The sequence below is a fragment of the Culex quinquefasciatus genome, chromosome 2 (genome assembly GCF_015732765.1).
Source record: "Culex quinquefasciatus strain JHB chromosome 2, VPISU_Cqui_1.0_pri_paternal, whole genome shotgun sequence".
NCBI lineage: Eukaryota > Metazoa > Arthropoda > Insecta > Diptera > Culicidae > Culex > Culex quinquefasciatus.
In genome coordinates, this window is record NC_051862.1 from 108,091,630 (window position 1) to 108,163,718 (window position 72,089).

The window sequence follows — 72,089 nt, forward strand, 5'->3', positions numbered from 1 at the left end:
CCGCCGTCGTTGCTGATTAAAAAGCGACCTCCTCCCTGGAATCGACCACCAAAAAAGTGTCAAAAGGTAGCGATCGCTGATGAAATCGTGTATTGTTTATTTGAATTTATTGTAATTTTTGTTTGTTTTTTTTTTTCAAGGTGCTGGGATCTGCGCTGCTACGTCCCCCGTTCAAGCCGGCCAAATAACTACATCCTCCGTCGCCCAGGCCCCGGTAGTCCTGCCTTACTGATTGAGGTACGGGGAATCTAGGCAACCGACGATCTGCGCTAGTCCCTCAGTGGCGAGAAGGTGGTGCGTTTCCCGTTCCGGTTTTGATGTTCTCACAGCGAAGTGACGAATCAGCGCTTTCACCTAGCTCTGCAATTCCTGGACCGCCGTCTACCCCAGCTCACAGCTAATTGGAAGACGACGTCAAGGAGTACTGCAACTTAACGATCAATTTCTACCTGTAGGAGGGCATCGGACAACAGCTTGTCGCGTTCCACTGCGGCTTCTGCGAGGTGTTCCCGTTGAACAATCTGACGGCAATCCGGAACATGCTGTGCAGGCAACCCGGAGTGTGCCCAGGAGGACATTTCGACCTACACTGAACCAAAGCAAGTCTTCCAGCAAAACTCGGGCCCGTCTGCAGACCAAACAACATCCAAGTAGGTCCGAGGAATGACCACGATGGCCACTACCCACACCAGCAATGGCGTATGATCTCGTCCACCAACACTTTGCACTGAGTTTCCACCGGAATTGTATCCGATTGCCAAGTGTTCCGAAAGAAACGTGGAAGACCAGTTTGTTTTTTAAGTTTTTCTCTCGAAATATGGAATTCCATTTAGATATATCATATCTTCCTTGACCTGATTAACAGTGTAAACTAACAAGTTGTCGTACCCAATAAACCAACAAATTACAAATTATTCTTGGGGCAGAGGTGGAAATAACACGTCTAGAGTGGGTTACGGTTTAGAACAGAATGAAAATTTATTGAGCTGCCAGGTAACAAACTAATAACTACAAATCCATAGGTTGCTTGATTATCTCCAACACTCCTCCTCAACCTAGGGATGCTGCAGACCAAGTTGATCTCGGCAGATCTCCATCTTCGTACGGCACAGCGGTTTGGTTAGACCATCCGCTGTTTGCTCCTCGCTCCGAACGTAGTCCACGACAACCTCGCCTTTCCAGTGCGTCCCGGATGAAATGGTGTCGTATGTCGATGTGCTTCGTCCTCGGATGATAGCCACCGTTCCGTGCGACCGCGATCGCACTTTGGTTGTCGCAGTGGATCGTAATCGCCTCCTCCGACTCGATACGTCCCCGCAACCGGCGCCACCAGAGCGCCTCCTGCACCGCAGCCGACAACGCCATGTATTCGGCCTCGCAGGTCGAGAGTGCAACAGTTTGTTGCCTCTTGCAGCTCCAGGATACGGCTCCACCTTGGGCGGTGAACACGTACCCCGTGATCGACTTCCGGTCCTCCAGATCAGCAGCCCAGTCAGCGTCCGAAAAACCGTCGATCTTTGAAGCTCCTCCTTTCTTGTAGGTCAGACGAAACTTCGAGGTCCCGCGCAGGTAGCGGAACAGATGCTTCACACCACACCAGTGCTTCTCACCAGGGTTCGAGTTGAAGCGGCTGAGGATGTTGACCGCGTAGCAGATGTCCGGTCTGGTGCTCTGGGCCAAGTACATCAAGCACCCAACGGCTTCTTGGTACGGCACGGACTTCATCCTCTCCTTCTCTTGATCAGTCGATGGGCACGCGTCGCGCGTCAACTTCTCGCTCACGTTCATGGGCGTACTGACGGGCTTGCAGTCCGTCATCTGGAACCGACTCAGGATTGCTTCCACGTACTTCTCCTGGTCCAGGGCAATCTCGTCCTTGCTCCGGCTCACCCGGATCCCCAGAACGTACTTCGCAGGTCCGATGTCCTTCATCTTGAACTCACGGCTGAGTTGGGCCTTGATCTCCGTCTTCCAGCGGTCACAGTTCGAGAAAATCAGGACATCATCCACGTACACAGCGACGAACAGCATCTTGTCACCGCGCACCTTGGTGTACACACACGGGTCGTAGTCGGTGCATACCAGGTCGAACTTCCTCAGGGCAGCATCCAGCTTCTTGTTCCAGACACGACTGGATTGCTTGAGCCCGTACAGCGCCTTCTTAAGTCGGCAGACCTTGGACCGCTTCTTGCCGTCCACGAAGCAAGGGGGTTGCTCCATGTAGATCTCCTCCGACAGTTCTCCTTGCAGGAACCCGACAGGTAGTCCTGGAACAGCCGATTCGTGTACTCCAGGCCGTTGTCCGTCCGAATCACCTTCAGCTTGCGGCCCGTTTGCCGCTCAGCAGTCACGTGGAAATCCTTGAAGCACTGCAGAACCTCTTCTTTGGACTTGGTTCGCAGAAAGTAAACGAAAATCTTGCGCGTCTTGTCGTCGGTGAAGCTGAGATAGTAGCGACAGCCACCCAACGACTTCTCTTCCATCGGGCCGCAGATATCGGAGTGCACCAGGTCCAAGATTCCAGCCGCACGGGTCCCTGCGTGGCTGAATGGCAATCGCGTTTGCTTACCTTCTGCACAGACAATGCAGCCTCTGCCACACTCGTTGCCTTCAAACTTGATTCCGTTGACGAGCCCGTTCTTCAACTTGATCAGGTTCTTCATGCACATGTGTCCCAAACGCTTGTGCCACAGCTCAGCAGTTTCGCGGGAAGAGCACGCCAGCGCTCTCGGCTTGATCTGGTCCAACTTGAACAGCCCGTTCGATCTGCTCCCAGTTGCGAAGACACTGTTGTCTGCATCGATCACCTCACATCCATCTTTGTTGAACACGACGGTATGGCCTTGATCCACGATCTTCCCGACGGAGAGTAAATTGACCGCCAACTCCGGTAACAGTTCAACGTTCTCGATCTCGATGATGTCGTCGTAGCACGTCGGCTGCAACGTCGTAGTTCCCTCTGCAACGATCCTCATCGCCTGGTTGTTCGCCGCAATTATGCTTCCAGACGTCGTTCGGGGATTTTCCAGCAGCGCCTCGTTCCTGGTCAAGTGCTTCACAGCTCCTGAGTCGAAGTACCAATCGTTGGCGTCGTCCGAATCCAGCACCGAGAGCACGGCACAGAAAGCTTTCTTCTTGCCGTCGCGGTCGTTGCGCACTGGTTCCTTGGCTGTGCAGTCCCTGGCGAAATGGCCAGCTTTGCCGCAGCGATGACACTTCGATCCCTTCGATTTGCTTGAAGCAGCACTCGGTTGAGGCTTGCTCTGCTTGTTGTCCTTGTGGCGTCCCTTGGACACGTACGCTTGTCCTCCGGCTGGTTCCACGGGCAGGTCGTCTTCCTGGAGCAATTTGGTTTTGATGGCGTTACCAGTGATTGCGATCCCGGAATTCTCGAGCCCCATGACCATCGGACGATAGTCCAGCGGTAGTCCCGCCAGCAGCATCATGCCGATCCATTTCTCGTCCAGCGGGAAGCCGATTCCGATGAGCTGATTCGCTGTAGTCGTCATCCGGTTCACGTACGCCTCCATGGACCCACTGCTCGCCAGGTTCGTCGTGATGAGCTTGTGCAGGAGCGCCCACTGACGGGTTAGTCCAGTGTCCTCGTACAGGCCGCACAGCTTCGTCCACAACTCCTTGGCAGTCTTCGCGTTCTCCGCGTGGTGGAAAATCGACGGATCGAGGAAGAAAATAATTTTCCCTCGAGCGATCCGGTCCTTCTTCGCGTCGACGGCCGCGCCTTGAGCTGGTTCAATCACGTCCCACAGGTCCTCTATCTCCAGGTACGTGCGCACTGCGAACCTCCACGTCCGCCAGTTGTCACGTCCGACCAGCCGCTCGATCGGCGGATGGCCCCCGGCTCCGTAGCTCATGCCACGAGCCTCAGGTTGGACAGCACCTTGAGCACCAGCACCGCTTCCGTCTCCGTTAGGCATCTTCGGATTTTCCTACTTCTTCATTAAATTCTTCAGTGTGAAAAGTAAACTTCTTCTTCGAGAAAATTCTTTAAATTCTTCAGTGTTCCGGAACCCACTCTGGGCCCATAACCTCTTGGGGCAGAGGTGGAAATAACACGTCTAGCGTGGGTTACGGTTTAGAACAGAATGAAAATTTATTGAGCTGCCAGGTAACAAACTAATAACTACAAATCCATAGGTTGCTTGATTATCTCCAACAATTATTATAATTTGTACTTAATCTTTGAAATAAAGCTTTCTTACGAACTCTTTTTATGAGTAAATTTATTGTTTTTCTGAACAACAAAAAACGATATATAAATACGCCCAGATATAGGCAATTTCTCACCCTGTGAAACTTTTCGACCAGGTGAAACGTTTCAATTTCGATTTTACACGATTTTTAGTTCGACCCCTCTTACACGACAGTATGTAATCGTACTTGAACTGAATTTCGTGTAATCGAACTCGATTTCGTGTAATGCCTATCCTCCGTGTACGTAATAAAAGATGCTCTTTTACGCTGGTGGCGCTGCGTGGTGGTAGCTGCCCTGTTCATAGAGTTATCTACGTGCGCATGTATTGCGTGAACGTACACGAAAAACATTGAGGTTAAATTTTGTACCCGCCAGCAAAACAAATGGAGTGCTAGTGTGCGTGAGCTCGGGCTTAGATAATTCACTATTACACTATGAAAATATCCATGGCTAATCCAAGGAACCAAAAGGTGGCAACAGAAATGTTCGTCAAAAAGAGGTGCCGCAAAAAAACTTTGTTGATCAAATGTTCGAACAAATCAGCAACAATTATCTCATCAATACCGAACCGGCGCCGGCTCAGGTGCTCAGCACGTCCTCGCTGGCAACGTTCTCTCTCTGATTTTTCTTCGCGATTGCGTCGAAGAACTTGGACATCATCCTAGAAGCTGCTTATGGAATTGAGCTTCGGCAAGGAGCAAACCGCTTCTACTTTCGGTATCGGACGGAAGTTTGATTTGTTAATATGGTGTCAGTCGAAGTACAAGTACTTGCCCTTTATTTAAAAATATGCTTAATGAAAAATTATAATAAATTTTGGGTAATAAAATTGGGTCCGTAAGTTTGACAATTTTGGAATAAGAAGACAACAACTTCCTTGGTTGCTGTGCACCCTTAAGTGATGTTCTCGCTATCATGTTAGAATAGATTTTTTATTTATATTTATTTTATTTCACAACTTGACTTTGCGCATGATGAATAAAAGCACAATTCCCCGGCACAAGCATCTACGAATCGCACCTCACAATCCTTTTTAGTAAACGTCTTTATAAGTTTTACATTAAAATCGCGATCCAAATGAAAACTGTTCAGGTTAAGCAAATTATACCAGGCAGAGTCGATGCTTGGAAGAACTGAGTCGCGCTGAGCGAACGGAACTGGTACTGCTTCTTCTGCACCTGCGGCTTGCGGTATTTTAACGCGTTCAGCACGTAACCAAGAAGATTTCAACTGATTTCCCGACGAGCAGTACTCCTAGCACCAGCCTTTGACCAGCGGAACATCGATCACCCATCGACATTGTCCCGACGCATGTTGAACGGCCGCGGCACCCACAGCAACAACATCCCGTTTGGAGGAAGCAGTCCTTCAAGAGGAATGCAACACTTCCAGCAGCGGTGCGACGAACCAATTAGAACCTGGAGGGGGGGAACAAAATAATGTCTTTAATCACAGAAAAAACAACTGGTTCAAAAGATGATCGTTTTTTAAACAACTGATAGTTGAAACAAGAATTGCCTATTTAACTTGAAAAGTTTGAAAAGAATATTGAAACTCACCATGCGAGAACGATGCTTAGCGGAACAATCTGTCCAGCTGAGATGAACAAGTTTCCACTTGCGGTGGAATTCGATGGCGTTGGATGTTCCGATGCTCTCCGGCAGTTTGTCCTTTTCCGGTGCTGCTCCATAAACTTTTCCTGTAATATCGGCGAAAAACAGTATCCGCGTTGCAGCTTGCTGCATCACAAAATTAAATCAAAACAAACTTGACAGTCGAGCGCGAAAGAGACACAAAGCAAACCAACGTTTTCAATAAAGCAGGTGTGGTTCTGTAAAATGTCAAATGGCAAGAGGAATTTAATTCCTTAATATATTAAATGCCAAAATTAATTTATTAAGGCCATTGTCACGCCCCCCGGTTTAAATCGAACAGCGCAATACTCAAAGCATGTGATTTACTAAGGATTACATTTTATTTTGAACTGTAAATATTAATTTAAAACAATAAAAAACATTTTCCTAATAAAATTTAATGCTTAAAGAAATTATGAAAAATTACAACAGATGGCAGCACTGTTTCAACAAAACAAAATTGACTCATAGATGTCGCTAGTGAGCGCGCCGCTCCATGGCCACCCAGTCAAATCAATCCGAATTCTGAAACGGAATCTAATTAGAATCGTATACAAATTCCGTTTCAAACGCAACAACCGGTTCCGTGTTCGAACCTGTTGTTGCGTTTGAAACGGAATTTGTATACGATTCTAATTAGATTCCGTTTCAGAATTCGGATTGATTTGACTGGGCAGTATCCTTTTAAAGGGTACTGGGCCAGTACCCTTTTGAAGGGTTTCGCCCTCGTACCCTTTCAAAAGGGTGAAGACGGGTAAACTTGAAAAAAGGATAAAAAGTACCCTTTTAAGGGTTATTCTGATTTTGAGTGCAGGCACGAAATATTTTAGCAGAGCTGGTTTTGTAAGAATCCTGCCAGAATGTCGCTACATTTCTGTTAGAATTCTATAAGAAAATGGAAACTGTGTTAGAACTCGGCTGGAAACCAACCAACGAATGCCTGCTCATTTAGGTACACTTTTTTATTACGTAACGCTAAAATTTGGATTTTTGACCCCTCGCGCTTCGTTTAAAATGTCCATACACATTTCAAAAAACACTTAACTCGTTCGAACTCCCCACCCCTCAACCCACACCAACAACTGCGTTACGTAATAAAAGAATGCGGCAACTTGTATCAGAAGAAAGTGAGGCATTTTCGCTAGTTCTAACTGTTCTGTGTTCTGCGTGCACGTCCGCAACCCAGTTAAATCAATCCGAATTCTGAAACGGAATGTAATTAGAATCGTATACAAATTCCGTTTCAAACGCAACAACCGGTTCGAACACGGAACCGGTTGTTGCGTTTGAAACGGAATTTGTATACGATTCTAATTAGATTCCGTTTCAGAATTCGGATTGATTTGACTGGGAAACATCGACCACACTCATACTAATACAAAGCGCCACCAAGAGGCAAAAGGTAATTACGAATATGTTTGGCACTTTCGTTTCGGTTTTGCAAAAACAAATAACAAAACTAACTTTCAAGTATAGTTGACTATTAAACTTGTAATTGTTGCTGATTTGTTCGAACATTTGATCAAAAAATAATAAGTTTTTTGCAGCACCTCTTTTGGACGGACATTTCTGTTGCCACCTTTTGAATCTTTAGATTAGCCATAGATATTTTCATAGTGTAATAAACACGGCAGCTACCACCACGCAGCGCCACCACCGTAAAAGAGAATTCTTTTATTACATAACGACGTTGGTGGTGTGGGTTGAGGGGGTGGGAAGTTCGAACGAGTTAAGTATTTTTTAGAAATTTGTAAACGAAGGGCAAGGGGGTCAAAAAATACAAATTTTAGCGTTACGTAATAAAAGAAGTGTACCTTAATGAGCAGGCATTCGTTGGTTGGTTTCTAGCCGAGTTCTAACACAGCCCAGTCACGAAATATTCTAGCAGAGCTGGTTCTGTCAGAATCCTGCTAGAACGGTGGAACATTTCTGCTAGAATGCTGTAAGAATATCCAGCTCTGTAAGAACTCTGTTATACCCCGTTCGCACGGGCGAGTTATAGCCGGTTTTAACGAAAGGTTTTAAGTTAAAACCAAGTTATATCCAAACCGTTCGCACGGGAGCGAGTGGTTATAACGGTTTTAACTATTTTGACAGATTACAGAAGGCTGTGATTATTTAGTGTTGTCATTCATTTTGATTTTTTATACGGTGATGCGGATTTTGGCCATCGTTTTCACTCTATCCGGTGAGGGCCGGGTTTTTTGGCCTTTTTCGCTTCCGGATCTGAGCACAATGGCAAGTATTTAAAAATCATATTTTCAAATGTTATTTATTGATTATTGGCCGGTTGGAATTGGTCTGCTGACTCCGAAGGTTCGGTCACCGCTGCAACCAACTGGGATTTAAATTTAAATAGTTGGACGATCTGGTTGATCCGGAACTGCTTTTAAGAATTTACCGGGACATGCTACCGAATCCCTCGACAACGTGACGGAACTGAGGCCGTTCGAAAGGTTGCGCCTCGGTGACTGGAGGTTGCAATGTCTGACGCATCATGTGCTGAGCTGAACCCGGAAGGTGGCCCGTGAGCTGGTTATGGTCAAGGAGAAGAACGAGATTCTGCTGCTTCTGGGTATCGTCCTACTGTGGAGTGTTGGACGAGTCCTGAAAATACTTTCTTGGCCTCAAGATCGACGACTTTCTGGAAGGTCGCCTGAAGATCCAAGTGTTCAGGCTAGAATAGGTCATTTATCCAGGTCGCATGAAAAGGTTAAATAAAGTCTGAGATCAGTTCGAGGGGGGGGGGAGGGAGGGGGGTTCGCTTCATACGTACCATCAGCAGGGGTGACATTGGGTCTGGGGGGTGAGATTGGGTCATACAAATTTCAGCATTTTTGTATGACCCAATGTCACCCCCTGATGACGGTACTAAGATACAATCAGATTGTTAACACCGAAAGCATCTCCAGAAACCGGCCAGGCCATCCAGAATGCTCTGAACTAAGTGCGATTTTTTCGCGGGTTGCGCAAAGGGGTCATTTTTTATTAGGTGTAAATTTCCACGAGGTAAATTTATTTAGTAGTACTGTTCTGTTCATGAATTCCACATAGACTCCAAGTCGTCGTGAGACAACAACGAACTTGTTCTACGCCAAAGCTACCGGCTGGAAATGACCAAGTATCAATGGAACAATCTACGTGCTTTTATAATTTGCTAAGATTGTCAAAAACCGTTGTATTCACTAGCCCCGATGGGGGTGTCCGTCGAAGCACTGCCGAACAAAAATAAGACTCACTGCGTTGAAGATTTTAAAGCACAACCATCCTCAAGCGAATGGACGCTTGCGAGATCTTGACAGGCAAATAATGCACATCACCAGCAGTACCACCGTGATCATTGTGATGATTGTGGCGTCCCTTGGACACGTACGCTTGTCCTCCGGCTGGTTCCACGGGCAGGTCGTCTTCCTGGAGCAATTTGGTTTTGATGGCGTCACCAGTGATTGCGATCCCGGAATTCTCGAGCCCCATGACCATCGGACGATAGTCCAGCGGTAGTCCCGCCAGCAGCATCATGCCGATCCATTTCTCGTCCAGCGGGAAGCCGATTCCGATGAGCTGATTCGCTGTAGTCGTCATCCGGTTCACGTACGCCTCCATGGACCCACTGCTCGCCAGGTTCGTCGTGATGAGCTTGTGCAGGAGCGCCCACTGACGGGTTAGTCCAGTGTCCTCGTACAGGCCGCACAGCTTCGTCCACAACTCCTTGGCAGTCTTCGCGTTCTCCGCGTGGTGGAAAATCGACGGATCGAGGAAGAAAATAATTTTCCCTCGAGCGATCCGGTCCTTCTTCGCGTCGACGGCCGCGCCTTGAGCTGGTTCAATCACGTCCCACAGGTCCTCTATCTCCAGGTACGTGCGCACTGCGAACCTCCACGTCCGCCAGTTGTCACGTCCGACCAGCCGCTCGATCGGCGGATGGCCCCCGGCTCCGTAGCTCATGCCACGAGCCTCAGGTTGGACAGCACCTTGAGCACCAGCACCGCTTCCGTCTCCGTTAGGCATCTTCGGATTTTCCTACTTCTTCATTAAATTCTTCAGTGTGAAAAGTAAACTTCTTCTTCGAGAAAATTCTTTAAATTCTTCAGTGTTCCGGAACCCACTCTGGGCCCATAACCTCTTGGGGCAGAGGTGGAAATAACACGTCTAGCGTGGGTTACGGTTTAGAACAGAATGAAAATTTATTGAGCTGCCAGGTAACAAACTAATAACTACAAATCCATAGGTTGCTTGATTATCTCCAACAATTATTATAATTTGTACTTAATCTTTGAAATAAAGCTTTCTTACGAACTCTTTTTATGAGTAAATTTATTGTTTTTCTGAACAACAAAAACGATATATAAATACGCCCAGATATAGGCAATTTCTCACCCTGTGAAACTTTTCGACCAGGTGAAACGTTTCAATTTCGATTTTACACGATTTTTAGTTCGACCCCTCTTACACGACAGTATGTAATCGTACTTGAACTGAATTTCGTGTAATCGAACTCGATTTCGTGTAATGCCTATCCTCCGTGTACGTAATAAAAGATGCTCTTTTACGCTGGTGGCGCTGCGTGGTGGTAGCTGCCCTGTTCATAGAGTTATCTACGTGCGCATGTATTGCGTGAACGTACACGAAAAACATTGAGGTTAAATTTTGTACCCGCCAGCAAAACAAATGGAGTGCTAGTGTGCGTGAGCTCGGGCTTAGATAATTCACTATTACACTATGAAAATATCCATGGCTAATCCAAGGAACCAAAAGGTGGCAACAGAAATGTTCGTCAAAAAGAGGTGCCGCAAAAAAACTTTGTTGATCAAATGTTCGAACAAATCAGCAACAATTATCTCATCAATACCGAACCGGCGCCGGCTCAGGTGCTCAGCACGTCCTCGCTGGCAACGTTCTCTCTCTGATTTTTCTTCGCGATTGCGTCGAAGAACTTGGACATCATCCTAGAAGCTGCTTATGGAATTGAGCTTCGGCAAGGAGCAAACCGCTTCTACTTTCGGTATCGGACGGAAGTTTGATTTGTTAATATGGTGTCAGTCGAAGTACAAGTACTTGCCCTTTATTTAAAAAATATGCTTAATGAAAAAATTATAATAAATTTTGGGTAATAAAATTGGGTCCGTAAGTTTGACAATTTTGGAATAAGAAGACAACAACTTCCTTGGTTGCTGTGCACCCTTAAGTGATGTTCTCGCTATCATGTTAGAATAGATTTTTTATTTATATTTATTTTATTTCACAACTTGACTTTGCGCATGATGAATAAAAGCACAATTCCCCGGCACAAGCATCTACGAATCGCACCTCACAATCCTTTTTAGTAAACGTCTTTATAAGTTTTACATTAAAATCGCGATCCAAATGAAAACTGTTCAGGTTAAGCAAATTATACCAGGCAGAGTCGATGCTTGGAAGAACTGAGTCGCGCTGAGCGAACGGAACTGGTACTGCTTCTTCTGCACCTGCGGCTTGCGGTATTTTAACGCGTTCAGCACGTAACCAAGAAGATTTCAACTGATTTCCCGACGAGCAGTACTCCTAGCACCAGCCTTTGACCAGCGGAACATCGATCACCCATCGACATTGTCCCGACGCATGTTGAACGGCCGCGGCACCCACAGCAACAACATCCCGTTTGGAGGAAGCAGTCCTTCAAGAGGAATGCAACACTTCCAGCAGCGGTGCGACGAACCAATTAGAACCTGGAGGGGGGGAACAAAATAATGTCTTTAATCACAGAAAAAACAACTGGTTCAAAAGATGATCGTTTTTTAAACAACTGATAGTTGAAACAAGAATTGCCTATTTAACTTGAAAAGTTTGAAAAGAATATTGAAACTCACCATGCGAGAACGATGCTTAGCGGAACAATCTGTCCAGCTGAGATGAACAAGTTTCCACTTGCGGTGGAATTCGATGGCGTTGGATGTTCCGATGCTCTCCGGCAGTTTGTCCTTTTCCGGTGCTGCTCCATAAACTTTTCCTGTAATATCGGCGAAAAACAGTATCCGCGTTGCAGCTTGCTGCATCACAAAATTAAATCAAAACAAACTTGACAGTCGAGCGCGAAAGAGACACAAAGCAAACCAACGTTTTCAATAAAGCAGGTGTGGTTCTGTAAAATGTCAAATGGCAAGAGGAATTTAATTCCTTAATATATTAAATGCCAAAATTAATTTATTAAGGCCATTGTCACGCCCCCCGGTTTAAATCGAACAGCGCAATACTCAAAGCATGTGATTTACTAAGGATTACATTTTATTTTGAACTGTAAATATTAATTTAAAACAATAAAAAACATTTTCCTAATAAAATTTAATGCTTAAAGAAATTATGAAAAATTACAACAGATGGCAGCACTGTTTCAACAAAACAAAATTGACTCATAGATGTCGCTAGTGAGCGCGCCGCTCCATGGCCACAGTCAAATCAATCCGAATTCTGAAACGGAATCTAATTAGAATCGTATACAAATTCCGTTTCAAACGCAACAACCGGTTCCGTGTTCGAACCTGTTGTTGCGTTTGAAACGGAATTTGTATACGATTCTAATTAGATTCCGTTTCAGAATTCGGATTGATTTGACTGGGCAGTATCCTTTTAAAGGGTACTGGGCCAGTACCCTTTTGAAGGGTTTCGCCCTCGTACCCTTTCAAAAGGGTGAAGACGGGTAAACTTGAAAAAAGGATAAAAAGTACCCTTTTAAGGGTTATTCTGATTTTGAGTGCAGGCACGAAATATTTTAGCAGAGCTGGTTTTGTAAGAATCCTGCCAGAATGTCGCTACATTTCTGTTAGAATTCTATAAGAAAATGGAAACTGTGTTAGAACTCGGCTGGAAACCAACCAACGAATGCCTGCTCATTTAGGTACACTTTTTTTATTACGTAACGCTAAAATTTGGATTTTTTGACCCCCTCGCGCTTCGTTTAAAATGTCCATACACATTTCAAAAAAACACTTAACTCGTTCGAACTCCCCACCCCCTCAACCCACACCAACAACTGCGTTACGTAATAAAAGAATGCGGCAACTTGTATCAGAAGAAAGTGAGGCATTTTCGCTAGTTCTAACTGTTCTGTGTTCTGCGTGCACGTCCGCAACCCAGTTAAATCAATCCGAATTCTGAAACGGAATGTAATTAGAATCGTATACAAATTCCGTTTCAAACGCAACAACCGGTTCGAACACGGAACCGGTTGTTGCGTTTGAAACGGAATTTGTATACGATTCTAATTAGATTCCGTTTCAGAATTCGGATTGATTTGACTGGGAAACATCGACCACACTCATACTAATACAAAGCGCCACCAAGAGGCAAAAGGTAATTACGAATATGTTTGGCACTTTCGTTTCGGTTTTGCAAAAACAAATAACAAAACTAACTTTCAAGTATAGTTGACTATTAAACTTGTAATTGTTGCTGATTTGTTCGAACATTTGATCAAAAAATAATAAGTTTTTTGCAGCACCTCTTTTGGACGGACATTTCTGTTGCCACCTTTTGAATCTTTAGATTAGCCATAGATATTTTCATAGTGTAATAAACACGGCAGCTACCACCACGCAGCGCCACCACCGTAAAAGAGAATTCTTTTATTACATAACGACGTTGGTGGTGTGGGTTGAGGGGGTGGGAAGTTCGAACGAGTTAAGTATTTTTTAGAAATTTGTAAACGAAGGGCAAGGGGGTCAAAAAATACAAATTTTAGCGTTACGTAATAAAAGAAGTGTACCTTAATGAGCAGGCATTCGTTGGTTGGTTTCTAGCCGAGTTCTAACACAGCCCAGTCACGAAATATTCTAGCAGAGCTGGTTCTGTCAGAATCCTGCTAGAACGGTGGAACATTTCTGCTAGAATGCTGTAAGAATATCCAGCTCTGTAAGAACTCTGTTATACCCCGTTCGCACGGGCGAGTTATAGCCGGTTTTAACGAAAAGGTTTTAAGTTAAAACCAAGTTATATCCAAACCGTTCGCACGGGAGCGAGTGGTTATAACGGTTTTAACTATTTTGACAGATTACAGAAGGCTGTGATTATTTAGTGTTGTCATTCATTTTGATTTTTTATACGGTGATGCGGATTTTGGCCATCGTTTTCACTCTATCCGGTGAGGGCCGGGTTTTTTGGCCTTTTTCGCTTCCGGATCTGAGCACAATGGCAAGTATTTAAAAATCATATTTTCAAATGTTATTTATTGATTATTGGCCGGTTGGAATTGGTCTGCTGACTCCGAAGGTTCGGTCACCGCTGCAACCAACTGGGATTTAAATTTAAATAGTTGGACGATCTGGTTGATCCGGAACTGCTTTTTAAGAATTTACCGGGACATGCTACCGAATCCCTCGACAACGTGACGGAACTGAGGCCGTTCGAAAGGTTGCGCCTCGGTGACTGGAGGTTGCAATGTCTGACGCATCATGTGCTGAGCTGAACCCGGAAGGTGGCCCGTGAGCTGGTTATGGTCAAGGAGAAGAACGAGATTCTGCTGCTTCTGGGTATCGTCCTACTGTGGAGTGTTGGACGAGTCCTGAAAATACTTTCTTGGCCTCAAGATCGACGACTTTCTGGAAGGTCGCCTGAAGATCCAAGTGTTCAGGCTAGAATAGGTCATTTATCCAGGTCGCATGAAAAGGTTAAATAAAGTCTGAGATCAGTTCGAGGGGGGGGGGAGGGAGGGGGGTTCGCTTCATACGTACCATCAGCAGGGGTGACATTGGGTCTGGGGGGTGAGATTGGGTCATACAAATTTCAGCATTTTTGTATGACCCAATGTCACCCCTGATGACGGTACTAAGATACAATCAGATTGTTAACACCGAAAGCATCTCCAGAAACCGGCCAGGCCATCCAGAATGCTCTGAACTAAGTGCGATTTTTCGCGGGTTGCGCAAAGGGGTCATTTTTTATTAGGTGTAAATTTCCACGAGGTAAATTTATTTAGTAGTACTGTTCTGTTCATGAATTCCACATAGACTCCAAGTCGTCGTGAGACAACAACGAACTTGTTCTACGCCAAAGCTACCGGCTGGAAATGACCAAGTATCAATGGAACAATCTACGTGCTTTTATAATTTGCTAAGATTGTCAAAAACCGTTGTATTCACTAGCCCCGATGGGGGTGTCCGTCGAAGCACTGCCGAACAAAAATAAGACTCACTGCGTTGAAGATTTTAAAGCACAACCATCCTCAAGCGAATGGACGCTTGCGAGATCTTGACAGGCAAATAATGCACATCACCAGCAGTACCACCGTGATCAACGTTCGCCCCCCTCCCCCCTACCTTCCCTTCCCATCCATTAAGCCCCTAATCATCTTTTATTATAGAATTTTAAAAGAACATGCGTCGACATCAACTTAACTGGAACGGAGTAAACCAATCAAATAAAAGCTGGCCGCCATTCCGTAACAACAGGTCCTTGCACTGCCCTTATAGAGTTATCTAAGCCCGATCTCACGCACACTAGCACGCCATTTGTTTTTGCTGGCGGGTACAAAATTTAACCTCAATCATTTTCGTGTACGTACACGCAATACATGCGCACGTAGATAACTCTATAACACTTCCAGGGTATGCTTTCTATATTTCGTTCACCAATAAGGGTCGCATCTGGAACAGCAGAACCAGCGGTATTTTTTAGAAATTTGTAAACGAAGGGCAAGGGGGTCAAAAAATACAAATTTTAGCGTTACGTAATAAAAGAAGTGTACCTTAATGAGCAGGCATTCGTTGGTTGGTTTCTAGCCGAGTTCTAACACAGCCCAGTCACGAAATATTCTAGCAGAGCTGGTTCTGTCAGAATCCTGCTAGAACGGTGGAACATTTCTGCTAGAATGCTGTAAGAATATCCAGCTCTGTAAGAACTCTGTTATACCCCGTTCGCACGGGCGAGTTATAGCCGGTTTTAACGAAAAGGTTTTAAGTTAAAACCAAGTTATATCCAAACCGTTCGCACGGGAGCGAGTGGTTATAACGGTTTTAACTATTTTGACAGATTACAGAAGGCTGTGATTATTTAGTGTTGTCATTCATTTTGATTTTTTTATACGGTGATGCGGATTTTGGCCATCGTTTTCACTCTATCCGGTGAGGGCCGGGTTTTTTTGGCCTTTTTCGCTTCCGGATCTGAGCACAATGGCAAGTATTTAAAAATCATATTTTCAAATGTTATTTATTGATTATTGGCCGGTTGGAATTGGTCTGCTGACTCCGAAGGTTCGGTCACCGCTGCAACCAACTGGGATTTAAATTTAAATAGTTGGACGATCTGGTTGATCCGGAACTGCTTTTTAAGAATTTACCGGGACATGCTACCGAATCCCTCGACAACGTGACGGAACTGAGGCCGTTCGAAAGGTTGCGCCTCGGTGACTGGAGGTTGCAATGTCTGACGCATCATGTGCTGAGCTGAACCCGGAAGGTGGCCCGTGAGCTGGTTATGGTCAAGGAGAAGAACGAGATTCTGCTGCTTCTGGGTATCGTCCTACTGTGGAGTGTTGGACGAGTCCTGAAAATACTTTCTTGGCCTCAAGATCGACGACTTTCTGGAAGGTCGCCTGAAGATCCAAGTGTTCAGGCTAGAATAGGTCATTTATCCAGGTCGCATGAAAAGGTTAAATAAAGTCTGAGATCAGTTCGAGGGGGGGGGGAGGGAGGGGGGTTCGCTTCATACGTACCATCAGCAGGGGTGACATTGGGTCTGGGGGGTGAGATTGGGTCATACAAATTTCAGCATTTTTGTATGACCCAATGTCACCCCTGATGACGGTACTAAGATACAATCAGATTGTTAACACCGAAAGCATCTCCAGAAACCGGCCAGGCCATCCAGAATGCTCTGAACTAAGTGCGATTTTTTCGCGGGTTGCGCAAAGGGGTCATTTTTTATTAGGTGTAAATTTCCACGAGGTAAATTTATTTAGTAGTACTGTTCTGTTCATGAATTCCACATAGACTCCAAGTCGTCGTGAGACAACAACGAACTTGTTCTACGCCAAAGCTACCGGCTGGAAATGACCAAGTATCAATGGAACAATCTACGTGCTTTTATAATTTGCTAAGATTGTCAAAAACCGTTGTATTCACTAGCCCCGATGGGGTGTCCGTCGAAGCACTGCCGAACAAAAATAAGACTCACTGCGTTGAAGATTTTAAAGCACAACCATCCTCAAGCGAATGGACGCTTGCGAGATCTTGACAGGCAAATAATGCACATCACCAGCAGTACCACCGTGATCAACGTTCGCCCCCCTCCCCCCTACCTTCCCTTCCCATCCATTAAGCCCCTAATCATCTTTTATTATAGAATTTTAAAAGAACATGCGTCGACATCAACTTAACTGGAACGGAGTAAACCAATCAAATAAAAGCTGGCCGCCATTCCGTAACAACAGGTCCTTGCACTGCCCTTATAGAGTTATCTAAGCCCGATCTCACGCACACTAGCACGCCATTTGTTTTTGCTGGCGGGTACAAAATTTAACCTCAATCATTTTCGTGTACGTACACGCAATACATGCGCACGTAGATAACTCTATAACACTTCCAGGGTATGCTTTCTATATTTCGTTCACCAATAAGGGTCGCATCTGGAACAGCAGAACCAGCGGGTCTCGCACGTTGTAGGTTTGCGAGCCGTAGAACGCCTGTTTCGATTTAAACGGGCAAAGATCCGTCTTGGGAACATCCAATCAGGGTGATATCGAAACTACAGATGCCAGCGCTCCGTTTGCTACTTTGATTCGGACGGGCCACTTCCGGCTTTGCTTCTTTGATTCAGAACTTATCCGAAACGGGATTTTGTTCAACTATCTAAAAGTAATGATTATCAGAAAATACAAAGCAAATTCTATTATATTTTGAAACTCACGTGCTGCTACTTCTTGACTTGTTGTGTTCTCACGAGCCCATTGCTTCTGCTTCTGCTTTCCATGAAGGAATCCGCCAGAACGGAACAATTTATTGGATCAGCACGAAACGAAATCCGCACCTATCGTCAGTTTCAATCTACCGAAATCGAAACGAAACTTCGCTTCGATTTACTATGATGTTGGCTAAAAGATTTTTTTTATTATTAGTTTGAATTGGTACATCAGTCTCGAAACTCACCAAAAATCCGATACAAAAACGAATATCACCAACCGAGACAAAAAAAAAGTTATTTTGTTTGGTTGTCGTGTAAAATTTTTTGAAGGATTAACCAAAGCCTACTAGTTTGATTTTTTTGAAATTCCAGCAGTCAAATTCCCATTTCGAGTAGTTTTAACTTGGTTATAACTTTTAAAACCAGTTTTAATTTGACAGATCGTTGTATGGGCAAAACCAGAGTTATAGCCGGTTTTAAGAGTTATAACCACTTTTGGTCTTATAACCGGTTATAACTCGCCCGTGCGAACGGGGTATTAGAATCCTGCTAGAACGTCGTGACTGGGAGTTTCCATTTTCTTATAGAATTCTAACAGAAATGTAGCGACATTCTAGCAGGATTCTTACAGAACCAGCTCTGCTAAAATATTTCGTGCCTGGGCAACGTTATTGCTTCACCGAGTAACAGCATTAAACTTTTTTTAGTTCAACTATTGGTACGTTCGTTTGATGGCTAGTTTCACACTGAGTGCCGCACTCAGAGCTGTCAAAGTGTTTCTTTGAAGAAACTCGCGCTAGTTCCGCACGAGTTTCGCCGCCATGTTGGAACTGAAACTCTAGTGCCGCACTCAATATTTTTTCAGTTTCATTCGAGTTCCACGCGCACTGACAAATGACGTTCGATTGAACCAAAACTGGCACCGACGAGTGCGGTACTCAGTGCCACACCGGCATTTCAAACGAACGTACCATATGATTACACAAAAGTGTGTAATCCTACTTGAACCTACTGCCCAGTCAACTCAATCGGAATTCTGAAAAAGAATTCAGTTCGGTTGTTGCGTTTGAAACGGAATACTTAAACGATTCGAATTTAATTCCGATTGAGTTGACTGGGTAGTACCACGGGTATGAATATTCAAATAATTTCAATATGGCGACCACCACTAACTGCGTTACGTAATAAAAGAATGCGGCAACTTGTATCAGAAGAAAGTGAGGCATTTTCGCTAGTTTTAACTGTTCTGTGTTCTGCGTGCACATCCGCAAACATCGAGCACACACATATTAATACAAAGCGCCACCAAGAGGCAAAAGGTAATTACGAAAATTTTGACAAAGAACTTTGTCCTAAGGGCACTGTCTACGGGTGTCAATCCAAAATTTCGCGAAGCGAAAGTGTAACGATTTGTGTAATCGTTTAAACGCTTATATCTTCCACCCAATTCAAGCAATCTGCATGCTATATCCACCAAACGAAAGGGGAAGTCTTTAATTGCAAGTAGACTACCTCACAAAGTTGATAAAACTTTGTTAAAGTACTCAAAAGTTAAGATGAAAAATAAAAATTCAGACCGGGAAAATCCCGGTCGCTGATTGGTTGAGCGCAACCTTTCCCGAACACATTAATCAGATTCAAGTATCTAGCACTTAGCAAATTTTGCTCTCTGCCACTGCTTCGAAAGCGTCGAGCCGTCACAGCCAAGCGAGGTTATAAAAGAGCGCCGTGCCGCCGGTTGAAGCTCAAACGAGTCCGAAGCTTTGCACGAGGAGGATCGAGAAGCAGCAGCAGTACAGCAGAGCCGCCGAGAGGAAGGAGAGAATTGACAAATTGGAAAGAGAGGCAGAGCAGGCGCGGGAGGGAAAATTGCCGGCAACTTGGAGTGTCATCATCGCATGGTTTTATCATCGTCATAGGACGTTAAAATGGCCCTTTTCAGGGCCAATTCACACGAAAGAGTATTCTTTAAAAATCTGGTTGGGTACGGTAGTGAGTGTTTGTGTGTGCGGAAGGGAAATCGAGTGGCAAGTTTGGGGATTGAAAGAGCACCAAATTATCAACGCATACACACAAACGCGGGCTGGGGAGCTTCATTTGTGTGCGCCTGGTTTCTGCCGTGCAACTACCCTTCACGAGTTTGCTCATCCGATCGATCTTGGGGAAAATCGATTTTCGATATTAGTGTGGTTCCGCGAACACAATTTTAGTGTGGTTTACTACACATACACACACGAGCAAATCCACAGTCGATGGCGCTTTCTTGCTACAAATACACTTGCAACGCACTGTTTGGTGGTCTAGGTGGTGTGTAGTATGTGTAAAGAGAATGAATAAAAAGATCGGAACCCATTTTTTGCGAAGCGAAATCGTTACGTGGCGATTTCCCCTCTTCGCAGACTTCCCCTCCTTTTCCTTCACGCTGATTGGTTGAACAAACCTTTCCCGATCATCCTCTCCGAGAGACGTGAGATTGATGTATCTAAAATCACTTCCACTCAAGCTCATAATTTTCTGACAGCCGAGGAGTCAACATCGAGTGGCAGTTGCAGAATCAGAAGGGACAGCAGAAATTTCCCCCGGTCAACGACGTGGAGAGGTCGCCGAAATGGCTCGGGCCGTCGCAGGAACGGGACGGATTATCGCTGCAGGCCATCAAGGAAGAACGTTAGGGACCGATGTGGTCAAGCTGCTGATCCCGGAATGCTCCGGTTAACGGCATCAAGAAGGGGTCTCCGTGTTGATCGAGAACCAGTTCCCTTTGGGTCAAGTTGGTTGTGGTTGCGATAAAGTTTATGGTTTTTGATACTGGACATGAAATTAAACATTTCGGCAGGGGGGACATTTGCCGAACCAAAAGAGTTGGGGCAATATGGGTATCAAACTTCATGGTTTTTGATACTGGACATGAAATTTGAAATTTCGGAAGTATTGGCCACAATCCGGAGTGGTCGAAGGCCCCGCGGATGTTCCGGAGGCCCCGGTGGGGGGACATTTCCCGAACCATAAGAGTTGAGGCAATATGGGTATCAAACTTCATGGTTTTTGATACTGGACATGAAATTTGAAATTTCGGAAGTATTGGCCTCAATCCGGAGTGGCCGGAGGCCCCGCGGATGTTTCGATGGGGGGACATTTGCCGAACCATAAGAGTTGAGGCAATATGGGTATCAAACTTTATGGTTTTTGATACTGGACATGCATCTGACCATTATCTGAAGTTAAGCAGTTAAAATAAATCGCTTATTTTACGCAGGAAGTAATAAATCGATTACTGCGATTGCCTTTTTATTGTGCCGCGGCGAAATTCTGTTTCTGGAAATATAGAATAACTATTTCGTATTCAATTAGAGCCCTTGAAAGGGCAGTTTTAATGTTTGCTGTTGAAATTTACTTTGCTGCCGCCAATTGCTTGCAACAGCCTTGCAAAAACATTTCCGCATCTTGATAACTTTCGAGTGGTGAGGGAAAGTCGATTGATTTCACCTTGATTTCTATTGCAGCTCCATTTGCAATTTCCGTCCCCTTAGTTCGATAGGACGTTGATATTATGTCTTAAAACTAGCATAGCATAGCATAGCATAGCATAACGGGTCTGCACCACGCTGTAGGGGGTGCCACAATGGTCAATTCAATATTCTTAGACAATTTGATTGCTGCCCGGTACAACCAAGAATATCTAAGAACGTAAATTTCCACACTGTGCTCCAAGGCTACGCCCATACAGTCCCGTGGGGATTTGGGAGGGGATGTTTTTGTTGTTCACTAGTGGCAAAAGTGCAGGGAACCCATGCGACTTTTAAAAGTGAACGGAATATTTTTGGGAGGTTTGGAATGGGGATTAGGGGCATTTCATCGGGCCGATGAAAATGGTTGAGTGCGTAATGTATTTAATGATTTGAATGTTTGTAAGTGTAAATGTGAGTCTGTAGTGTATTATCTAATAAGCATATAGTTTTGTAATAATGATAAATAATAAATATAATAAATATAGTAAATAAAATAAATATAATATATATATAATAAATACAATCAAGATGAGTCCAGGAAGCTGTAAAATAAAACAGTTATTTAAAATATAAATGCTCCAGATGGTTCCATGCTGTTTTAGAAAGTTTCGTTAATTTAAGCAATTTTATCATATATGGTATGAGGAGATGGTATATTACAGGAAAGGAATAGAATAAGGAATAATATGAACATTTAAATAAATCATATAGTGAGTAGACAAATTTACATGTATTTTTTTTTTTTCATAAAATTATTTTTATTAGGTCCTTTTCGGTACTGGGACCTGGTTAGGACCGAGTTGGCTTTTGTAATTACATTTTACTTAATAATTACAGAGGATCTTGTGTGTAAATGTTAGTGGGAGGGGAGCCGATTACCCGCGGCCTACTCGGGGTTAGTAGGGAAGGGATTGATGTTAAAGACAAGGCGTGGGATGGGAAGGGGGATTGTGTAGGGGTCTTGGTTGGCTCTGCTGGCCTTTGCTTGTGTCCTCAGCCGCAACTCGGTGTCCAGCTGCTGGGGCGTTCTTGCTTTGCTTCCGGTGCAATCCTGAAACGACGGCTTTGTGTGAAGGCGAGTTATACTAACTGAAGGAAAACTAACTGAAAGAAAACTAAATGGATATTTTGGAATCTACGAGGAACTGATAGATCGGATAGAGAACATCAAGGTCTAGTTGAGATAACGCGTCTCGCATCGGGATTTCTGGTGGTCTTCCTCGGGCCCTGAGGGTATCTTTCAACTTAATTCTGTGAGCCTGGTGATCTGGACACGCCCATACGAGATGGTCGATGTCCTGATAACCCTGCCCACAGTCGCAAAGGTTCGTATCACTCATGTTGATACGGTAAAGATGAGCCTTGGACGAGTAATGGTTCGACATAAGGCGGGACATCGTTCTGATGAATCCACGCGTCAAGTCCATTCCCTTGAACCAGGCTTTTCTTTGCACCTTAGGTCGTATGGAATACATCCAACGTCCCTTGGTGTCGCCGTCCCATTGTGTTTGCCAATCCAGAAGCGCACGCTGTCTCGGAAAACCGTAGCATTCTTGTAGGCTAATTGGCCTTTCAAAAATGTCTCCACTCTCGGCACCCTTCTTGGCGAGCAAGTCCGCTTTCTCATTACCCGGAATCGAGCAATGAGCGCGGACCCATACCACCGTGATGCTGAAGGGCTGAGCCGCCAGGTTGTTTAAAGTCTTGCGTATTTCCGTGAGGAAAAACGTAGACTCCCTGGTCGGCTTCAGAGTCCGGATAGCCTCAACAGAGCTAAAGCTATCGGTGAAGATGAAGTAGTGGTCAGGTGGCATGGTCTCGATGATTCGCAGTGCGCAGTAAACCGCGGCTAACTCTGCGACATAAACCGAACTCGGGTCCTTCAGCTTAAAGAACAGCTGATAAGATTCATGATAAACACCGAAGCCCGTACAGCCGTCGAGCTTGGAGCCATCGGTGAAGAATCTGTTGTTTGGAGGAACATGGTTGTACTTTGATGCGAAGATCGACGGTACAACTCCCCGCAGAAGATGGTTTGGGATACCGCGAGTATCGGCCTTCATGGACGTGTCGAAGCCAATCAGGGTGCTGCTGGTTAACGGAGGCGTGCGCTGTACCGTTGTGCTCGGGCTCCACTCCCACGATGACATAAAGTCATAATATAGAAGCATGCGCCGAGACTCAACGTGAAGGTTCAGCAACGTTTCAAAGTTGTCAATTACCAGTTTATTCCTGTAATCGCACCGGATCAGGAACCGGTAAGACAGTTCGTAGTAACGAGTTCGCAGAGGCAACACTCCCGCCAAGACCTCGAGGGTCATGTTGTGAGTTGAGTGCATGCATCCCAAGACAATGCGAAGACTTCGGTACTGTATCCGCTGGAGAACCAACAAGCGTGATTTCGCAGCTGATTGGAAGCAGAAACTGCCATATTCCAGCACCGAGAGTATCGTTGTCTTGTACAGTCGAAGCAGGTCAGAAGGATGAGCACCCCACCGGTTGCCAGAGACACTGCGCAGAAAATTAGTTCTTTGCAGGCACTTTTGCTTCAGGTAGTTAATGTGCTTCCCCATGTTCCCTTTTGATCGAAGATGGTACCCATGTACATGAAGTGGTCCGACTGCTCGATAGTCTTTCCCGAGAGAGAAAGATTGAGCTGCGGCGGTTCATGCTTCCCCGTAAAAACGACCAGTTCCGTCTTCTCCGGAGGGAATTCAATACCCTTTCCAACTGCCCAATGGGCCAAGTCGTTCAGAGTATCTTGCAAGGGTTCTAGCAGATCGACTTCCTTCTTGGCAGCGATTGAAACCACTGCGTCATCTGCGTACTGTATAAGGGTGCAGTCTCCGGTCAAGCAATCATCGATGTCGCTGACGTAGAAGTTATACATGGATGGGCTAAGGCGTGAGCCTTGTGCCAAACCCATGTAACTTATCCGGGTGCCAGATCACCTTGCACAAAGTGCATGTGTTTTTCTGACAACAGGTTGATGAGGAAGTTGCACATCTTCGGATTGAGACCGCTCCGCCGCAGCTTTACTCCCAACACATCGATGGAGACTGAATCGAATGCACCCTTGATGTCTAGAAAGACAGAAGCCATTTGCTGTTTCTTACCACGGGCTATGTCGATCCCTGTGGCCAGCAAGGCTAGACAGTCGCTTGTTCCCTTGCCTCTCCGGAAGCCATACTGCGTGTCAGACAGCAAGTGCTCTCGTTCCATCCATGGTTCGAGGCGGTCGAGGATCATCTTCTCCAGCAACTTGCGTAGACACGACAGCAAGCTGATTGGACGATACGAGTTGTGGTCGGATGTCGGCTTACCGGGCTTTTGAATGGCAACCACCCGGACCTGTCGCCATTCGTGTGGAATTACGTTCTGCTCCACGAACGTGTTGAACAGATTCAACAGACGCTGCTTGGCGACGTCCGGCAGATTCTTCAGCAAGCTGAACTTGATCTTGTCCGGACCAGGAGCAGTGTTGTTGCCCGTCAATAGTGCTATGGAGAGCTCTACCATCGAGAAGGGAGGATTAGAATCGCTCCCATCAACAACGTCGAATGATGGTTGTGTCGGCACCGAGTCCGGGCACACCTTCTTGGCGAAATCCAAAATCCACTTGTCCGATTTTTCCACACTCTCGTTCGGAACGGAACCTCTGCGCATGGCCCTCGCAACGCGCCACAGAGTGCTCATGGACGTATCTGCTGGTAGTCCTTCAACGAACTCCCGCCAGTACATTCGCTTCTTGCGCTTCAGAGTATTACTGTACCTGCGATCAAGAGCTCTGTACTTTTGGAAGTTCGCTCGGATTCCACACTTGCAGAAGTCCACATAAGCTACAGACCTGGCCGCCGAGAGATCCGTACACTCCTTGTCCCACCAGGGAAGTGGAGGGCGCGTTCGGATGTATGGTCCCGGGACGGGTTTCGTCTGAGCTTGTAACGCACTGTCATAGATCGTATTAGCCAGAAACGCATATTCTTCAAGCGGTGCCAACCCAGCTCGCAACTCAACTCCAAAGGAGACTGCCTCCGCGTACTGTTTCCAGTCGATGTTTCGCGTCAGATCGTAAGGCATCTCCACCGTTGTTGATTGCTGTGGACCATGGCTAACCAGAATAGCGATCGGCAAATGATCACTGCCACGAGGATCTTGAAGCACGGTCCAGTCACAGAGAACTGCCAAACTGTTGGAACAGAGCGACAAGTCGATGGCACTCGCCTTCGTACCGGACGTAGTTGGCGTTAGTGGTGTTGCAATCCGCGTAACTTGCTTGTCCCTGTTTAGGAGGGTCATCTGGAAGTCGTCGCACAGTTCATGAATCAGATATGCTTGAGGGTCTGTTTTGTGACTTCCCCACTCGGTGCTGTGAAGATTAAAGTCACCCAGAACCAGTCGCGGTGCCTGCAACAGCTCAAGCATACCCCACAACTTTTGTCGAGTTAACGACACCTGTGGGGGAACATAGACGGACACAATGCAAACGTCCAGTCCTCTGATCCTGGCCTGTACTGCGACTGCTTCGATTCCTCCTAGCTTCGGGAGCGTGACCTTTCTAAAAGTGTGGCATTTCCTGACCCCAATCAGTACGCCTCCCCCTCTATTTGGTCCTGCCCTGCTCTCTGTGATGATGTTGTACCCCCGGAAAGCTGGCGTCTCATCTCCGATAAGAAACGTTTCGCTAAGCGCAAACACATCACAGTCCCGTTCGAATGCGAATTGTTGAAAATCGTTTAACTTGGGGGTTAAACTTCTACAATTCCATTGTAGGAAGGAGATGCCATTTTTCGTTTTTGGTGTATTACCCATCAAAGGAAATGAACGACAAGAGGGGCATCGTGGTAGCAAGCTGTTTCCCGATGTGTCTAGCGAGAGGCTCAAACCGCTTTATGATTAAACGCGTCGGTTCACTCACGAAAGAGCACAGCCATTCCACGATTGTGGAAAAAGGAAGGACTCCTTTGAAGGCATCGGTGATCGGATTCGGTTGAGGAACCGGTTTTAGGGGGATCTTTGGCAGCTTGGGAACGGGCTTCAGCGGCTTGAGAGGAATCGGTGCCGGCTTCGGTGTCGGCTTCGGAGCGGGCTTACCCGACGGACCGAAAGGAAAATCCTCCTTGAAGTTCAACGAGTCACTTTCCTTACCCTTGCCGCCAGCGGCTTTTGTGGACTTGGAAACCTTGTTGCGCTTCGGATTTGGTCCGGCAGAGTCACTTTCCTCGTCTCTCCGGAAGAGGACTTCCTCCTCGTTTTCCTCGTCCCCCGAATCATCTGCCAAGGGGGCGAAACGATTGGATTGGTTCGCCTGACTAAGGATTTCCGCGAAGGACTTCTTGGAGCGTTCCTTCAAGGATCGCTTCATCTTGTCCTCGCGCTCCTTGTACTTTGGGAACTGCCGAGTTTTGTGCGGTTCCCCGCCACAAAGCAGGCATTTTTCAGCCTGCTTTTGGCATTCCACGTCCTTGTGGGGGCCTGCGCACTTTGAGCACTTGCTCTTGTTGCTGCAGTAGGTCTTGGTGTGTCCCAACTGCTGGCAGTTTTCGCAACTCATCACTCGCGGAACGTACAATCGAACTGGAAGCCGAAGCTTGTACAGCTCAATGTAGTCCGGCAGAGCTGACCCTGCAAAAGTCACCCGGAACGAGGCAGAAGGAATGAACTTCTTCTGGCCACCCTCGGTGGTGACGTTGCCCAGTTGCCGGCACTCGAGTACCTCCACAGCTGGAAGTTTAGGGTTCTTGAAGCGTCCCACCGCCCTTGAGAGGTCGACAAGCGACAGACTGTCATCGGTCACCACGCCGTCGATTTCGACTTTGTGGGCCGGAATCCAAACACGGTACTCGACACAGAACCGAATGTCTTTCACGATCTGGTTAGCTTCCTCCGCGGAGTTCACGATCACGCTGAGCTTGCTCTTGTTCAGCTTAGTACATTGTACCAGCCCAGGATAATGGTTATGCAGATCTTTTGTGATCCGAACGAAGTTAAGGGGTTTTTGTTTGGGCCGGAAGAAGACCACCCACTCCGTCTGCGAGCCCCCCCACGTACTGGCGAGCGCGAGCTTGAACTGGTCTTTCCTTGTCACCTGGTGGATTTGGATTTGGAGGGATCGGAGGGGTTGGTGCCGGTGGAATAGGATTCGGATTTGGCGGAATCGGAGGGGTTGGTGCCGGTGGAATTGGATCCGTATTTGGCGGGATCGGAGGGGTTGGGTTCGTTGGAATAGGAGTTGGATTTGTTGGGACCAGAGGACTTGGATTCAGTGGAAGAGCTGGATCCGGTTTTTGTGTTGGAGGGGAAGTGGGATCAGGTATTGGGTATGGTTTCGGAGACAGTCGAGACTTGCGTTTCTTCGCTTTGCGCCCGCCAGTGCCCTTCACAACGCCCTTGGTGTCCTTTTCGTAGAGTTCCAACGCGGTTTGGTTAGAAGGCACTCCTGGGAGAGGATCAACTTCACCCTCGTTGTCCGTGTCCCAGTCTTCGGACTCGGACATTTTTTCCACCTGGTCCTCATCCGGATCCATGGTTGGAATGAAAAACGAAAGAAAAACTAATACAAAAGCTAATCAAGATTTACGCGAAAAAGAAAAAAAAAACCCAAGGAAGAAGAGAAAAAAAAATATGACTAACAAAAAAAAACTATGAGAAAAAAACTAAAAGCAAACAAAAAACTCGCCTTTCACACTCACCGCCGAACTGGCCGCACTGGCTGCCGCCCGCAGCGGGATGCGCGGGAAGCTCGTTTTCGCGCGCTTGTTGTTGTTGTGCTGCCTGCTGCCAGCCACACACAAACACCGGGGTTGTCTCCGACCTGGCCTGGCCGAAAACTGGTCCGCCGACCGCAGTCGACTCTCCGGGGCCGCCTCCTGCGACCACCGCTCGTCTGCGTCTGCCGCCGCCTCCTCCTGCTGCCGCCTCACGGTAGCGGGAACTCGGGAAGCTGCCTTGGGGAACCGCCGCTTCTGCGCCGTCGCCGTGTCCGCTGCGTCCAAAACGTGGTGCCTCGCACCACCTGCAACCGCCGGAACGGAAAATCGCCGTCGAAAACGCCGAAATATCACGCTAAAAAACTCGCGTAAGAGACAACTCGTCAACACGACCGACTCGTACCGAGTTTGACAGGAGAATGAATGCAAATTTACATGTAGACATTTGATTTAAAATAAATGATTCCAGGAAGCTGTAAAAAATAAAAATAATTTTAAAACTAATACTCCAGATCGAAACACAGATAAAACAACAAAGACACAAGAATCCTAACACGCGGCTTCGCACCTTCCACATAATTCGACATGAACACGATCACGAATACAGCACAAAAAGAACGCCACAAAAATCCATCTTCCCGGCGCTGCTGTTCACACGATAATGACGCGCAATAATATTCATTAGCACAATGACCCCCCTCACCGCATGCATGATATGAACACGATCACGAATACAGCACAAAAAGAACGCCACAAAAATCCATCCTCCCGGCGCTGCTGCTCACACGATAATTGTTGATATTATGTCTTAAAACTATTCACAAAAGAGTTGTCTTGTGTAATTATAAGGGAATCAAATTTCAACAATCATCTTGCAAAGTTCTTTGTCATACTGGTCATGTGTAACATAACCACCTGCACCTTTTTGTAATAAACGAGGCAGCTATACCACCACGCAGCGTAAAAGAGCATTATTTTATTACGTAACGCAGTTGTTGGTGTGGGTTGATAAATAACTAAAGTTGAACTTTAGTTGAACTAAAAAAAAAGTTTAATGCTGTTACTCTGTGAAGCAATAACGTTGCCCAGGCACGAAATATTTTAGCAGAGCTGGTTCTGTAAGAATCCTGCTAGAATGTCACTACATTTACGTATCTATAAGAAAATGGAAACTGTGTTAGAACTCGGCTAGAAACCAACCAACGAATGCCTGCTCATTTAGGTACACTTCTTTTAATACGTAACACTAAAATTTGGATTTTTTGACCCCCTCCCCCTTCGTTTAAAATGTCCATTCAAATTTCAAAAAATATACTTAACTCGTTCGAACCTCACACCCTCAACCTACACCACCAACAGCGTTACGTAATAAAGATGCTCTTTTACGCTGGTGGCGCTGCGTGGTGGTAGCTGCCCTGTTCATAGAGTTATCTACGTGCGCATGTATTGCGTGAACGTACACGAAAAACATTGAGGTTAAATTTTGTACCCACCAGCAAAACAAATGGAGTGCTAGTGTGCGTGAGCTCGGGCTTAGATAACTCACTATTACACTATGAAAATATCCATGGCTAATCCAAGGAACCAAAAGGTGGCAACAGAAATGTTCGTCAAAAAGAGGTGCCGCAAAAAACTTTTTTGATCAAATGTTCGAACAAATCAGCAACAATTATCTCATCAATACCAAACCGGCGCCGGCTCAGGTGCTCAGCACGTCCTCGCTGGCAACGTTCTCTCTCTGATTTTTCTTCGCGATTGCGTCGAAGAACTTGGACATCATCCTAGAAGCTGCTTATGGAATTGAGCTTCGGCAAGGAGCAAACCGCTTCTACTTTCGGTATCGGACGGAAGTTTGATTTGTTAATATGGTGTCAGTCGAAGTACAAGTACTTGCCCTTTATTTAAAAAATATGCTTAATGAAAAAATAATAATAAATATACAAAATTATTGTTTAAGTGATGTTCTCGCTATCATGTTAGAATAGATTTTTTATATATATTTATTACATTTCACAACTTGACTTTGCGCATGATGAATAAAAGCACAATTCCCCGGCACAAGCATCTACGAATCGCACCTCACAATCCTGGAAGAACTGAGTCGCGCTGAGCAAACGGAACTGGTACTGCTTCTTCTGCACCTGCGGCTTGCGGTATTTGAACGCGTTCAGTACGTAACCAAGAAGATTTCAACTGATTTCCCGACGAGCAGTACTCCTAGCACCAGCCTTTGACCAGCGGAACATCGATCACCCATCGACATTGTCCCGACGCATGTTGAACGGCCGCGGCACCCACAGCAACAACATCCCGTTTGGAGGAAGCAGTCCTTCAAGAGGAATGCAACACTTCCAGCAGCGGTGCGACGAACCAATTAAAACCTGGAGGGGAACAAAATAATGTCTTTAATCACAGAAAAACAACTGGTTCGAAAGATGATCGTTTTTAAACAACTGATAGTTGAAACAAGAATTGCCTATTTAACTTGAAAAGTTTGAAAAGAATATTGAAACTCACCATGCGAGAACGATGCTTAGCGGAACAATCTGTCCAGCTGAGATGAACAAGTTTCCACTTGCGGTGGAATTCGATGGCGTTGGATGTTCCGATGCTCTCCGGCAGTTTGTCCTTTTCCGGTGCTGCTCCATAAACTTTTCCTGTAATATCGGCGAAAAAACAGTATCCGCGTTGCAGCTTGCTGCATCACAAAATTAAATCAAAACAAACTTGACAGTCGAGCGCGAAAGAGACACAAAGCAAACCAACGTTTTCAATAAAGCGGTGTGGTTCTGTAAAATGTCAAATGGCAAGAGGAATTTAATTCCTTAATATATTAAATGCCAAAATTAATTTATTAAGGCCATTGTCACGCCCCTCGGTTTAAATCGAACAGCGCAATACTCAAAGCATGTGATTTACTAAGGATTACATTTTATTTTGAACTGTAAATATTAATTTAAAACAATGCGACATGCATTTCGTTCGAGACTGCGCCTACAAACAGCACGTCTGCCAGGACTGCATGCAGACCGGCCACAAGGAAGGTTACTGTAGCTGCGTGCCCAAGAAGTCCAAGAACAAGCAGCAGACGAACGTCAACAGCCTGTATGCCGCCAACCGGGTCAACTCTACCTCGAAGCGTAAGTTCCTGACGGTGAGCATCAATGGTACTATCGAGAAATTAAAAGTGAGAGTGTGTGCGTGCAACATGGAGTTAAACTTTTCGAAGTGCCATGGGAACCTTCACAGAAACTGCACAGAAAGTTTAACTCCATGTTGCACACACTCTCACTTTTAATTTCTCGATTGGTACGTTCGTTTGATGGCTAGTTTCACACTGAGTGCCGCACTCAGAGCTGTTGGAACTGAAACTCTAGTGCCGCACTCAATATTTTTTCAGTTTCATTCGAGTTCCACGCGCACTGACAAATGACGTTCGATTGAACCAAAACTGGCACCGACGAGTGCGGCACTCAGTGCCACACCGGCATTTCAAACGAACGTACCATATGATTACACAAAAGTGTGTAATCCTACTTGAACCTACTGCCCAGTCAACTCAATCGGAATTCTGAAACGGAATTCAGTTCGGTTGTTGCGTTTGAAACGGAATACTTAAACGATTCGAATTTAATTCCGGTTGAGTTGACTGGGTAGTACCACGGGTATGAATATCATGGCTTTCTACCTAAGGTACTCGCGATTGAGTGTGTAGTAGTGCGGTTGTCAAAATCGCTATCTCTGACTCTCTCACTCCACTGACATTGACATTGTTTATGTTTTGGTTTTCCTGGCACGGTCCTTTGTTCTTTTGTTATTGTTTTGGTTTTAGTGGCACGGAGTCATGCACTCACACTAATGCAAAGCAAGATGACGAGTACCTTTGATATACAGCCTTGTATGAATATTCAAGTAATTTCAATATGGCGACCACCACCAACTGCGTTACGTAATAAAAGAATAGAGTAATCTACGTGCGCATGTATTGCGTGTACGTACACGAAAAAGATTGAGGTTAAATTTTGTACCCGCCAGCAAAACAAATGGGGTGCTAGTGTGTGTGAGATCCGCATAGATAGCTCTATGCGGCAACTTGTATCAGAAGAAAGTGAGGCATTTTCGCTAGTTTTAACTGTTCTGTGTTCTGCGTGCACATCCGCAAACATCGACAACACATATTAATACAAAGCGCCACCAAGAGGCAAAAGGTAATTACGAATATTTTTGGCACTTTCGTTTCGGTTTTGCAAAAACAAATAACAAAACTAACTTTTAAATATAGTTTGATTATCAAACTTGTAATTGTTGCTGATTTGTTCGAAAATTTGATCGACGAAGGCACGTACCCGCCAAGAGTACGCTAATCTGGAAAAGGCGGTTAAACGCTCTTGTAGGCGGGACAAGAGAGCCTGGACAGATTCCCTTGCCGACGAGGGAGAGAAAGCTGCCAACAATGGTGACATGCGCCTCCTCTATGACGTATCGCGACGCTTGTGTGGTGCCAGGACGAATACACAAATTCCGGTGAAAGACAGGAGCGGCCAGCTGATAACCGATCCAGCTGACCAGCTGAGACGATGGTTCGAGCATTTTGAGCAGCTGCTACAAGTCTCGAATCCACGTCCAACCGCTCAGTATCAACCGCCTAACGTGAGGCGTATCAACCGGGTGAATTCTAATCCACCTACGCTGAGAGAGATTGAGGAAGCTGTGAGGTGTATGAAGTCCGGAAAAGCGCCAGGGATAGATCGGATCACCGCAGAAATGCTTAAAGCTGACGCCCAACTGTCAGCTCGGATGCTGCATCGGCTATTTAGCAAAATCTGGGACACCGTGACATTTCCGGCCGACTGGATGATCTCGCCATCTGCGATAACTGGCGTGGCATCATGCTGCTGTGCATAATCCTGAAGGTTCTCTGCAAGGTGATTGTGTGCAGGATCAAGTCGAAGATAGACAGATGCACGGTAACGCGATATGCACCACCACTACGACGCACTACTACCTTGCATTCAACTTTATTCTCGTCCGTTTCTTGGATTCAACTATATCAGTCTAAGTCCTACTGAAGCTACCAATGCTCCACGGTAAAGTGGAAAGCATTTTGTTTGCCAATCCTAAGGACAGGGGATTGAACGCCGTGAGCTTCATGTTTTCATTAATTTCCAAATTCAATGAGTCCAGAACTTTCTCGTTGGGAGCAGATGGGTATCGAACCCAGGACCATTCTATAAGAAAATGGAAACTGTGTTAGAACTCGGCTAGAAACCAACCAACGAATGCCTGCTCATTTAGGTACACTTCTTTTATTACGTAACGCTAAAATTTGGATTTTTTGACCCCTTCGCCCTTCGTTTAAAATGTCCATACACATTTATTTGCAAAACCGAAACGAAAGTGCCAAAAATATTCGTAATTACCTTTTGCCTCTTGGTGGCGCTTTGTATTAGTATGTGTGTGGTCGATGTTTGCGGATGTGCACGCAGAACACAGAACAGTTAAAACTAGCGAAAATGCCTCACTTTCTTCTGATACAAGTCGCCATATTGATGTTCGAACAAATCAGCAACGAAAATTGAATCAGACTATACTTTAAAGTTAGTTTTTTATTTGTTTTTGCAAAACCGAAAAGAAAGTGCCAAAAATATTCGTAATTACCTTTTGCCTCTTTGTGGCGCTTTGTATTAGTATGTGTGTGGTCGATGTTTGCGGACGTGCACGCAAAACACAGATCAGTTAGAACTAGCGAAAATGCCTCACTTTCTTCTGATGCAAGTCGCCATATTGAAATTACTTGAAAATTCATACCCGTGGTACTAACCAGTCAACTCAATCGGAATTAAATTCGAATCGTTTAAGTATTCCGTTTCAAACGCAACAAACGAACTGAAATCCGTTTCAGAATTCCGATTGAGTGGACTGGGCAGTAGGTTCAAGTAGGATTACACACTTTTGTGTAGTAATCCTGGATATTTTCACAGTGTAATAAACGAGGCAGCTATACCACCACGCAGCGTAAAAGAGCATTATTTTATTACGTAACGCAGTTGTTGGTGTGGGTTGATAAATAACTAAAGTTGAACTTTAGTTGAACTAAAAAAAGTTTAATGCTGTTACTCGGTGAAGCAATAACGTTGCCCAGGCACGAAATATTATAGCAGAGCTGGTTCTGTAAGAATCCTGCTAGAATGTCACTACATTTATGTATCTATAAGAAAATGGAAACTGTGTTAGAACTCGGCTAGAAACCAACCAACGAATGCCTGCTCATTTGGGTACACTTCTTTTATTACGTAACGCTAAAATTTGGATTTTAGGATCCCCTCCCCCTTCGTTTAAAATGTCCATACAAATTTAAAAAAAAATACTTAACTCGTTCGAACCTCCCACCCCCTCAACCTACACCACCAACAGCGTTACGTAATAAAAGATGCTCTTTTACGCTGGTGGCGCTGCGTGGTGGTAGCTGCCCTGTTCATAGAGTTATCTACGTGCGCATGTATTGCGTGAACGTACACGAAAAACATTGAGGTTAAATTTTGTACCCGCAAGCAAAACAAATGGAGTGCTAGTGTGCGTGAGCTCGGGCTTAGATAACTCACTATTACACTATGAAAATATCCATGGCTAATCCAAGGAACCAAAAGGTGGCAACAGAAATGTTCGTCAAAAAGAGGTGCCGCAAAAAAACTTTTTTGATCAAATGTTCGAACAAATCAGCAACAATTATCTCATCAATACCGAACCGGCGCCGGCTCAGGTGCTCAGCACGTCCTCGCTGGCAACGTTCTCTCTCTGATTTTTCTTCGCGATTGCGTCGAAGAACTTGGACATCATCCTAGAAGCTGCTTATGGAATTGAGCTTCGGCAAGGAGCAAACCGCTTCTACTTTCGGTATCGGACGGAAGTTTGATTTGTTAATATGGTGTCAGTCGAAGTACAAGTACTTACCCTTTATTTAAAAAAATATGCTTAATGAAAAAATAATAATAAATATACAAAATTATTGTTTAACGGTACACATCAACCTTAGCTTTTGCACCCAGATTTCTGTTACAGACATTTTGGTATCTTCAATACTACGGGAACTATCGATATAATTTTTTATTCATCCCCTAAATTACTGTCTTCGTAGTTATTTACAACAAAGTTTGATTATTTTTACAATCAGATTCTTGCAGGATTGGGTCCGTAAGTTTGACAATTTTGGAATAAGAAGACAACAACTTCCTTGGTTGCTGTGCACCCTTAAGTGATGTTCTCGCTATCATGTTAGAATAGATTTTTTATTTATATTTATTTTATTTCACAACTTGACTTTGCGCATGATGAATAAAAGCACAATTCCCCGGCACAAGCATCTACGAATCGCACCTCACAATCCTTTTTAGTAAACGTCTTTATAAGTTTTACATTAAAATCGCGATCCAAATGAAAACTGTTCAGGTTAAGCAAATTATACCAGGCAGAGTCGATGCTTGGAAGAACTGAGTCGCGCTGAGCGAACGGAACTGGTACTGCTTCTTCTGCACCTGCGGCTTGCGGTATTTTAACGCGTTCAGCACGTAACCAAGAAGATTTCAACTGATTTCCCGACGAGCAGTACTCCTAGCACCAGCCTTTGACCAGCGGAACATCGATCACCCATCGACATTGTCCCGACGCATGTTGAACGGCCGCGGTACCCACAGCAACAACATCCCGTTTGGAGGAAGCAGTCCTTCAAGAGGAATGCAACACTTCCAGCAGCGGTGCGACGAACCAATTAAAACCTGGAGGGGGGGGAACAAAATAATGTCTTTAATCACAGAAAAAACAACTGGTTCAAAAGATGATCGTTTTTTAAACAACTGATAGTTGAAACAAGAATTGCCTATTTAACTTGAAAAGTTTGAAAAGAATATTGAAACTCACCATGCGAGAACGATGCTTAGCGGAACAATCTGTCCAGCTGAGATGAACAAGTTTCCACTTGCGGTGGAATTCGATGGCGTTGGATATTCCGATGCTCTCCGGCAGTTTGTCCTTTTCCGGTGCTGCTCCATAAACTTTTCCTGTAATATCGGCGAAAAAACAGTATCCGCGTTGCAGCTTGCAGCATCACAAAATTAAATCAAAACAAACTTGACAGTCGAGCGCGAAAGAGACACAAAGCAAACCAACGTTTTCAATAAAGCAGGTGTGGTTCTGTAAAATGTCAAATGGAAAGAGGAATTTAATTCCTTAATATATTAAATGCCAAAATTAATTTATTAAGGCCATTGTCACGCCCCTCGGTTTAAACCGAACAGCGCAATACTCAAAGCATGTGATTTACTAAGGATTACATTTTATTTTGAACTGTAAATATTAATTTAAAACAATAAAAAACATTTTCCTAATAAAATTTAATGCTTAAAGAAATTATGAAAAATTACAACAGATGGCAGCACTGTTTCAACAAAACAAAATTGACTCATAGATGTCGCTAGTGAGCGCGCCGCTCCATGGCCACCCAGTCAAATCAATCCGAATTCTGAAACGGAATCTAATTAGAATCGTATACAAATTCCGTTTCAAACGCAACAACCGGTTCCGTGTTCGAACCTGTTGTTGCGTTTGAAACGGAATTTGTATACGATTCTAATTAGATTCCGTTTCAGAATTCGGATTGATTTGACTGGGCAGTATCCTTTTAAAGGGTACTGGGCCAGTACCCTTTTGAAGGGTTTCGCCCTCGTACCCTTTCAAAAGGGTGAAGACGGGTAAACTTGAAAAAAGGATAAAAAGTACCATTTAAGGGTTATTCTGATTTTGAGTGCAGGCACGAAATATTTTAGCAGAGCTGGTTTTGTAAGAATCCTGCCAGAATGTCGCTACATTTCTGTTAGAATTCTATAAGAAAATGGAAACTGTGTTAGAACTCGGCTGGAAACCAACCAACGAATGCCTGCTCATTTAGGTACACTTCTTTTATTACGTAACGCTAAAATTTGGATTTTTTTGACCCCCTCGCGCTTCGTTTAAAATGTCCATACACATTTCAAAAAAACACTTAACTCGTTCGAACTCCCCACCCCCTCAACCCACACCAACAACTGCGTTACGTAATAAAAGAATGCGGCAACTTGTATCAGAAGAAAGTGAGGCATTTTCGCTAGTTCTAACTGTTCTGTGTTCTGCGTGCACGTCCGCAACCCAGTTAAATCAATCCGAATTCTGAAACGGAATGTAATTAGAATCGTATACAAATTCCGTTTCAAACGCAACAACCGGTTCCGTGTTCGAACCGGTTGTTGCGTTTGAAACGGAATTTGTATACGATTCTAATTAGATTCCGATTCAGAATTCGGATTGATTTGACTGGGAAACATCGACCACACTCATACTAATACAAAGCGCCACCAAGAGGCAAAAGGTAATTACGAATATGTTTGGCACTTTCGTTTCGGTTTTGCAAAAACAAATAACAAAACTAACTTTCAAGTATAGTTGACTATTAAACTTGTAATTGTTGCTGATTTGTTCGAACATTTGATCAAAAAATAATAAGTTTTTGCAGCACCTCTTTTGGACGGACATTTCTGTTGCCACCTTTTGAATCTTTAGATTAGCCATAGATATTTTCATAGTGTAATAAACACGGCAGCTACCACCACGCAGCGCCACCACCGTAAAAGAGAATTCTTTTATTACATAACGACGTTGGTGGTGTGGGTTGAGGGGGTGGGAAGTTCGAACGAGTTAAGTATTTTTTTTCTTTTATTACATAACGACGTTGGTGGTGTGGGTTGAGGGGGTGGGAAGTTCGAACGAGTTAAGTATTTTTTAGAAATTTGTAAACGAAGGGCAAGGGGGTCAAAAAATATAAATTTTAGCGTTACGTAATAAAAGAAGTACCTTAATGAGCAGGCATTCGTTGGTTGGTTTCTAGCCGAGTTCTAACACAGCCCAGTCACGAAATATTCTAGCAGAGCTGGTTCTGTCAGAATCCTGCTAGAACGGTGGAACATTTCTGCTAGAATGCTGTAAGAATATCCAGCTCTGTAAGAACTCTGTTATACCCCGTTCGCACGGGCGAGTTATAGCCGGTTTTAACGAAAAGGTTTTAAGTTAAAACCAAGTTATATCCAAACCGTTCGCACGGGAGCGAGTGGTTATAACGGTTTTAACTATTTTGACAGATTACAGAAGGCTGTGATTATTTAGTGTTGTCATTCATTTTGATTTTTTATACGGTGATGCGGATTTTGGCCATCGTTTTCACTCTATCCGGTGAGGGCCGGTTTTTTTTGGCCTTTTTCGCTTCCGGATCTGAGCACAATGGCAAGTATTTAAAAATCATATTTTCAAATGTTATTTATTGATTATTGGCCGGTTGGAATTGGTCTGCTGACTCCGAAGGTTCGGTCACCGCTGCAACCAACTGGGATTTAAATTTAAATAGTTGGACGATCTGGTTGATCCGGAATTGCTTTTTAAGAATTTACCGGGACATGCTACCGAATCCCTCGACAACGTGACGGAACTGAGGCCGTTCGAAAGGTTGCGCCTCGGTGACTGGAGGTTGCAATGTCTGACGCATCATGTGCTGAGCTGAACCCGGAAGGTGGCCCGTGAGCTGGTTATGGTCAAGGAGAAGAACGAGATTCTGCTGCTTCTGGGTATCGCCCTACTGTGGAGTGTTGGACGAGTCCTGAAAATACTTTCTTGGCCTCAAGATCGACGACTTTCTGGAAGGTCGCCTGAAGATCCAAGTGTTCAGGCTAGAATAGGTCATTTATCCAGGTCGCATGAAAAGGTTAAATAAAGTCTGAGATCAGTTCGAGGGGGGGGGAGGGAGGGGGGTTCGCTTCATACGTACCATCAGCAGGGGTGACATTGGGTCTGGGGGGTGAGATTGGGTCATACAAATTTCAGCATTTTTGTATGAACCAATTTCACCCCCAGACCCAATGTCACCCCTGATGACGGTACTAAGATACAATCAGATTGTTAACACCGAAAGCATCTCCAGAAACCGGCCAGGCCATCCAGAATGCTCTGAACTAAGTGCGATTTTTTCGCGGGTTGCGCAAAGGGGTCATTTTTTATTAGGTGTAAATTTCCACGAGGTAAATTTATTTAGTAGTACTGTTCTGTTCATGAATTCCACATAGACTCCAAGTCGTCGTGAGACAACAACGAACTTGTTCTACGCCAAAGCTACCGGCTGGAAATGACCAAGTATCAATGGAACAATCTACGTGCTTTTATAATTTGCTAAGATTGTCAAAAACCGTTGTATTCACTAGCCCCGATGGGGTGTCCGTCGAAGCATTGCCGAACAAAAATAAGACTCACTGCGTTGAAGATTTTAAAGCACAACCATCCTCAAGCGAATGGACGCTTGCGAGATCTTGACAGGCAAATAATGCACATCACCAGCAGTACCACCGTGATCAACGTTCGCCAGGAGAAGATACTGAAATGTTCCGAGACGACACCCCCTCCCCCCTACCTTCCCTTCCCATCCATTAAGCCCTAATCATCTTTTATTATAGAATTTTAAAAGAACATGCGTCGACATCAACTTAACTGGAACGGAGTAAACCAATCAAATAAAAGCTGGCCGCCATTCCGTAACAACAGGTCCTTGCACTGCCCTTATAGAGTTATCTAAGCCCGATCTCACGCACACTAGCACGCCATTTGTTTTTGCTGGCGGGTACAAAATTTAACCTCAATCATTTTCGTGTACGTACACGCAATACATGCGCACGTAGATAACTCTATAACACTTCCAGGGTATGCTTTCTATATTTCGTTCACCAATAAGGGTCGCATCTGGAACAGCAAAACCAGCGGGTCTCGCACGTTGTAGGTTTGCGAGCCGTAGAACGCCTGTTTCGATTTAAACGGGCAAAGATCCGTCTTGGGAACATCCAATCAGGGTGATATCGAAACTACAGATGCCAGCGCTCCGTTTGCTACTTTGATTCGGACGGGCCACTTCCGGCTTTGCTTCTTTGATTCAGAACTTATCCGAAACGGGATTTTGTTCAACTATCTAAAAGTAATGATTATCAGAAAATACAAAGCAAATTCTATTATATTTTGAAACTCACGTGCTGCTACTTCTAGACTTGTTGTGTTCTCACGATCCCATTGCTTCTGCTTCTGCTTTCCATGAAGGAATCCGCCAGAACGGAACAATTTATTGGATCAGCACGAAACGAAATCCGCACCTATCGTCAGTTTCAATCTACCGAAATCGAAACGAAACTTCGCTTCGATTTACTATGATGTTGGCTAAAAGATTTTTTTTATTATTAGTTTGAATTGGTACATCAGTCTCGAAACTCACCAAAAATCCGATACAAAAACGAATATCACCAACCGAGACAAAAAAAAAGTTATTTTGTTTGGTTGTCATGTAAAATTTTTTGAAGGATTAACCAAAGCCTACTAGTTTGATTTTTTTGAAATTCCAGCAGTCAAATTCCCATTTCGAGCAGTTTTAACTTGGTTATAACTTTTAAAACCAGTTTTAATTTGACAGATCGTTGTATGGGCAAAACCAGAGTTATAGCCGGTTTTAAGAGTTATAACCACTTTTGGTCTTATAACCGGTTATAACTCGCCCGTGCGAACGGGGTATTAGAATCCTGCTAGAACGTCGTGACTGGGAGTTTCCATTTTCTTATAGAATTCTAACAGAAATGTAGCGACATTCTAGCAGGATTCTTACAGAACCAGCTCTGCTAAAATATTTCGTGCCTGGGCAACGTTATTGCTTCACCGAGTAACAGCATTAAACTTTTTTTAGTTCAACTATTGGTACGTTCGTTTGATGGCTAGTTTCACACTGAGTGCCGCACTCAGAGCTGTCAAAGTGTTTCTTTGAAGAAACTCGCGCTAGTTTCGCACGAGTTTCGCCGCCATGTTGGAACTGAAACTCTAGTGCCGCACTCAATATTTTTTCAGTTTCATTCGAGTTCCACGCGCACTGACAAATGACGTTCGATTGAACCAAAACTGGCACCGACGAGTGCGGCACTCAGTGCCACACCGGCATTTCAAACGAACGTACCATATGATTACACAAAAGTGTGTAATCCTACTTGAACCTACTGCCCAGTCAACTCAATCGGAATTCTGAAACGGAATTCAGTTCGGTTGTTGCGTTTGAAACGGAATACTTAAACGATTCGAATTTAATTCCGATTGAGTTGACTGGGTAGTACCACGGGTATGAATATTCAAATAATTTCAATATGGCGACCACCACTAACTGCGTTACGTAATAAAAGAATGCGGCAACTTGTATCAGAAGAAAGTGAGGCATTTTCGCTAGTTTTAACTGTTCTGTGTTCTGCGTGCACATCCGCAAACATCGACCACACACATATTAATACAAAGCGCCACCAAGAGGCAAAAGATAATTACGAATATTTTGACAAAGAACTTTGTCCTAAGGGCACTGTCTACGGGTGTCAATCCAAAATTTCGCGAAGCGAAAGTGTAACGATTTGTGTAATCGTTTAAACGCTTATATCTTTCACCCAATTCAAGCAATCTGCATGCTTTATCCACCAAACGAAAGGGGAAGTCTTTAATGGAGTACCCGCAGTCGAGCAGTTTTTGACAGTTCGCTCCATAAGAAATACATTGTAGAAAAAAGCAAAAACTGCTCGAATGGAAATGCTCCATTGCAAGTAGACTACCTCACAAAGTTGATAAAACTTTGTTAAAGTACTCAAAAGTTAAGATGAAAAATAAAAATTCAGACCGGGAAAATCCCGGTCGCTGATTGGTTGAGCGCAACCTTTCCCGAACAAATTAATCAGATTCAAGTATCTAGCACTTAGCAAATTTTGCTCTCTGCCACTGCTTCGAAAGCGTCGAGCCGTCACAGCCAAGCGATGTTATAAAAGAGCGCCGTGCCGCCGGTTGAAGCTCAAACGAGTCCGAAGCTTTGCACGAGGAGGATCGAGAAGCAGCAGCAGTACAGCAGAGCCGCCGAGAGGAAGGAGAGAATTGACAAATTGGAAAGAGAGGCAGAGCAGGCGCGGGAGGGAAAATTGCCGGCAACTTGGAGTGTCATCATCGCATGGTTTTATCATCGTCATAGGACGTTAAAATGGCCCTTTTCAGGGCCAATTCACATGAAAGAGTATTCTTTAAAAATCTGGTTGGGTACGGTAGTGAGTGTTTGTGTGTGCGGAAGGGAAATCGAGTGGCAAGTTTGGGGATTGAAAGAGCACCAAATTATCAACGCATACACACAAACGCGGGCTGGGGAGCTTCATTCATCTTGGGGAAAATCGATTTTCGATATTAGTGTGGTTCCGCGAACACAATTTTAGTGTGGTTTACTACACATACACACACGAGCAAATCCACAGTCGATGGCGCTTTCTTGCTACAAATACACTTGCAACGCACTGTTTGGTGGTCTAGGTGGTGTGTAGTATGTGTAAAGAGAATGAATAAAAAGATCGGAACCCATTTTTTGCGAAGCGAAATCGTTACGTGGCGATTTCCCTCTTCGCAGACTTCCTCCTTTTCCTTCACGCTGATTGGTTGAACAAACCTTTCCCGATCATCCTCTCCGAGAGACGTGAGATTGATGTATCTAAAATCACTTCCACTCAAGCTCATAATTTTCTGACAGCCGAGGAGTCAACATCGAGTGGCAGTTGCAGAATCAGAAGGGACAGCAGAAATTTCCCCCGGTCAACGACGTGGAGAGGTCGCCGAAATGGCTCGGGCCGTCGCAGGAACGGGACGGATTATCGCTGCAGGCCATCAAGGAAGAACGTTAGGGACCGATGTGGTCAAGCTGCTGATCCCGGAATGCTCCGGTTAACGGCATCAAGAAGGGGTCTCCGTGTTGATCGAGAACCAGTTCCCTTTAAATCGATTACTGCGATTGCCTTTTTATTGTGCCGCGGCGAAATTCTGTTTCTGGAAATATAGAATAACTATTTCGTATTCAATTAGAGCCCTTGAAAGGGCAGTTTTAATGTTTGCTGTTGAAATTTACTTTGCTGCCGCCAATTGCTTGCAACAGCCTTGCAAAAACATTTCCGCATCTTGATAACTTTCGAGTGGTGAGGGAAAGTCGATTGATTTCACCTTGATTTCTATTGCAGCTCCATTTGCAATTTCCGTCCCCTTAGTTCGATAGGACGTTGATATTATGTCTTAAAACTAGCATAGCATAGCATAGCATAACGGGTCTGCACCACGCTGTAGGGGGTGCCACAATGGTCAATTCAATATTCTTAGACAATTTGATTGCTGCCCGGTACAACCAAGAATATCTAAGAACGTAAATTTCCACACTGTGCTCCAAGGCTACGCCCATACAGTCCCGTGGAAATTTGGGAGGGGATGTTTTTGTTGTTCACTAGTGGCAAAAGTGCAGGGAACCCATGCGACTTTTAAAAGTGAACGGAATATTTTTGGGAGGTTTGGAATGGGGATTAGGGGCATTTCATCGGGCCGATGAAAATGGTTGAGTGCGTAATGTATTTAATGATTTGAATGTTTGTAAGTGTAAATGTGAGTCTGTAGTGTATTATCTAATAAGCATATAGTTTTGTAATAATGATAAATAATAAATATAATAAATATAGTAAATAAAATAAATATAATATATATAATAAATACAATCAAGATGAGTCCAGGAAGCTGTAAAATAAAACAGTTATTTAAAATATAAATGCTCCAGATGGTTCCATGCTGTTTTAGAAAGTTTCGTTAATTTAAGCAATTTTATCATATATGGTATGAGGAGATGGTATATTACAGGAAAGGAATAGAATAAGGAATAATATGAACATTTAAATAAATCATATAGTGAGTAGACAAATTTACATGTAGACATTTGATTTAAAATAAATGATTCCAGGAAGCTGTAAAAAATAAAAATAATTTTAAAACTAATACTCCAGATGGAAACACAGATAAAACAACAAAGACACAAGAATCCTAACACGCGGCTTCGCACCTTCCACATAATTCGACATGAACACGATCACGAATACAGCACAAAAAGAACGCCACAAAAATCCATCTTCCCGGCGCTGCTGCTCACACGATAATGACGCGCAATAATATTCATTAGCACAATGACCCCCCTCACCGCATGCATGATATGAACACGATCACGAATACAGCACAAAAAGAACGCCACAAAATCCATCCTCCCGGCGCTGCTGCTCACACGATAATTGTTGATATTATGTCTTAAAACTATTCACAAAAGAGTTGTCTTGTGTAATTATAAGGGAATCATGGGGAAATTTGGACCGGACATTCTAATCGAAAATTTCAACAATCATCTTGCAAAGTTCTTTGTCATACTGGTCATGTGTAACATAACCACCTGCACCTTTTTGTAATAAACGAGGCAGCTATACCACCACGCAGCGTAAAAGAGCATTATTTTATTACGTAACGCAGTTGTTGGTGTGGGTTGATAAATAACTAAAGTTGAACTTTAGTTGAACTAAAAAAAGTTTAATGCTGTTACTCTGTGAAGCAATAACGTTGCCCAGGCACGAAATATTTTAGCAGAGCTGGTTCTGTAAGAATCCTGCTAGAATGTCACTACATTTATGTATCTATAAGAAAATGGAAACTGTGTTAGAACTCGGCTAGAAACCAACCAACGAATGTCTGCTCATTTAGGTACACTTCTTTTAATACGTAACACTAAAATTTGGATTTTTGACCCCTCCCCTTCGTTTAAAATGTCCATTCAAATTTCAAAAAATATACTTAACTCGTTCGAACCTCACACCCCCTCAACCTACACCACCAACAGCGTTACGTAATAAAAGATGCTCTTTTACGCTGGTGGCGCTGCGTGGTGGTAGCTGCCCTGTTCATAGAGTTATCTACGTGCGCATGTATTGCGTGAACGTACACGAAAAACATTGAGGTTAAATTTTGTACCCACCAGCAAAACAAATGGAGTGCTAGTGTGCGTGAGCTCGGGCATAGATAACTCACTATTACACTATGAAAATATCCATGGCTAATCCAAGGAACCAAAAGGTGGCAACAGAAATGTTCGTCAAAAAGAGGTGCCGCAAAAAAACTTTTTTGATCAAATGTTCGAACAAATCAGCAACAATTATCTCATCAATACCGAACCGGTGCCGGCTCAGGTGCTCAGCACGTCCTCGCTGGCAACGTTCTCTCTCTGATTTTTCTTCGCGATTGCGTCGAAGAACTTGGACATCATCCTAGAAGCTGCTTATGGAATTGAGCTTCGGCAAGGAGCAAACCGCTTCTACTTTCGGTATCGGACGGAAGTTTGATTTGTTAATATGGTGTCAGTCGAAGTACAAGTACTTGCCCTTTATTTAAAAAATATGCTTAATGAAAAAATAATAATAAATATACAAAATTATTGTTTAAGTGATGTTCTCGCTATCATGTTAGAATAGATTTTTTATATATATTTATAACATTTCACAACTTGACTTTGCGCATGATGAATAAAAGCACAATTCCCCGGCACAAGCATCTACGAATCGCACCTCACAATCCTTTTTAGTAAACGTCTTTATAAGTTTTACATTAAAATCGCGATCCAAATGAAAACTGTTCAGGTTAAGCAAATTATACCAGGCAGAGTCGATGCTTGGAAGAACTGAGTCGCGCTGAGCGAACGGAACTGGTACTGCTTCTTCTGCACCTGCGGCTTGCGGTATTTTAACGCGTTCAGTACGTAACCAAGAAGATTTCAACTGATTTCCCGACGAGCAGTACTCCTAGCACCAGCCTTTGACCAGCGGAACATCGATCACCCATCGACATTGTCCCGACGCATGTTGAACGGCCGCGGCACCCACAGCAACAACATCCCGTTTGGAGGAAGCAGTCCTTCAAGAGGAATGCAACACTTCCAGCAGCGGTGCGACGAACCAATTAAAACCTGGAGGGGGGAACAAAATAATGTCTTTAATCACAGAAAAACAACTGGTTCGAAAGATGATCGTTTTTTAAACAACTGATAGTTGAAACAAGAATTGCCTATTTAACTTGAAAAGTTTGAAAAGAATATTGAAACTCACCATGCGAGAACGATGCTTAGCGGAACAATCTGTCCAGCTGAGATGAACAAGTTTCCACTTGCGGTGGAATTCGATGGCGTTGGATGTTCCGATGCTCTCCGGCAGTTTGTCCTTTTCCGGTGCTGCTCCATAAATTTTTCCTGCGTTGCAGCTTGCTGCATCACAAAATTAAATCAAAACAAACTTGACAGTCGAGCGCGAAAGAGACACAAAGCAAACCAACGTTTTCAATAAAGCAGGTGTGGTTCTGTAAAATGTCAAATGGCAAGAGGAATTTAATTCCTTAATATATTAAATGCCAAAATTAATTTATTAAGGCCATTGTCACGCCCCTCGGTTTAAATCGAACAGCGCAATACTCAAAGCATGTGATTTACTAAGGATTATTGCGCGTATTCCCGAAAAAGACACGCGGCATACCAGCCTCGAAACGACGCGCCGCACTTTCGGTAAATGCGCGCTGTCAAATCCCATACTGTGCGTTTTGTTTTTGTTGATTTTCTTCTTCGAATTGCATGGCATTGCTACCGGGAATGTTTTTTATAGCACCAAAAGTGCAGAAAATCGCTGGCAACAGTGTCTGCGGCACATTCTGAAATGCCGCGCGGCGTGTACCTTTGAGAGAAACGGACAATACATTTTATTTTGAACTGTAAATATTAATTTAAAACAATAAAAAACATTTTCCTAATAAAATTTAATGCTTAAAGAAATTATGAAAAATTACAACAGATGGCAGCACTGTTTCAACAAAACAAAATTGACTCATAGATGTCGCTAGTGAGCGCGCCGCTCCATGGCCACCCAGTCAAATCAATCCGAATTCTGAAACGGAATCTAATTAGAATCGTATACAAATTCCGTTTCAAACGCAACAACCGGTTGTTGCGTTTGAAACGGAATTTGTATACGATTCTAATTAGATTCCGTTTCAGAATTCGGATTGATTTGACTAGGAAGTATCCTTTTAAAGGGTACTGGGCCAGTACCCTTTTGAAGGGTTTCGCCCTCGTACCCTTTCAAAAGGGTGAAGACGGGTAAACTTGAAAAAAGGATAAAAAGTACCCTTTTAAGGGTTATTCTGATTTTGAGTGCAGGCACGAAATATTTTAGCAGAGCTGGTTTTGTAAGAATCCTGCCAGAATGTCGCTACATTTCTGTTAGAATTCTATAAGAAAATGGAAACTGTGTTAGAACTCGGCTGGAAACCAACCAACGAATGCCTGCTCATTTAGGTACACTTCTTTTATTACGTAACGCTAAAATTTGAATTTTTTGACCCCCTCGCGCTTCGTTTAAAATGTCCATACACATTTCAAAAACACTTAACTCGTTCGAACTCCCCACCCCCTCAACCCACACCAACAACTGCGTTACGTAATAAAAGAATGCGGCAACTTGTATCAGAAGAAAGTGAGGCATTTTCGCTAGTTCTAACTGTTCTGTGTTCTGCGTGCACGTCCGCAAACATCGACCACACTCATACTAATACAAAGCGCCACCAAGAGGCAAAAGGTAATTACGAATATGTTTGGCACTTTCGTTTCGGTTTTGCAAAAACAAATAACAAAACTAACTTTCAAGTATAGTTGACTATTAAACTTGTAATTGTTGCTGATTTGTTCGAACATTTGATCAAAAAATAATAAGTTTTTTGCAGCACCTCTTTTGGACGGACATTTCTGTTGCCACCTTTTGAATCTTTAGATTAGCCATAGATATTTTCATAGTGTAATAAACACGGCAGCTACCACCACGCAGAGCCACCACCGTAAAAGAGAATTCTTTTATTACATAACGACGTTGGTGGTGTGGGTTGAGGGGGTGGGAAGTTCGAACGAGTTAAGCATTTTTTAGAAATTTGTAAACGAAGAGCAAGGGGGTCAAAAAATACAAATTTTAGCGTTACGTAATAAAAGAAGTGTACCTTAATGAGCAGGCATTCGTTGATTGGTTTCTAGCCGAGTTCTAACACAGCCCAGTCACGAAATATTCTAGCAGAGCTGGTTCTGTCAGAATCCTGCTAGAACGGTGGAACATTTCTGCTAGAATGCTGTAAGAATATCCAGCTCTGTAAGAACTCTGTTAGAATCCTGCTAGAACGTCGTGACTGGGAGTTTCCATTTTCTTATAGAATTCTAACAGAAATGTAGCGACATTCTAGCAGGATTCTTACAGAACCAGCTATGCTAAAATATTTCGTGCCTGGGCAACGTTATTGCTTCACCGAGTAACAGCATTAAACTTTTTTTAGTTCAACTATTGATACGTTCGTTTGATGGCTAGTTTCACACTGAGTGCCGCACTCAGAGCTGTCAAAGTGTTTCTTTGAAGAAACTCGCGCTAGTTCCGCACGAGTTTCGCCGCCATGTTGGAACTGAAACTCTAGTGCCGCACTCAATATTTTTCAGTTTCATTCGAGTTCCACGCGCACTGACAAATGACGTTCGATTGAACCAAAACTGGCACCGACGAGTGCGGCACTCAGTGCCACACCGGCATTTCAAACGAACGTACCATATGATTACACAAAAGTGTGTAATCCTACTTGAACCTACTGCCCAGTCAACTCAATCGGAATTCTGAAACGGAATTCAGTTCGGTTGTTGCGTTTGAAACGGAATACTTAAACGATTCGAATTTAATTCCGGTTGAGTTGACTGGGTAGTACCACGGGTATGAATATTCAAGTAATTTCAATATGGCGACCACCACCAACTGCGTTACGTAATAAAAGAATAGAGTAATCTACGTGCGCATGTATTGCGTGTACGTACACGAAAAAGATTGAGGTTAAATTTTGTACCCGCCAGCAAAACAAATGGGGTGCTAGTGTGTGTGAGATCGGGCTTACATAGCTCTATGCGGCAACTTGTATCAGAAGAAAGTGAGGCATTTTCGCTAGTTTTAACTGTTCTGTGTTCTGCGTGCACATCCGCAAACATCGACAACACATATTAATACAAAGCGCCACCAAGAGGCAAAAGGTAATTACGAATATTTTTGGCACTTTCGTTTCGGTTTTGCAAAAACAAATAACAAAACTAACTTTTAAATATAGTTTGATTATCAAACTTGTAATTGTTGCTGATTTGTTCGAAAATTTGATCGACGAAGGCACGTAACCACCAAGAGTACGCTAATCTGGAAAAGGCGGTTAAACGCTCTTGTAGGCGGGACAAGAGAGCCTGGACAGATTCCCTTGCCGACGAGGGAGAGAAAGCTGCCAACAATGGTGACATGCGCCTCCTCTATGACGTATCGCGACGCTTGTGTGGTGCCAGGACGAATACACAAATTCCGGTGAAAGACAGGAGCGGCCAGCTGATAACCGATCCAGCTGACCAGCTGAGACGATGGTTCGAGCATTTTGAGCAGCTGCTACAAGTCTCGAATCCACGTCCAACCGCTCAGTATCAACCGCCTAACGTGAGGCGTATCAACCGGGTGAATTCTAATCCACCTACGCTGAGAGAGATTGAGGAAGCTGTGAGGTGTATGAAGTCCGGAAAAGCGCCAGGGATAGATCGGATCACCGCAGAAATGCTTAAAGCTGACGCCCAACTGTCAGCTCGGATGCTGCATCGGCTATTTAGCAAAATCTGGGACACCGTGACATTTCCGGCCGACTGGATGCAGGGCATCTTGGTGAAGGTTCCCAAGAAGGGGATCTCGCCATCTGCGATAACTGGCGTGGCATCATGCTGCTGTGCATAATCCTGAAGGTTCTCTGCAAGGTGATCTTGTGCAGGATCAAGTCGAAGATAGACAGATGCACGGTAACGCGATATGCACCACCACTACGACGCACTACTACCTTGCATTCAACTTTATTCTCGTCCGTTTCTTGGATTCAACTATATCAGTCTAAGTCCTACTGAAGCTACCAATGCTCCACGGTAAAGTGGAAAGCATTTTGTTTGCCAATCCTAAGGACAGGGGATTGAACGCCGTGAGCTTCATGTTTTTCATTAATTTCCAAATTCAATGAGTCCAGAACTTTCTCGTTGGGAGCAGATGGGTATCGAACCCAGGACCATTCTATAAGAAAATGGAAACTGTGTTAGAACTCGGCTAGAAACCAACCAACGAATGCCTGCTCATTTAGGTACACTTCTTTTATTACGTAACGCTAAAATTTGGATTTTTTGACCCCTTCGCCCTTCGTTTAAAATGTCCATACACATTTATTTGCAAAACCGAAACGAAAGTGCCAACAATATTCGTAATTACCTTTTGCCTCTTGGTGGCGCTTTGTATTAGTATGTGTGTGGTCGATGTTTGCGGATGTGCACGCAGAACACAGAACAGTTAAAACTAGCGAAAATGCCTCACTTTCTTCTGATACAAGTCGCCATATTGATGTTCGAACAAATCAGCAACGAAAATTGAATCAGACTATACTTTAAAGTTAGTTTTTTTATTTGTTTTTGCAAAAAACAGCTATCTTTCCAGCAGGGCAAGGCGACTTATCGAACCTTTGAAGTACATCAAAAATCCTTAAAGGTACACATATGTACCACTTTGGTACATGCTAAAACCATGTTCAGATTTTTGATTTGGCCAGATTGCCCTGCTGGATGGATTGACATGAAAAAGAACCCACAGAAATTACGAAATTTGAACCTACGAAACCCAACAAGGAACTGAGAAAGGAATTTAAGAAAATTAGGAAATTATTCAGGAAAATGATGAACGGAAAGGTGTCGGATGAGTCTGACCCGAATCTTGTGAAAACCCAGAAGTTGATTTCGGACTTGCTGGAGAAAGATCCGGATTTCCCGCTGATGGAAATCGTGGAGGAAAATTTGAAAAAGTTTATTTAAATTTTCCCAGATAACACACATTCATTCGCCACATTCTAATTCTAGGTGGTGTCGTCGACTGATGGTTGATTGGCCACAGGTGTTGGTGAGGGATGATATCGTTACCCTCGGAACATCCTGCTGGTCCAACCTGATGACCCGACGCACATCCGCGGAAGAAGTGTGTTGGCAGTGTGAACCTGCAAAAATAAAGAAAATGAAATAAATGAATTAAAACCGTACTATGAATGTTATGTGTTGTGAAAATTTATTTATTTTTATGTTGTGAAATTGTGAAAGTGTTGCTCGCAGACTGATGGATTAAGTTCCCAGTCGTAAAAAGAGCATAGAAAATAGTTGGTGTTGCTAATGTTCAAAAGCATACCTTCTATGTTGGCAGTCCATAGCTGCGCTGGCGGTTCGGTGGACGACGAAGGAGTCATCCGTAGTGTCCTTCGTCCGAGCGCCGAGTCCGTAGAGCGGCAGTGAGGGGGCTGACCGACGGCCAAAGTGCCAAACCTGAAAAGGAAAAGTGGTTACGATTTTCTAAATCACCACTAATTTACGATCCGCTGTGATCGTTTTAAAATCGATTTTAATGTGTACACTAGCTTACCTGTTTCCTCTTGCTCGCCAAGATGGAGAACACGGTCAATCCCGGGATTTCAGGGGATTTTTCTGCAGTCCAGTCTTCCGCGCGAATACTGCGAACTGGCAGCAAAACATCACCCGCCACAGCCTTGAATGAGCTGAAAAATTGAATGAAATTGAACGAAGATGTTCTTCGTCAAGATTAGTTCACCAATACCGTGGTACTTACCGTAAATTTTGTCCAAAAACCGCATAAACACGCCGAAACACTCGCGTGGATATAATAAAACATGCCGATCGAACTGATAATCAAGCATTTGTAAACATGCTTTGACAGTTCGGTTGCATGACATGTCGGTGACGTTTTAGCTTCTGTCAACTGCAGAGACAGTTTGCTGCAGGGGTCAACTTGTTGTTGAATCACCCCTCACGGATCGAAAGTGATCTAAAAATGTAAATATTGTAGAATTTGTTATGTTGGCCAACATTAGAATAGAGTTGTCTACCCCATATTTCGAGATGATTTAAAACTTTTATTTTAATTTATTTTAAATGTTTTTCGTTAATTTATTATTTTAATTTGTCGCATGCTGTAATGTTTTGATTGTTTATAATGTATTTTGGGATGTTTTTGTGGAGGTTCATGATCTCGCGCGTCTTAAAGATAGTGTACCTGAGAATTGTAGGTTTATTTGTCCACACTAGGGTGCCCAGAAAAATGACCCCCAGCTCCACAAGCCGAAAACTGTTCCCTAGGGTATTCTAAGCCTCTGTGCAAAATTTGAGCGAAATCGGTCAACATTAACCCATTGATACTCGGGCATGAAGTTTGTATGGGAAAAATCGTCAAAATGTATGGAGAATCGGCACAGTTTCGTAATAACGTCATGATTCGAATTCCCGGACGCTTCGAAACCCGGACACTTCATCTTGTTTTATCAATTATTTGGATATAAGTTCGCATTATGAATGTCAAAACTGTGTTATTTGATGAATTCCAACATCAACTTTCATTTAAAATTTGTTCGAACGCTGTAGTTAATGTCAAAACAATTAAATTGAATAAAATAATAAGATTATCAAAAATGTGAAACATTTCACGTGAAATATTTCATAGGCGCCGAAGCACCGGGAAGGCAAAGCAGAAATTTATGGTTTTGATTTCCTTAATTTTTAGCATTTTTTTATATAAAATATCGATTATTTTGATGTTAACAGCTTATTTGAGACCTAAAGAATGCCATTCACTAACATTTCAGTCCAAATTTGTGGGATTCATAAGTAAAATCGAGTGTCCGGAATTCGAAGCAAAAGTGTCCGGATTTCGAATCAGCTTTTATCAGTGTCCGGGATTTGAAGCACAACAAGTCATTTTAATTTTAAAATTCTGATGAATTTTTTTTAGAAAAGACATATTTTGCTTGCATTTTCTTGAAACTGACTGTTTATACTACATCCTTAAGATATTTCTACATTTCCCACTTATTATATGATTTTTTGCCAGCTATAACAAAAATGATATGCTACTAAGTGTCCGGATTTCGAATCATGACGTTACTCCCTGTAGGTGGCGTTGCGAGTGTCCAAAGTTTGCCAAACGTGAGATTCTAATGTGAAATTTAATGCCCAACAACTTTGTAGAAGAGTGCAAGACGATCCGAGTTAACCCCAAAAAGTTATTAGCATTTTAGTGAAGTGGTCTCCAACCGACATGACCAAAGGGCCTAATCCGGTATTGCCACTAAGGAAAGCAAGCATAAAATTGTAATTTTGAGATATTTTTTGTAAAACAATGAAAATAAAATCAACAAAATATGAATTAGACTAAATCGATCCAGCTGAATCCGAATTTAAAGGTTGATAGACGAAATTTTCAAAGAGACGCAAGACATTCAAGATGGCGGCAAAGATGGCGGCTGTATAGAAAACCATAAACACAAAGGGTATTATGCGACCTGCAAACGACCACTCAAATTTATCTAATCTTGGGGCTCTGAACACGATTAAGACCACTACAGACTTCCAAACAGACAAGGTTATTCAAACCAAAATGGCGGCCAAGATGGCGGCTGTATAGAAAATCCTAAACACAAAGGGTATTATGCGACCTGCAAACGACTACTCAAATTTAACTAATCTTGGGGCTCTGAACACGATTAAGACCACTACAGACTTCAAACAATGTTCCAGACAATGTTATTCAAACCAAGATGGCGGCCAAGATGGCAAAAAAATAAAAAAATAAAAACAACAAAAACTAAAATACTAAAATACTAAAATACTAAAATACTAAAATACTAAAATACTAAAATACTAAAATACTAAAATACTAAAATACTAAAATACTAAAATACTAAAATACTAAAATACTAAAATACTAAAATACTAAAATACTAAAATACTAAAATACTAAAATACTAAAATACTAAAATACTAAAATACTAAAATACTAAAATACTAAAATACTAAAATACTAAAATACTAAAATACTAAAATACTAAAATACTAAAATACTAAAATACTAAAATACTAAAATACTAAAATATTAAAATACTTAAATACTAAAATACTAAAATACTAAAAAACTAAAATAATAAAATACTAAAACACACTGAAATCCCGATGATTTGACACTAACTGTTGTCAAACGAAAGGGGTCACTTTTTAGAATTTGTCAAACCAACGGGGTACAAACTAAAAAAGTGTCAATCGAAAAAGTGACCAACTACCGGGGATTGAGTGTACTAAAATATTTAAATACTCAAATACTGAACTACTAAATCATTAAAATACTGAAATACTAAAAAAACTAAAAACAATTCATTTCAAATAATTTCTTCAATACTTGTGAAGCCAAATTCAAATTTTCGATTGAAATGTTTATTAAATTTCAAGGAGATTATTTTTTTTAAGATAGCATAGAAGCCCGTAACAGAAGAAAGTGTTATTATAATTGCTAAAACTACAAATTTACATGTAGACATTTGATTTAAAATAAATGATTCCAGGAAGCTGTAAAAAATAAAAATAATTTTAAAACTAATACTCCAGATGGAAACACAGATAAAACAACAAAGACACAAGAATCCTAACACGCGGCTTCGCACCTTCCACATAATTCGACATGAACACGATCACGAATACAGCACAAAAAGAACGCCACAAAAATCCATCTTCCCGGCGCTGCTGCTCACACGATAATGACGCGCAATAATATTCATTAGCACAATGACCCCCCTCACCGCATGCATGATATGAACACGATCACGAATACAGCACAAAAAGAACGCCACAAAAATCCATCCTCCCGGCGCTGCTGCTCACACGATAATTGTTGATATTATGTCTTAAAACTATTCACAAAAGAGTTGTCTTGTGTAATTATAAGGGAATCATGGGGAAATTTGGACCGGACATTCTAATCGAAAATTTCAACAATCATCTTGCAAAGTTCTTTGTCATACTGGTCATGTGTAACATAACCACCTGCACCTTTTTGTAATAAACGAGGCAGCTATACCACCACGCAGCGTAAAAGAGCATTATTTTATTACGTAACGCAGTTGTTGGTGTGGGTTGATAAATAACTAAAGTTGAACTTTAGTTGAACTAAAAAAAAGTTTAATGCTGTTACTCTGTGAAGCAATAACGTTGCCCAGGCACGAAATATTTTAGCAGAGCTGGTTCTGTAAGAATCCTGCTAGAATGTCACTACATTTATGTATCTATAAGAAAATGGAAACTGTGTTAGAACTCGGCTAGAAACCAACCAACGAATGTCTGCTCATTTAGGTACACTTCTTTTAATACGTAACACTAAAATTTGGATTTTTTGACCCCCTCCCCCTTCGTTTAAAATGTCCATTCAAATTTCAAAAAATATACTTAACTCGTTCGAACCTCACACCCCCTCAACCTACACCACCAACAGCGTTACGTAATAAAAGATGCTCTTTTACGCTGGTGGCGCTGCGTGGTGGTAGCTGCCCTGTTCATAGAGTTATCTACGTGCGCATGTATTGCGTGAACGTACACGAAAAACATTGAGGTTAAATTTTGTACCCACCAGCAAAACAAATGGAGTGCTAGTGTGCGTGAGCTCGGGCTTAGATAACTCACTATTACACTATGAAAATATCCATGGCTAATCCAAGGAACCAAAAGGTGGCAACAGAAATGTTCGTCAAAAGAGGTGCCGCAAAAACTTTTTGATCAAATGTTCGAACAAATCAGCAACAATTATCTCATCAATACCGAACCGGTGCCGGCTCAGGTGCTCAGCACGTCCTCGCTGGCAACGTTCTCTCTCTGATTTTTCTTCGCGATTGCGTCGAAGAACTTGGACATCATCCTAGAAGCTGCTTATGGAATTGAGCTTCGGCAAGGAGCAAACCGCTTCTACTTTCGGTATCGGACGGAAGTTTGATTTGTTAATATGGTGTCAGTCGAAGTACAAGTACTTGCCCTTTATTTAAAAAATATGCTTAATGAAAAATAATAATAAATATACAAAATTATTGTTTAAGTGATGTTCTCGCTATCATGTTAGAATAGATTTTTTATATATATTTATAACATTTCACAACTTGACTTTGCGCATGATGAATAAAAGCACAATTCCCGGCACAAGCATCTACGAATCGCACCTCACAATCCTTTTTAGTAAACGTCTTTATAAGTTTTACATTAAAATCGCGATCCAAATGAAAACTGTTCAGGTTAAGCAAATTATACCAGGCAGAGTCGATGCTTGGAAGAACTGAGTCGCGCTGAGCGAACGGAACTGGTACTGCTTCTTTTGCACCTGCGGCTTGCGGTATTTGAACGCGTTCAGTACGTAACCAAGAAGATTTCAACTGATTTCCCGACGAGCAGTACTCCTAGCACCAGCCTTTGACCAGCGGAACATCGATCACCCATCGACATTGTCCCGACGCATGTTGAACGGCCGCGGCACCCACAGCAACAACATCCCGTTTGGAGGAAGCAGTCCTTCAAGAGGAATGCAACACTTCCAGCAGCGGTGCGACGAACCAATTAAAACCTGGAGGGGGGAACAAAATAATGTCTTTAATCACAGAAAAACAACTGGTTCGAAAGATGATCGTTTTTTAAACAACTGATAGTTGAAACAAGAATTGCCTATTTAACTTGAAAAGTTTGAAAAGAATATTGAAACTCACCATGCGAGAACGATGCTTAGCGGAACAATCTGTCCAGCTGAGATGAACAAGTTTCCACTTGCGGTGGAATTCGATGGCGTTGGATGTTCCGATGCTCTCCGGCAGTTTGTCCTTTTCCGGTGCTGCTCCATAAATTTTTCCTGCGTTGCAGCTTGCTGCATCACAAAATTAAATCAAAACAAACTTGACAGTCGAGCGCGAAAGAGACACAAAGCAAACCAACGTTTTCAATAAAGCAGGTGTGGTTCTGTAAAATGTCAAATGGCAAGAGGAATTTAATTCCTTAATATATTAAATGCCAAAATTAATTTATTAAGGCCATTGTCACGCCCCTCGGTTTAAATCGAACAGCGCAATACTCAAAGCATGTGATTTACTAAGGATTACATTTTATTTTGAACTGTAAATATTAATTTAAAACAATAAAAAACATTTTCCTAATAAAATTTAATGCTTAAAGAAATTATGAAAAATTACAACAGATGGCAGCACTGTTTCAACAAAACAAAATTGACTCATAGATGTCGCTAGTGAGCGCGCCGCTCCATGGCCACCCAGTCAAATCAATCCGAATTCTGAAACGGAATCTAATTAGAATCGTATACAAATTCCGTTTCAAACGCAACAACCGGTTGTTGCGTTTGAAACGGAATTTGTATACGATTCTAATTAGATTCCGTTTCAGAATTCGGATTGATTTGACTAGGAAGTATCCTTTTAAAGGGTACTGGGCCAGTACCCTTTTGAAGGGTTTCGCCCTCGTACCCTTTCAAAAGGGTGAAGACGGGTAAACTTGAAAAAAGGATAAAAAGTACCCTTTTAACGTGAAGACTTCCATCATTGTCATGATTTTTCGTTCAAAGATATAAATTTTGCGTCACTTTCAATATTTTGACAAAATTCCTTCAACAAGTTGTTTAGAATAGTGCCCTACACATGCTGATTCCTTTTGGTAACGATTATCCCATTCCTTGTAAAGTTATGGAAATCGTCATTAATCAATGATTGCCATTAGGACGTCAATGACTGTGCCACAAAATTATATAAATTTTGAAGCACAATTGATTTAGATCAAAAATTCCTTCAGTGGCTTCAAGATTGCAACAACCGGCACATGCTGATTCATTTTGGTGCCGAAATTCGTTAAATTGAATTTAATACAGAATATTTTATAGTGATGATCAAATTTCTTCGAAAATGATCTACGGCTTCACCTTAAGGGTTATTCTGATTTTGAGTGCAGGCACGAAATATTTTAGCAGAGCTGGTTTTGTAAGAATCCTGCCAGAATGTCGCTACATTTCTGTTAGAATTCTATAAGAAAATGGAAACTGTGTTAGAACTCGGCTGGAAACCAACCAACGAATGCCTGCTCATTTAGGTACACTTCTTTTATTACGTAACGCTAAAATTTGAATTTTTTGACCCCCTCGCGCTTCGTTTAAAATGTCCATACACATTTCAAAAAAACACTTAACTCGTTCGAACTCCCCACCCCCTCAACCCACACCAACAACTGCGTTACGTAATAAAAGAATGCGGCAACTTGTATCAGAAGAAAGTGAGGCATTTTCGCTAGTTCTAACTGTTCTGTGTTCTGCGTGCACGTCCGCAAACATCGACCACACTCATACTAATACAAAGCGCCACCAAGAGGCAAAGGTAATTACGAATATGTTTGGCACTTTCGTTTCGGTTTTGCAAAACAAATAACAAAACTAACTTTCAAGTATAGTTGACTATTAAACTTGTAATTGTTGCTGATTTGTTCGAACATTTGATCAAAAAATAATAAGTTTTTGCAGCACCTCTTTGGACGGACATTTCTGTTGCCACCTTTTGAATCTTTAGATTAGCCATAGATATTTTCATAGTGTAATAAACACGGCAGCTACCACCACGCAGAGCCACCACCGTAAAAGAGATTCTTTTATTACATAACGACGTTGGTGGTGTGGGTTGAGGGTGGGAAGTTCGAACGAGTTAAGCATTTTTTAGAAATTTGTAAACGAAGAGCAAGGGGGTCAAAAAATACAAATTTTAGCGTTACGTAATAAAAGAAGTGTACCTTAATGAGCAGGCATTCGTTGATTGGTTTCTAGCCGAGTTCTAACACAGCCCAGTCACGAAATATTCTAGCAGAGCTGGTTCTGTCAGAATCCTGCTAGAACGGTGGAACATTTCTGCTAGAATGCTGTAAGAATATCCAGCTCTGTAAGAACTCTGTTAGAATCCTGCTAGAACGTCGTGACTGGGAGTTTCCATTTTCTTATAGAATTCTAACAGAAATGTAGCGACATTCTAGCAGGATTCTTACAGAACCAGCTATGCTAAAATATTTCGTGCCTGGGCAACGTTATTGCTTCACCGAGTAACAGCATTAAACTTTTTTTAGTTCAACTATTGATACGTTCGTTTGATGGCTAGTTTCACACTGAGTGCCGCACTCAGAGCTGTCAAAGTGTTTCTTTGAAGAAACTCGCGCTAGTTCCGCACGAGTTTCGCCGCCATGTTGGAACTGAAACTCTAGTGCCGCACTCAATATTTTTTCAGTTTCATTCGAGTTCCACGCGCACTGACAAATGACGTTCGATTGAACCAAAACTGGCACCGACGAGTGCGGCACTCAGTGCCACACCGGCATTTCAAACGAACGTACCATATGATTACACAAAAGTGTGTAATCCTACTTGAACCTACTGCCCAGTCAACTCAATCGGAATTCTGAAACGGAATTCAGTTCGGTTGTTGCGTTTGAAACGGAATACTTAAACGATTCGAATTTAATTCCGGTTGAGTTGACTGGGTAGTACCACGGGTATGAATATTCAAGTAATTTCAATATGGCGACCACCACCAACTGCGTTACGTAATAAAAGAATAGAGTAATCTACGTGCGCATGTATTGCGTGTACGTACACGAAAAAGATTGAGGTTAAATGTTGTACCCGCCAGCAAAACAAATGGGGTGCTAGTGTGTGTGAGATCGGGCTTACATAGCTCTATGCACAGCAAATTCTGATGTTCGCTTTCAGTTAATATTTACTGAAAACTGCACTACTGAAATTTTCAGTTAGTTTTTCGCTGAACATCAGTTAAAATTTGTATGGAGCTGTCAAAGTTTGCTGAAATTTCAGCAAGTTTTCATTTACTGAAAATTTCAGTAGTGCAGATTTCAGTAAATTTAACTGAATTCAGTAATGAGAAATTGGTGTGTGCGGCAACTTGTATCAGAAGAAAGTGAGGCATTTTCGCTAGTTTTAACTGTTCTGTGTTCTGCGTGCACATCCGCAAACATCGACAACACATATTAATACAAAGCGCCACCAAGAGGCAAAAGGTAATTACGAATATTTTTGGCACTTTCGTTTCGGTTTTGCAAAAACAAATAACAAAACTAACTTTTAAATATAGTTTGATTATCAAACTTGTAATTGTTGCTGATTTGTTCGAAAATTTGATCGACGAAGGCACGTACCCACCAAGAGTACGCTAATCTGGAAAAGGCGGTTAAACGCTCTTGTAGGCGGGACAAGAGAGCCTGGACAGATTCCCTTGCCGACGAGGGAGAGAAAGCTGCCAACAATGGTGACATGCGCCTCCTCTATGACGTATCGCGACGCTTGTGTGGTGCCAGGACGAATACACAAATTCCGGTGAAAGACAGGAGCGGCCAGCTGATAACCGATCCAGCTGACCAGCTGAGACGATGGTTCGAGCATTTTGAGCAGTTGCTACAAGTCTCGAATCCACGTCCAACCGCTCAGTATCAACCGCCTAACGTGAGGCGTATCAACCGGGTGAATTCTAATCCACCTACGCTGAGAGAGATTGAGGAAGCTGTGAGGTGTATGAAGTCCGGAAAAGCGCCAGGGATAGATCGGATCACCGCAGAAATGCTTAAAGCTGACGCCCAACTGTCAGCTCGGATGCTGCATCGGCTATTTAGCAAAATCTGGGACACCGTGACATTTCCGGCCGACTGGATGCAGGGCATCTTGGTGAAGGTTCCCAAGAAGGGGGATCTCGCCATCTGCGATAACTGGCGTGGCATCATGCTGCTGTGCATAATCCTGAAGGTTCTCTGCAAGGTGATCTTGTGCAGGATCAAGTCGAAGATAGACAGATGCACGGTAACGCGATATGCACCACCACTACGACGCACTACTACCTTGCATTCAACTTTATTCTCGTCCGTTTCTTGGATTCAACTATATCAGTCTAAGTCCTACTGAAGCTACCAATGCTCCACGGTAAAGTGGAAAGCATTTTGTTTGCCAATCCTAAGGACAGGGGATTGAACGCCGTGAGCTTCATGTTTTTCATTAATTTCCAAATTCAATGAGTCCAGAACTTTCTCGTTGGGAGCAGATGGGTATCGAACCCAGGACCATTCTATAAGAAAATGGAAACTGTGTTAGAACTCGGCTAGAAACCAACCAACGAATGCCTGCTCATTTAGGTACACTTCTTTTATTACGTAACGCTAAAATTTGGATTTTTGATCCCCTCGCCCTTCGTTTAAAATGTCCATACACATTTATTTGCAAAACCGAAACGAAAGTGCCAACAATATTCGTAATTACCTTTTGCCTCTTGGTGGCGCTTTGTATTAGTATGTGTGTGGTCGATGTTTGCGGATGTGCACGCAGAACACAGAACAGTTAAAACTAGCGAAAATGCCTCACTTTCTTCTGATACAAGTCGCCATATTGATGTTCGAACAAATCAGCAACGAAAATTGAATCAGACTATACTTTAAAGTTAGTTTTTTTATTTGTTTTTGCAAAAAAACAGCTATCTTTCCAGCAGGGCAAGGCGACTTATCGAACCCTTGAAGTACATCAAAAATCCTTAAAGGTACACATATGTACCACTTTGGTACATGCTAAAACCATGTTCAGATTTTTGATTTGGCCAGATTGCCCTGCTGGATGGATTCACATGAAAAAGAACCCACAGAAATTACGAAATTTGAACCTACGAAACCCAACAAGGAACTGAGAAAGGAATTTAAGAAAATTAGGAAATTATTCAGGAAAATGATGAACGGAAAGGTGTTGGATGAGTCTGACCCGAATCTTGTGAAAACCCAGAAGTTGATTTCGGACTTGCTGGAGAAAGATCCGGATTTCCCGCTGATGGAAATCGTGGAGGAAAATTTGAAAAAGTTTATTTAAATTTTCCCAGGTAACACACATTCATTCGCCACATTCTAATTCTAGGTGGTGTCGTCGACTGATGGTTGATTGGCCACAGGTGTTGGTGAGGGATGATATCGTTACCCTCGGAACATCCTGCTGGTCCAACCTGATGACCCGACGCACATCCGCGGAAGAAGTGTGTTGGCAGTGTGAACCTGCAAAAATAAAGAAAATGAAATAAATGAATTAAAACCGTACTATGAATGTTATGTGTTGTGAAAATTTATTTATTTTTATGTTGTGAAATTGTGAAAGTGTTGCTCGCAGACTGATGGATTAAGTTCCCAGTCGTAAAAAGAGCATAGAAAATAGTTGGTGTTGCTAATGTTCAAAAGCATACCTTCTATGTTGGCAGTCCATAGCTGCGCTGGCGGTTCGGTGGACGACGAAGGAGTCATCCGTAGTGTCCTTCGTCCGAGCGCCGAGTCCGTAGAGCGGCAGTGAGGGGGCTGACCGACGGCCAAAGTGCCAAACCTGAAAAGGAAAAGTGGTTACGATTTTCTAAATCACCACTAATTTACGATCCGCTGTGATCGTTTTAAAATCGATTTTAATGTGTACACTAGCTTACCTGTTTCCTCTTGCTCGCCAAGATGGAGAACACGGTCAATCCCGGGATTTCAGGGGATTTTTCTGCAGTCCAGTCTTCCGCGCGAAGACTGCGAACTGGCAGCAAAACATCACCCGCCACAGCCTTGAATGAGCTGAAAAATTGAATGAAATTGAACGAAGATGTTCTTCGTCAAGATTAGTTCACCAATACCATGGTACTTACCGTAAATTTTGTCCAAAAACCGCATAAACACGCCGAAACACTCGCGCGGATATAATAAAACATGCCGATCGAACTGATAATCAAGCATTTGTAAACATGCTTTGACAGTTCGGTTGCATGACATGTCGGTGACGTTTTAGCTTCTGTCAACTGCAGAGACAGTTTGCTGCAGGGGTCAACTTGTTGTTGAATCACCCCTCACGGATCGAAAGTGATCTAAAAATGTAAATATTGTAGAATTTGTTATGTTGGCCAACATTAGAATAGAGTTGTCTACCCCATATTTCGAGATGATTTAAAACTTTTATTTTAATTTATTTTAAATGTTTTTTCGTTAATTTATTATTTTAATTTGTCGCATGCTGTAATGTTTTGATTGTTTATAATGTATTTTGGGATGTTTTTGTGGAGGTTCATGATCTCGCGCGTCTTAAAGATAGTGTACCTGAGAATTGTAGGTTTATTTGTCCACACTAGGGTGCCCAGAAAAAATGACCCCCAGCTCCACAAGCCGAAAACTGTTCCCTAGGGTATTCTAAGCCTCTGTGCAAAATTTGAGCGAAATCGGTCAACATTAACCCATTGATACTCGGGCATGAAGTTTGTATGGGAAAAATCGTCAAAATGTATGGAGAATCGGCACAGTTTCGTAATACTCCCTGTAGGTGGCGTTGCGAGAGTCCAAAGTTTGCCAAACGTGAGATTCTAATGTGAAATTTAATGCCCAACAACTTTGTAGAAGAGTGCAAGACGATCCGAGTTAACCCCAAAAAGTTATTAGCATTTTAGTGAAGTGGTCTCCAACCGACATGACCAAAGGACCTAATCCGGTATTGCCACTAAGGAAAGCAAGCATAAAATTGTAATTTTGAGATATTTTTTGTAAAACAATGAAAATAAAATCAACAAAATATGAATTAGACTAAATCGATCCAGCTGAATCCGAATTTAAAGGTTGATAGACGAAATTTTCAAAGAGACGCAAGACATTCAAGATGGCGGCAAAGATGGCGGCTGTATAGAAAACCATAAACACAAAGGGTATTATGCGACCTGCAAACGACCACTCAAATTTATCTAATCTTGGGGCTCTGAACACGATTAAGACCACTACAGACTTCCAAACAGACAAGGTTATTCAAACCAAAATGGCGGCCAAGATGGCGGCTGTATAGAAAATCCTAAACACAAAGGGTATTATGCGACCTGCAAACGACTACTCAAATTTAACTAATCTTGGGGCTCTGAACACGATTAAGACCACTACAGACTTCCAAACAATGTTCCAGACAATGTTATTCAAACCAAGATGGCGGCCAAGATGGCAAAAAAAAAATAAAAAAAATAAAAACAACAATAAAAACTAAAATACTAAAATACTAAAATACTAAAATACTAAAATACTAAAATACTAAAATACTAAAATACTAAAATACTAAAATACTAAAATACTAAAATACTAAAATACTAAAATACTAAAATACTAAAATACTAAAATACTAAAATACTAAAATACTAAAATACTAAAATACTAAAATACTAAAATACTAAAATACTAAAATACTAAAATACTAAAATACTAAAATACTAAAATACTAAAATACTAAAATACTAAAATACTAAAATACTAAAATACTAAAATACTAAAATACTAAAATACTAAAATACTAAAATACTAAAATACTAAAATACTAAAATACTAAAATGCTAAAATACTAAAATACTAAAATACTAAAATACTAAAATACTAAAATACTAAAATACTAAAATACTAAAATACTAAAATACTAAAATACTAAAATACTAAAATACTAAAATACTAAAATACTAAAATACTAAAATACTAAAATACTAAAATACTAAAATACTAAAATACTAAAATACTAAAATACTAAAATACTAAAATACTAAAATACTAAAATACTAAAATACTAAAATACTAAAATACTAAAATACTAAAATACTAAAATACTAAAATACTAAAATACTAAAATACTAAAATACTAAAATACTAAAATACTAAAATACTAAAATACTAAAATACTAAAATACTAAAATACTAAAATACTAAAATACTAAAATACTAAAATACTAAAATACTAAAATACTAAAATACTAAAATACTAAAATACTAAAATACTAAAATACTAAAATACTAAAATACTAAAATACTAAAATACTAAAATACTAAAATACTAAAATACTAAAATACTAAAATACTAAAATACTAAAATACTAAAATACTAAAATACTAAAATACTAAAATACTAAAATACTAAAATACTAAAATACTAAAATACTAAAATACTAAAATACTAAAATACTAAAATACTAAAATACTAAAATACTAAAATACTAAAATACTAAAATACTAAAATACTAAAATACTAAAATACTAAAATACTAAAATACTAAAATACTAAAATACTAAAATACTAAAATACTAAAATACTAAAATACTAAAATACTAAAATACTAAAATACTAAAATACTAAAATACTAAAATACTAAAATACTAAAATACTAAAATACTAAAATACTAAAATACTAAAATACTAAAATACTAAAATACTAAAATACTAAAATACTAAAATACTAAAATACTAAAATACTAAAATACTAAAATACTAAAATACTAAAATACTAAAATACTAAAATACTAAAATACTAAAATACTAAAATACTAAAATACTAAAATACTAAAATACTAAAATACTAAAATACTAAAATACTAAAATACTAAAATACTAAAATACTAAAATACTAAAATACTAAAATACTAAAATACTAAAATACTAAAATACTAAAATACTAAAATACTAAAATACTAAAATACTAAAATACTAAAATACTAAAATACTAAAATACTAAAATACTAAAATATTAAAATACTTAAATACTAAAATACTAAAATACTAAAAAACTAAAATAATAAAATACTAAAACACACTGAAATCCCGATGATTTGACACTAACTGTTGTCAAACGAAAGGGGTCACTTTTTAGAATTTGTCAAACCAACGGGGTACAAACTAAAAAAGTGTCAATCGAAAAAGTGACCAACTACCGGGGATTGAGTGTACTAAAATATTTAAATACTCAAATACTGAACTACTAAATCATTAAAATACTGAAATACTAAAAACTAAAAACAATTCATTTCAAATAATTTCTTCAATACTTGTGAAGCCAAATTCAAATTTTCGATTGAAATGTTTATTAAATTTCAAGGAGATTATTTTTTTTAAGATAGCATAGAAGCCCGTAACAGAAGAAAGTGTTATTATAATTGCTAAAACTATATTAAATAATCGATTTACTTAAACTATTTTTCAGGTCAATCCACATTCTACGGGGCTGTAGCTGACCGTCCCATAATACCCTTTGTGTTTAGAATTTCTATACAGCCGCCATCTTGGTTTAAATAACCCTTGCTGCCCAATTTTTTTTTAAATATTTTTATTTTTCTCGTATTCAGGAGGTCATTTTGAGCAACTTTTTTTCTACGAAAAACTTTACTTCTCTTGTTTTATATTTTCCTTGTTTCGTTTTAAGTATTTTAATTTACATTTATTTTGTTAAGTTTATGTTTGTTTTAGGTAGTATTTCGCATATTCTACCACCTCCTATCATTACATTTTGCCTATTTAATTTTTTCATGTTTTAACGTAACTTTTTTATTTTTTTTGCATGTTTTTAACATTTTCTGCTATGTAATGGCACCATAATCATCTAAATAGTAAATAAATGCTTAGAGGCATAGCCTGGGGCACTAGAAAAATTACTGCATACTTCTTTTTACTCAAAGTCTATGTTAGTCAAAAACACAGCAAAAGCTGACCTCTAAAAAAATACATTTTTAAAAACATTGACGAAGTCACATTAATCAAGTACTTCCAACCCACACAGTTTTTATAATTTAAGGGTTCTTCTTTCCAATGCTTTTTAAAGATCAAAAATTTGTTGAACAATGGATTTTTGCCGATTTTTTAAATCGAAGCCCGTCTGAAGGCGGGGTTGGGTTGTAGAGGGATAATCTTGTCTGTTTGGAAGTGTGTAGTGGTCTTAATCGTGTTTAGAGCCCCTAGATTAGTTAAATTTGAGTGGTCGATTGCAGGTCGCATAATACCCTTTGTGTTTAGGATTTTCTATACAGCCGCCATCTTGGCCGCCATCTTGGTTTGAATAACCTTGTCTGTTTGGAAGTCTGTAGTGGTCTTAATCGTGTTTAGAGCCCCTAGATTAGTTAAATTTGAGTGGTCGATTGCAGGTCGCATAATACCCTTTGTGTTTAGGATTTTCTATACAGCCGCCATCTTGGCCGCCATCTTGGTTTGAATAACCTTGTCTGTTTGGAAGTCTGTAGTGGTCTTAATAGTAATTAGAGCCCCTAGATTAGTTAAATTTGAGTGGTCGATTGCAGGTCGCATAATACCGTTTATGTTTAGGATTTTCTATACAGTCGCCATCTTGGCCGCCATTTTGGTTTGAATAACATTGTCTGTTTGGAAGTCTGTAGTGGTCTTAATCGTGTTTAGAGCCCCAAGATTAGTTAAATTTGAGTAGTCGTTTGTAGGTCGCATAATACCCTTTGTGTTAAGGGTTTTCTATACAGCCGCCATCTTTGCCGCCATCTTGAATGTCTTGCGTCTCTTTGAAAATTTCGTCTATCAACCTTTAAATTCGGATTCAGCTGGATCGATTTAGTCTAATTCATATTTTGTTGATTTTATTTTCATTGTTTTACAAAAAATATCTCAAAATTACAATTTTATGCTTGCTTTCCTTAGTGGCAATACCGGATTAGGCCCTTTGGTCATGTCGGTTGGAGACCACTTCACTAAAATGCTAATAACTTTTTGGGGTTAACTCGGATCGTCTTGCACTCTTCTACAAAGTTGTTGGGCATTAAATTTCACATTAGAATCTCACGTTTGGCAAACTTTGGACGCTCGCAACGCCACCTACAGGGAGAATTACGAAACTGTGCCGATTCTCCATACATTTTGACGATTTTTCCCATACAAACTTCATGCCCGAGTATCAATGGGTTAATGTTGACCGATTTCGCTCAAATTTTGCACAGAGGCTTAGAATACCCTAGGGAACAGTTTTCGGCTTGTGGAGCGAGGTTTTGAAACATTTGCCCATATTCTGGGCACCCTAGTCCACACCCACGAATCTAGTAGAAGTCGACGGCGGTTATGGAAAGCATTAATGTAAAAAAATGCGAAACCTCGTCGTGCTTTCACATTTTTTTTCACCGGGGTGGTGGATAGTGTAACCGTTGGTCACAGTTCTTGAACGAACCTTCACTTTTTAATTTAATTCCCCAAAACACAACATCACACCCTACATTAGCAGCGAAGGGATTTTCGTACCGCTGCGAACAAGACCGTTCTTGACGGTGTCGCGTCGAGACGGCACCAATGGGTGGGATGGAAAATGGTGGTTTTCCCTCCAGGGAAAATAGGAGGGAGAAGTCTACCTGGTTCGCCGATCCCGAAGATCGGCCTCTTTTAATCTTCAGGCGTCCGTGTGTTCGGTTGAGTGTCCTTGAGTGTCAGTGTCGTCCTGTGCTGCACCCGCTACGCTTTCCTGGAGGAAGTGCCCGGCGGAAGTCAATCCGTTGGACCTCAACGGCACACGGGATCTGGTCAATCTAGGCTTGTAAGCGCGGCGGTGCCGTTGCCTACATTTAATCGTCAAAGACCCCTAGACCTCTGGCGCGGAACGCGCCATAAACATCAAGGAGGTTCCCCTCTCGGCGAGCCCAAATCGGTGGACTCCGGGGCTTGCCGATTCGTCAAAGAGGGAAGACGCCTGCCCGCGCGGAAGTTCAGCAACGCTCGCTCGACATCCAACCGCGGTTCCCAACCCAGCAGCTCAAGCGTTCCGGAAGCAACAACAGCCTACAACCGTTACGTGGCTGCAACGACCCCCCCCCCCTGGGAGTTCCGGCGGCACAGTCGAGTGCGCTCCTGTGACCGGCCATCGTAGAGGTAACGCCGAAGGCGTTCAGCCCGAGGACCAGCTGCAGCAGTACGGTACGTTGTCCCGGAGTTTGTTTTTACACGCCCACACCCACACACAAATACACGCTTCAATAAAAATTACTCGTTTTATGTTGAAAAGTGTGGTTCCGTGATTTTTATTACCCTATCCGTATTTACCTGAATCCGCCTAGTAGTTCGTGCCGACCCTGAGTGATGAGTAGTCAGTAGCTTAGGTCTACGACTACTTTTGAGTTGATGGTCTTTTGTCCTGGAAAGGACTGAGCTAGCCGTCCTTGATAACTGACCAAAGTCATAAGTTTCATTGTTCCGCTAAGCATCGTTCTCGCATGGTTGTTGTTGTTAATTCATTTATTTCTGGCAGCTTTAATCTCGCATGGTGAGTTTCAATATTCTTTTCAAACTTTTCAAGTTAAATAGGCAATTCTTGTTTCAACTATCAGTTGTTTAAAAAACGATCATCTTTCGAACCAGTTGTTTTTTCTGTGATTAAAGACATTATTTTGTTCCCCCCTCCAGGTTTTAATTGGTTCGTCGCACCGCTGCTGGAAGTGTTGCATTCCTCTTGAAGGACTGCTTCCTCCAAACGGGATGTTGTTGCTGTGGGTGCCGCGGCCGTTCAACATGCGTCGGGACAATGTCGATGGGTGATCGATGTTCCGCTGGTCAAAGGCTGGTGCTAGGAGTACTGCTCGTCGGGAAATCAGTTGAAATCTTCTTGGTTACGTGCTGAACGCGTTCAAATACCGCAAGCCGCAGGTGCAGAAGAAGCAGTACCAGTTCCGTTCGCTCAGCGCGACTCAGTTCTTCCAAGCATCGACTCTGCCTGGTATAATTTGCTTAACCTGAACAGTTTTCATTTGGATCGCGATTTTAATGTAAAACTTATAAAGACGTTTACTAAAAAGGATTGTGAGGTGCGATTCGTAGATGCTTGTGCCGGGGAATTGTGCTTTTATTCATCATGCGCAAAGTCAAGTTGTGAAATAAAATAAATATAAATAAAAAATCTATTCTAACATGATAGCGAGAACATCACTTAAACAATAATTTTGTATATTTATTATTATTTTTTCATTAGGCATATTTTTTAAATAAGGGGCAAGTACTTGTACTTCGACTGACACCATATTAACAAATCAAACTTCCGTCCGATACCGAATGTGGGGTGACCTGTTAAGTTTCAGTAGAAGCGGTTTGCTCCTTGCCGAAGCACAATTCCATAAGCAGCTTCTAGGATGATGTCCAAGTTCTTCGACGCAATCGCGAAGAAAAATCAGAGAGAGAACGTTGCCAGCGAGGACGTGCTGAGCACCTGAGCCGGCGCCGGTTCGGTATTGATGAGATAATTGTTGCTGATTTGTTCGAACATTTGATCAAAAAAGTTTTTTTGCGGCACCTCTTTTTGACGAACATTTCTGTTGGCACCTTTTGGTTCCTTGGATTAGCCATGGATATTTTCATAGTGTAATAGTGAGTTATCTAAGCCCGAGCTCACGCACACTAGCACTCCATTTGTTTTGCTGGCGGGTACAAAATTTAACCTCAATGTTTTTCGTGTACGTTCACGCAATACATGCGCACGTAGATAACTCTATGAACAGGGCAGCTACCACCACGCAGCGCCACCAGCGTAAAGGCTAGTACGCTGATCGGAAGGAAAGGGGTCAAGAAATGGCTTTACGAACAGCAGAACAAAGGAGAGGGAGCGATTTCTTGGGGCTTTTCTTCACCCTCTCTGGCTTGCTTTAGCTGCCGCTGCTGCTCAATTGATTTTTTTCTTGACCGGTTCCTTCCGAAGTGCGTATACCGCTTAAAAGAGCATCTTTTATTACGTAACGCTGTTGGTGGTGTAGGTTGAGGGGGTGGGAGGTTCGAACGAGTTAAGTATTTTTAAATCCAAATTTTAGCGTTACGTAATAAAAGAAGTGTACCTAAATGAGCAGGCATTCGTTGGTTGGTTTCTAGCCGAGTTCTAACACAGTTTCCATTTTCTTATAGATACATAAATGTAGTGACATTCTAGCAGGATTCTTACAGAACCAGCTCTGCTATAATATTTCGTGCCTGGGCAACGTTATTGCTTCACCGAGTAACAGCATTAAACTTTTTTTAGTTCAACTAAAGTTCAACTTTAGTTATTTATCAACCCACACCAACAACTGCGTTACGTAATAAAAGAATGCTCTTTTACGCTGCGTCCCAGATACGAGATTTTCTTACAGAATTGGTTCTGTAAGAATCCTGCTAGAATGATTCTAGCAGCCTTGTCAGAATTCTGTAAGAATTTTGCAAGAATTTTCTAGTAGAAAAATACTGCTCACTGATTGGCTGGTGTGCTTTCGGCTCGAGACGAGAAGCTCCCAGCGCGTGTGCTTACCTCGCGAGCGCCGTCGTACGAAAGAGGCCGATTGCTTGCTCGGCCGACACACGTCGCGGTTGAGTGAGAGCCACCGTTTGCTGAGAGCCAAAGACTGGCTCTCACGGTGAGTGTCACTCAGTTGTGACATTAGGCAGTAGAGCTCGCTCCTGGCACACGACAGTAGAGCCCTCACAGTGATTGCTCAATATTATGCCCCACATCCCCCTTCGTCATTTAAAAATAAACTCACGGCTTGCTATTTATGTATTTATTAAAAAAAAAAAATGAAGGAATTCTGTCGGTCAACCAGAGACCCTTCGTCATTTAAAAATAAACTCACGGCTTGCTATTTATGTATTTATTAAAAAAAAAAATGAAGGAATTCTGTCGGTCAACCAGAGAAATGTAAGAAAAGTTCAATCAAAGTATTATTTAATTCAAAGAGGATAGAAATTGGTGCGAAATAATTACTTCCCGTATTCCATTTCGATCAGGCGGACGTAATCCTGGAGATACGCTGGAACTTTTGTGGCTCGTTTTGAGTGCGTCTGGACATCCGCCTGTTCTTCTAGCGTTTCAGAAGGCTGCAACTGTACGGTCGGTTCCTGCGGTATCGGTCCTGGCAACCTAGAACCAGACTTCGGATCCCGCCAGACCTTCACCTTCCGAGTGAGCGATACATGTCGCTTAAGGAGCTTACCTTTCTCGTCCGACAACACGAGGTTCCCGTTTGACTGCTTGTGGACAGTGTATCTGGTCGGATCGAACCGACTGTCGCCTTTGGCACGGTTTTGCCTTTCGACGACCACGGTATCACCAGGCATTACGCGGCACTCCCTGGCACCCCTACGGTTGTCCTCACGATGTTTCGCCATCTGCTTCGCTCTTTGATCGCGCTCCTCGATGAGCTCATCGTTGCGCGCAACGGTGCTGTCCAGCAATGGTAGTCCCCGGCGTATCTTGCGTCCATTCATAACCTCCTCTGGAGGAACCTTTGTCACGGCGTGCTGAGCGGAGTTGTGAGCTTTAATCGCGGCCTGCAGCTCAACCATGTAGTTCGTTTGGTTCGCTACAGCGGAGGCCATGGCCTTATTCACGAGTTTCATATAGCATTCCACCATACCATTTTGCTGAGGGAACAGCGGTGTTGAGAAGATGGCATTGATTC

The 72,089-nt window shown here is 42.4% G+C and overlaps 3 protein-coding genes across 3 annotated transcripts; all 3 read right to left on the reverse strand.

The window, feature by feature from the left end:
- Positions 1-11,039: 11,039 nt before the first annotated feature.
- LOC119766205 lies at positions 11,040-11,879 on the reverse strand. Its single transcript, XM_038250640.1, has 2 exons — positions 11,694-11,879; positions 11,040-11,552 (listed from the first exon to the last, which is right to left on the reverse strand). The coding sequence occupies exons 1-2, from the start codon at positions 11,877-11,879 to the stop codon at positions 11,421-11,423; spliced, it is 318 nt and encodes a 105-aa protein (XP_038106568.1). The 3' UTR covers positions 11,040-11,420.
- A 38,926-nt stretch (positions 11,880-50,805) lies between these two features.
- On the reverse strand, positions 50,806-51,736 carry LOC119766206. Its single transcript, XM_038250641.1, has 5 exons — positions 51,730-51,736; positions 51,613-51,685; positions 51,409-51,541; positions 51,178-51,311; positions 50,806-50,992 (listed from the first exon to the last, which is right to left on the reverse strand). Exons 1-5 carry the CDS (start codon positions 51,734-51,736, stop codon positions 50,806-50,808), a joined length of 534 nt encoding a protein of 177 aa, XP_038106569.1.
- A 9,971-nt stretch (positions 51,737-61,707) lies between these two features.
- Positions 61,708-67,550, reverse strand: LOC119766207. The gene is made up of 5 exons (XM_038250642.1): positions 67,526-67,550; positions 62,546-62,618; positions 62,342-62,474; positions 62,111-62,244; positions 61,708-61,925 (listed from the first exon to the last, which is right to left on the reverse strand). The coding sequence occupies exons 1-5, from the start codon at positions 67,548-67,550 to the stop codon at positions 61,739-61,741; spliced, it is 552 nt and encodes a 183-aa protein (XP_038106570.1). The 3' UTR covers positions 61,708-61,738.
- Positions 67,551-72,089: the final 4,539 nt, after the last annotated feature.

Excerpts from the sequence above, each read along its gene's own strand:
- LOC119766205 (XM_038250640.1), bottom strand. The coding sequence starts at position 11,879 with ATGCAGCAAGCTGCAACGCGGATACTGTTTTTCGCCGATATTACAGGA. Across the intron at positions 11,553-11,693 it reads CTAAGCATCGTTCTCGCATG|GTTCTAATTGGTTCGTCGCA; the intron begins GTGAGTTTCAAT and ends CCCCCCCTCCAG.
- LOC119766206 (XM_038250641.1), bottom strand. Across the intron at positions 51,542-51,612 it reads GTTTTTGGACAAAATTTACG|CTCATTCAAGGCTGTGGCGG; the intron begins GTAAGTACCACG and ends TCAATTTTTCAG. Across the intron at positions 50,993-51,177 it reads ATGGACTGCCAACATAGAAG|GTTCACACTGCCAACACACT; the intron begins GTATGCTTTTGA and ends TTATTTTTGCAG.
- LOC119766207 (XM_038250642.1), bottom strand. The coding sequence starts at position 67,550 with ATGTATGGAGAATCGGCACAGTTTC. Across the intron at positions 62,475-62,545 it reads GTTTTTGGACAAAATTTACG|CTCATTCAAGGCTGTGGCGG; the intron begins GTAAGTACCATG and ends TCAATTTTTCAG. Across the intron at positions 62,245-62,341 it reads TGGCGAGCAAGAGGAAACAG|GTTTGGCACTTTGGCCGTCG; the intron begins GTAAGCTAGTGT and ends TTTCCTTTTCAG.